Here is a 72,089-nt window from a genome sequence, read left to right as displayed (position 1 = left end):
CTTTTTCATCTTCTTCTTTTTAGAAAGGCAAGCCCGATATCATTCCCTAAAATGTCTAAAAACACAGAATCGAGCATAACAGATAGAGGGTTGAATTCCAAAACCACACCCAAAAAGCAGCTGGGCGCATTACTACTTTTTGGATTTTAAATGGGAAAGATGAAACTGGATGTTAGCGTGAGTCATTACATAACATTAGGAATAACATTAGGAATGGAATATATTGTAATTATATCGTAGTTAGTACTTACCAATTCTATGTGTGGTAGAGAATAGATACGCAAGTCAATTGTTTTCCTGTAATCCTCTTTATATACCTCCACTGTGAGATGAATAATATATCAGAAAATTCATTCTCTCCACCTTGTTCTATTTGGCTTGGTATCAGAGCAAAGATTCGAAAAGGACTTTGTCTCTTTGTTCTTTCTTCATTTTTCTCTTAATTAGAGGAAAATAGTTTTAAAACCCCATTTGTTTTGGGTGTTATCTCCAACCTGACGTTAGCCTTCATCTTTCCAAATCAGCGTCGTCATCAGTCCAGTTCTCTCCAAGCGGCGGCGTCGTCATCCTTCATCCATCCCAGGTCGGATTCGTCAACTTTTTCCAAACCTTCATAACTCCAGGTCGTGACTGGTCCAAGGCTCCCGATCGATTCTTCAAATCGACCACTCTCTATTGCTACTCAGTTTCCGACGTTGCTGCCGGTTCATACCGGTCGCTCGCCTCACTCAGGTCTCTTCTCCTGTCGGGTCGCCTCTATCTCCGGTTAGGTCGTCCTACTCGTTCATCTTCTCCAGTCGGATCGCCTTACTCACTGTGTCAACCCGCCTCACTCGGCTCACCGTTTCAACCCGCGTCAACTCGCCTCACTCGGTCGACCCGTACAACAGGTTCTCTAAAAAAATAAAATAATAATAAATCGCTGCACGTTCTGTTATTGGAGTTTCTTGTCATTTTCCACTGTATACTCTGTGATTTTGTGTTTTTTACTACTGTATTATTGTGATGGGTGGTGAGGAAAGTGAAGGTCAGAGTTCCAGGATCAATGAGGTCCAAAAAGTGGAGGTTTTTGTTCGAAGTTCAGACGGTGGTTCTTTTGGGGGTACGAAACTCAATGGGACCAATTTTCAAATGTGGAAGAAGATTATGTCTGTCCACCTTCGTGGCATACACAAGATGGGGCATGTGACAGGAACAACCAAAGCACCTAGTGAGGAAGATGTGGATGCCTATACTAAATGGAAGGATGATGATGGATCTGTGATGGCAATTTTATTCAAAGCTATGACTGAAGATGTGCTACAACTGGTGGAAGAGTGTGAGACTGCTGAAGCAATATGGAAGACATTGGGGGATCTATATACAAATGAGTCTGATTTTATACAGGTTCATGAATTGATGTGCAAAGCTACCAGTATGCAACAGAATGGCCAACCAATAGCTGTGTATTTCACCAAGTTGAAGAATGTATGGGCTGAGATTGATCAGAAGCGTCCTTGCAAGATCAAGAATCAGGAAGATCTTGTGTGGTGCCAGAAGGAGAAGGAACTTGAAAGGGTTCATATATTCTTGAGAGGGCTTGATGAGAAGCATAGTAGTGCCAAGGGAGAATTTCTCTGAATGACAGACCCTCCTAGTCTAAACACAGCTTTTACATACATCCGCAAGGATGAGTCTCGGCAGGAAAGTGTCAAGCTGGCATAGGTAGATCCCTTCTCTCCCCCTGGCACAGGTTGAAGTATCTAGCCTAGCCATTCAGGTTAAGTCACCAACACTTTTCCTTCAGCAGCAGAATTCAGTTCCACTTCATCAGCAAGGTCTTCCACCAGGCCTCACCAACCGCCCTCGTCCTCAATGCTCTTATTGCAACGACCTTGGACATGTTCGAGAGACTTGTTGGAAACTGAATGGGTACCCCAAAAAAGAAAGGTTATCATCCGAAGGCGAAGCCAGCGGCGGTTCAGTTGGTCCAAGAACCAGATTTCTATGGCGTGGCCGAACAGGATCATCATACAGTAGGTGGGGCTGCTCCTACAGCCTCTATAGCTGGTCGTGGTAAGATTGGTATGGCTTTAAAGGTTTCTAACTTTGTTGGTTCTGATACATGGATTATTGATTCTTGTGCCTCCAATCATATGACTTATGATAAATTATATTTTACTGAATTGTCTTCCCCACCAATGTCCTATGTCACCAATGCCAATGGTGAGGCTTTTCCTGTGTTAGGGTCAGGGTCAGTGATTATTACTCCCACTTTAGAGCTTCATAATGTGTTATATGTGCCTGACTTGTCTCATCACTTGATATCTGTTCCATAGTTGAATACTGAGTCTAAATGTTTTGTAACCTTTTCTCCCATGTATGTGATTTTTCAAGATCTTTTCACCAGGGAGATAATCGGTTGGGGGTATCTGAGGGGCAAGTTGTTTCATCTGGATCAGACATACGCAGGGGAGAAACCAGGAGCACAGTCCCGCGCCGCTTTGACTTTGAATTCTGATAAGCTAAGTGAAATTTGGTTGTGGCATCGCTGTTTAAGGTATACATCTTTTAGTCTTGTGAGAAAAACCATATGCCTACTTTGTTTGTTGGTGTGGATGAGTCTGTTTTACATTGTGAAACATGTGTTTTGGCCAAGAGTCATCGTGCTACTTATTCTCCTAGTGTTAATTTCTAATAAAAGTATTATTCCTTTTGAGTTGATTCATTCTGATGTTTAGGGACCTTCTAGAGAGCCTACTGTATCAGGTATGAGATACTTTGTGTTGTTTATTGATGATTGTATGAGACTGTCATGGGTTGCTCTTCTTAAAACCAAAGATGAAGTCTTTCCAGCTTTTCAAACTTTTCGTACTCTTGTTCAAACACAATACTATAGCACCATTAAAGTCCTTCGTTCTGACAATGGGGGAGAATATGTTAATCATATTTTCCAAGACTTTTGTCAAACCCATGTGATTGTTCACCAAACCACATGTCCACAAACACCAGAACAAAATGGAGTGTCCGAAAGGAAAAACCGTCATTTACTTGATATGGCTCGTGCCCTTCTTTTTAGTGCTCATATGCCTAAGTATCTTTGGGGTGATGCTGTTCACACTTCCTCTCTTCTTATCAATCGTCTTCCATCTAGTGTCCTTCAAGGAAAAATTCTATTTAAGGTTCTTGCATCTCATGTCTCCTTACCTTCATTTCATTATCTTCTAGCTCGTGTCTTTGGTTGTGTTGCTTTTGTCCATATTCCTAAAAACCAGAGGTCTAAGTTGGATGCCCGAGCGCTTAAGTGTGTGTTTGTTGGCTATAGAGGCTATCAGAAAGGGTACAAGTGCTATCATCCACCTACCAGAAAGTATTATGTCACTATGGATGTTACTTTCTTTGAGGACATGAGCTATTTTTCCTCTTCAGATACAGCTCTTTAGGGGGAGAATTCATATTTTGAAGAGATGTATCAAGGAGAGGGGGAGAAATCAGAAGGAGGAGAAGAAGTCACGTAGGTAGGAGGTTTTTTGACGTATCCAGTTGAGACCATCAACCTGTCACCTCTAGAATCAGAAGCTCCAGACATCCAGACACCAGTTTATATCACTGAATATGCAATTGAAGATACAACTACCCCTCCTGTTAGGCTTCTACCCCTAACCCACAGCTCCCCGGTACTGAAGATCACGCATATGAGGTATGTCCACCTACTGGTACTAGTAGTAGTGAGTCTAATGTTGGACAATATGTGTTACCAAATAGGACTACTCGAGGTCAACCAGCCAAAAGATTTGAACCTACTCTTACTGCCAAATCAAAATACCCAGTAGCCAATTATATGTCCACTAGGAGGTTGTCTAAGTCATATGAATCATTTGTGAATCAAATATCTACTGTATCAGTACCTAACAAAGTGCAGGATGCGTTGGGGGATCCAAAGTGGAGGAAGGTAATGGAGGAAGAGATTGAGGCATTGCAGAAGAGCCATACTTGGAAACTTGTGCCTCCACCACAGGGCAAGAAGGCTGTAGGTTGTCGTTGGGTGTTTACCGTGAAGCGTAATGCAGATAGATCAGTGAGTCGGTACAAAGCACGCCTTGTTGCGAAGGGGTTTACTCAGACGTATGGTATAGACTACGATGAAACATTTGTTCCTGTTGCCAATATGAACACTATTCGAGTTCTGCTCTCGTTTGCTACTAGTTTAAACTAGCCACTCTGACAGTTTGATGTCAAGAATGCATTCCTTCATGGAGATTTAGCTGAGGAGGTGTACATGAGCCTTCCACTTGGGTATGTAGTTACTTCTCCTGGTGACTTTGTAAGCAAATTGAGAAAATATTTGTATGGTCTCAAACAGTCACCTTGTGCTTGGTTTGGAAGATTTTCACAGTTCATGCGGAAGGTTGGTTACAGACAGAGCAACTCAGACCATATCTTGTTCCTCAAACATCAATAAGGGAAGGTAACATCTCTAATTATGTGGATGATATGGTAATCACTGGCAATGATACTGTTGAGATGGATAGACTGTAGAGACAGCTAGCCTCTGAGTTTGAGGTGAAGGACTTGGGTGAACTTAAGTGCTTCTTAGGAATTGAGGTAGCCAGGGGGAGAGAAAGGATCTACCTATGCCAGAGGAAGTACGTTCTTGACTTGCTGACAGAGACAGGTTAGTTGGATTGCAGACCTATTGATACTCCTATTGAGCAGAACCATTGTTTAGCTGAGTATCCAGATCAGATACCTACTGATTGAGCTCGCTATCAGTGGTTGGTTGGGCGCTTGATTTATTTGGTTCATACTAAACCAGATATTGCATATGCAGTGAGTGTGGTGAGTCAGTTCATGCATAACCCGAGTGAGAGTCATATGGATGCTGTTATGCAAATTTTGAAGTACTTGAAGTCTGCTCCAGGAAGTTGGAGTGTTGTTTTCTAAACGCAACAACATTCTTGAGGTTTGTGGCTTCACAGATGCAGATTGGGCTGGAAATATTACAGACAGGAGGTTAACATCGGGTTACTTTACCTTTGTGGGAGGTAATTTGGTTACATGGAAGAGTAAGAAACAGAAAGTTGTGGCACGACCTAGTGCTGAGGCTGAGTATAGAGGTATGGCTCATGGTGTGTGTGAATTGTTGTGGCTGAGAAATCTGTTACATGATCTTGGTTTCAAACCCAAAAGTACCATGCAGTTGTATTGTCACTACACCAATTTCGGAATCAGACAACACATATCAGACGACAGCAAACATTTTAATTGTCGTCTGAAATAATCAGACGACAGCAAGAAATATTCTATCGTCTAAATTTTCGAATCCAACAACAGTTTTTTCTTGGCTCTTGTGCAATGGCATTTCCGACAATGGTTGATTTTTTTGATGTTGTCTGAATGAGTTAATTCAGACAACAGTTATTATGTGATGTTGTCCAATGTTCATTTATACAATGGTTGATTTTTGCTGTTGTCTGATTATTTTCAATCACACAACTGTTATTAGGTGTCTGTTGTGCAATAACTTTTAAATCAATACTAGCCAAAAGATGTTGTCTGATTGTTTTGATTCACACAATAGTTTTTAGTTTTCTATTGTGTCACTCTCTTTCAAACAATGTACTTAAGGTGATGTTGTCTAAGTTTTAGGGTTCAATATGTTGGCGCCCTTGAATTGGCTTTCAACACTTGGGTTAAATTTTCAAATTTCACTTCCCTCCGTTCGACCAAATTTTGGTGAAATGTTAGAGCAGTATATAAAGGAAAGGCCTTTCCTCCTTTTCTCCTTCTTCCCCTCTCGCGCCGCACATGCCTCTTTCCCTTTTCCTCTCACCTTCTCTCTGTCACGCCGGAAAGCTCGACTTCCGGATGTCTACTTTTGACACTGCCACCACCAAAAGATAGCCTAGGCGACGGAGAACAAAACCCAGCCACCTCACCCTCGATCGAGATGACCAGACCATCGCACCCAACCCCTAAAACTACGACGTCGCTGTTCCTTAACCTCTTCGATCTTCTCTCCAGGTTCGCAGCTCTTCCATCCTGTCACCGTGCCCTTGGACCTCAGCCTGCGCGGCAACGCCGTCGACTTGCCTGATTTTTGCTTTCGAGTTTATAGGTGTTGTGAAAATTGGGAATTTTGAATGTTTGGGCGGGGTGGATTGGTGTAGTGGGTTCTTTGATGGATTGGTGTTGCAGGGGAATCACAAATTGGATAAAAGATAAAGCCATTGGCTCACAAAAGTGTACAAGATTCAGTTAACCAACTGCTAATAATTCATCGAAGCTGGGGATAGAACAGTGACCAAGAACAGGAAGAGAAGCTACGCTCAGCTTCATTTAGATTTGGGTTAGTCTTGGTATGAAGAAAGTGATGATTAAGTTTCTTTTAGTTGTCTCAGATGAAAAACTGGAAAGCACATGGGTGTTTATGCAGATATATGTAATGACACAATTGAAGAAGCTGAAAAGTTTTTGGGTCAACCTTTACATTTGTTGTTCTCATTTACACTGATTGTACTGATGGAACATCCCTTGGAAGCTCATTGTCACCTCCTTTCCCTGGTCCTTGCACACTCAGAACAGCATTGGCACCTAAAAAGTGTGATTTGTAAAACCCACCTAAAACGTGGTCTAAGTCCAATCGGCAAAATTCACAAAGGTGTGTTCCTTCTGGATGAAGGTAATATTGAGCTATGAATATTCAGAAACTTTATCTTCTCTGTCACTAGCAATTGATTTGGCTTTTCAATGTCAAAACCAATCATTCTCTGTTATGATCGATAAGATGTGGATTAAAATTGTATCTAATGCCAATCTGTGTTGAATAAAATCAGAATGCAGTTCCTCTATAGAAAAACCACATTGGGCTCCTATTTTTATTAGGCAATCTAATTTCAAGTTACCTGCTCACCATTCAGTCCAAATTGTCATTGTGTTTCATAGTTACCATAAAATCTGTTATGAGTACAGGTCCCAGATGTGGATTAGCTGTGTTAAACTCACAAAAATTTGCATCTTTATTGACTTTTTCTTCCATATGTAAAACTGAATATAGCATTATGTAACTAAAGATTAAAATCAAGATGTGCATTGACATGGACATCATCAATCCTGGTACTTGTTAGGACATATCATTCCGATTGTTTACTGACCATTTCCTATAATGCTTAACAGTGTATATATGTTTGGTGTAGGTAAAATGTGTAAATCAATATGCAAGGTGGTCTTTTGGCATGTCAATACTGTTTTCATAAAGCTCTTGATAAGTTCCGTCTTCTATGACATGTATACTGCAACTTGCTATGAAAATAGTTGACTGGAATTTTTTCTTGTGATTGATTAAATACTGCAACTTGCTAAATTCGTTTTGGCCTGTAATTAAAAAGACCGAGGATTTCCATTTCTTGGTACTTATTATGAACTTAAGCTTTAAGGTTATTTATTCTTTCTGGTATGTCATTGGGGGTCAAATAAACTTAAGCTTTAAAGACCGAGGATTGAATAAATATGCAAGGTGGTCTTTTGGCATGTCAGCCTTAAGAAGCTGAAGATAATTATAACCAAGAACATATGAATGCTCAATACTAAGAGAAAACCTAGAAATTCCAGAAAATAAAACAAAAGCCTACAGTTGTTATTTCTTGTTTGATTCTTTAGTTCTCATATTTTGACACAGCAGCCAGTTGGTGTTTTATGGAACTGCTTTTTAATCTCAAAATTTGAAAATCAAGTTTTCTATATATATCAAGCAGCTTTGTTTTTCGATAAAAATCATGCAGCTTTGTTTAATGTCAAGACTCTTATAGTCTTATACTCTTGCTTATAGTCTTATACTCTTGTGTACTCAATAATAAATAATTCTCCTTTAGTAGACTAGCAGTACGCCTTCCATAATTGTCATGAATTCATGATATTTCATAGCTGTTTCCATAGCAGTATGAATCATGAATGATTATTGTTAGAACCTTGGTTATATGTGATTATTGCTACCTAGCTATCTTTTTCTCATCATTTTTATGACTGATTCTGTTTTTGAATATCTTGCTTGAATGTTAGGAACCTCTGCAATGTTACTCGTCATGGTCTGGAGACCTCACATCAGTTTCCTAACTCTACCAACAATATTGAGGTATACAAATCACCATATCTATTATGACGATGGCCGTATTACTCTTATAACAATCTGTTGCTCTCATCCCTTTCATAGTTTCTTGTTCATGATTTTGAAAACGTTTATAATGTGGCCAGAATATGAGCTAGTTTCCAAATCTAAAACATATCTATTTATTCAGATTTGAAAACCCCTTATTTGGTGAGTTTATTTGTGCCATTTGATTATGAAACTTGGAGTGTCATATGTTAGTTGAGCGACTTTCTTGGTTGTCACCTGAGGATTAGAGACCAGAAGTGACATCTGGTCTTATTTAGAGACTTGAAAACCCTTATCCCCTAGTTTGATGTTCAATGGCATTTTTAGTTACAATTATTAATGCCAAGGATGGGAAAAGAATGTCCTTATACTCAATAATACTCAATAATGCATTTGATACAAAGCAATTCTCCACCAAGCATGCTAGCCTGCATACAGAGCATGAGCTCTTAATCTGATGGAAATTAAGTCTCATATTATTGCTTTTTGTTTCCAGGTATGTTCATCAGTACAACTCATGCGTTGATTCAATCAAAGAAAGGCACAACTGCATCAACAATGTAAAATTGGAAAATGAATTGAGCTAGATGAGGGAAATGAAAGGCAATGTGCAGTCATTGGGAGATCAAGCTTGGAATACCGAGCAAATTGTATTATTTTTTACCATCATGTAAAGCTTATGAAACTTGAAAGCTTGTTAAGCTAAAGATATGGATTAATATATGCTTTATGAAATTGTCTTTGTTGGATCTATTGGAGTCCATAGTATGTATCAATTGTATAACAAGATATAACACAACAAAAAAATAATATGTTCTGTTGTCTGATGAAAAGGAAAACCACAAAGAATTGAAAGTTACAATTGTATGACTTGATCAACTAGTACAGCATCTTGGGAGGCCATATGGTTGAAAAGAGACTTTAAGGACCCATAAAGCAAGAAAGATGTAGTTCAAGAAAATCTCAGACAACAGTTTAGTTTAGGATGCCATAGTATGAAGCAATGATAGACAATGCCTTTAATAGTTTTTTTGTTGTCTTGTTCAAAGTCAGTCAATTGTATTCAATTATTTTGCTGATGTTCAAGCTGAAGGAATGGATGGATTTCAAAACTTTTTAATTAGTGCGGAATAAGTTTAACAATTAAACTACTAACTAAACATAAAATCCATTCCTTTAACCCATGATCTTGGCTTATTGTGATATGTATATAAACATAGCATGCATGGTAAGGAAGAACAAAGAGGGAGTTTATGTTCTACTCACCCTTGGAGCGTGATTTTAATCCGATCCAAGTGAACCACCAAAGTTCCTCTCCTTGATCTCTCCTTGTGTGTGTTTCCTCCACCTTGAAGCACCTTGAATTAAGAACTCCTTCTTATACTCCTTCTTGTGCTTGTAATCTCCTCCTTGATGTAACAAGTAAAGCCACAAAAATATATGGCCTCTAAGGATCTTCACCAAGTGAATCAAGAGATGAAGAAAGATGAAAGAAAAAAAGAAATTATGCAAGTGTTCTTCTTTCCTTTAATTTCTGAAAAATGGACCAAGAGAGAACTCTCTTTCTCTCTCTCTAATCTGAAAATAATAGTGTGGAGACACTCACTTTTCTTTGTCCATGCTTTCCCTTTTATATAATAGGAAATAACTCCAATTACTAAAAGAAAAATATTGACTTTCATAAAGCCAATATTTTGGCTGGTCCATACATGTTATTGGGCACTAAAAATGTGTCTTGGGCTTTCATTTAAATCTCATTTAGTGAAGCCCAAGTCCACACCAAAAAAAAACCCGACAATCGTTTAGGCCCAATAGGTTCGGTTTTACCCGAAAATCCTAATTATGTTCAAATAATAAATCTAATTAATTATTTGCTCATAACCAACTCTTGTTTAATCTTCTTCATATACAATCTCAATGATCCACTTATATGGTGTGCGATCTCTTAGGTTCTAATTAACAAGGCAGTGAAGTTTATAGAAACCATTCTATTTTGTTTACGAATCAAAAACTCCATTTTTGATTCTCCCTTGTTATTAGGATAATAAATGTTTATTAATCCTCGGGGACTTCACAAGTCATGAGTGACGTCTTGCAACATATCATGACTACCCTAGTTAATGTAGAATGACAAAGAACCTATTCAATTGGAATTACAATACAATACGGTCCTTCTCTTACACTATGTTCTAAATCACATCATCGGGGTATGGAATTGATATGTCAATCCCCTAATGTGATTTTCATTCTTATGTGATTCTTAGAATGTGATTAAAAACTCCTTTTTAAATCTCATTCAATGCTTTGGCCAAAGACTCATTGAATCACATCTTTGAACATACACCTTATTTACTTAAGGATAGAGATTCCTTGTTGTACACTCACATGTCTCCATGACCGAATTGATTATACCAATGAATGCATCTATTATATCCATTAAGGGACACAATGTTATTGCATCATCAAGAGATAATCCATTCACTCATAAGACAACTATGGTGTCTCAGGTCAAAGGACTAATTTGTATTATTGCAATTTAGAGTTCAAGTTTGACATGTAAGTAAGACTCCATACAAGAACTCTAATGATCGCGTTCAGTATACTCTTTAAGTTAAGAGCACCCACATACTTGTATTAGTGTCTCTACACAAATGACAAGAGACATATCATCCTCCATATTGAGAATACATAGTATGTGCTAGTCTTTCCGGATTATCAATGTCCAAGTGATAATCCTATGACTAGGAACCTTTTAGGATAAGAGTGTGAAAGAGTAAATGTCTCACACATCTAACTCTTTAGATTACTTTCTCTTTAACTCATATTCCTTGGACCTTGTTCAATCAAATATTAAGTATAAGCAATGAACAATAAACTTGCCCTTTTGAATAATAATAATTACAATAATAATTACATCAAAATGATTGTTTTAGGACACAATTCCTTCACAAGCTTCCTTCAGACAACAGTTTTTTTACAAATCAATGTTCTCTAAATCTTCATTACACGTCCACATTCTTCCAAGGTCTACCAACTAAAATTACTTTGCACAAGAGTTCTGGTACCGATTGCTGTTGTTCTTCATGGTATTCAGACAACAGACAGTATAGTAGCTGCTGTTGTAGAAAACTTTTTCAGACGACAGTTTTCTGGTATTGTTTGATTCATGAATCAGACGGCATTGAGATAGACAACAGCAACGCCTATAATAAGACGACAGTGAAAAACTGTCGTCTGATTGAAAAATTGGTGTAGTGTGACAACAAGGCAACTATTGACATATCACAGAATCTAGTACAGCATGATCGTATGAAACATGTGGAGGTTGGTCATCACTTTATAAAGGAGAAGCTAGATGCCTAAATTATTAGCTTTTCTTTCGTTCCAACTGAAGAGCAACTTGTAGATATACTTACCAAAGGAGTTTCCAGGAAGGCGTTTTATGACTCACTAAGCAAGTTGGGCATGGTTGATGTGTATGCACCAACTTGAGGGGGAGTGTTAGCGTGAGTCATTACATAACATTAGGAATGGAATATATTGTAATTATATCGTAGTTAGCACATACCAATTCTATGTGTAGTAGAGAATAGAGACGTAAGTCAATTGCTTTCCTGTAATCCTCTTTATATACCTCCACTGTGAGATGAATAATATATCAGAAAATTCATTCTCTCAACCTTGTTCTATTTGTCTCTGGATTCATTTAGTATAACTGGCATGGGGAAAAAATTGTCGTTGGGAAATTTCTTTCAAATATTGGAATGAAAGGAAGAAGGAAGAAGAGAGATACCTGGTTCAGCTTATCGACGTCTGAGCCTTCCATCTAGAGGAGATGACAACAAGAAGATAAGGGAAATCTTGCGAGATGCGACCTCAGCCTTTAGGTGTGTCTGTTTTGGTGAGACGAGAGAACTGGAAAATTCTAAGTTATGGTTGAAATTTCGGGCGGCCTTTTCTTGAATTTTGGCGGTCTTCTTTTAGTGATGGGCGTGGCTTCTCTCTTGTTAAATTTTCAGCATCATTATCACTGACACAATACCTCCTATAATTGTTGTTATCTTATATACCTTTCAAAACCATGAGGATGGAGGAAATAGAATTTAGCCGGTATTATGTGAAAAAAAAAATTAGAAATTGAGTTTAAAAAAAAATTAATCTGATCCGTCATCATTTTGACATCAAACAAAGTGGTCTATCTTTTATACACTTATACTTTTCTAAGGGGAACTAAATCACCAGGAGATAAACTTTTTTGAAATTTTTACACTAACTGATATAGCTCATACCCACAAGAGGGTTGAGAGTTGACCTATTGAAAAAAAGAAGTTGTGAATGAGCAGTTTTGAGCATATTAGTTTTATCACTTTATGTCGTATTTAGGGGTTTAGGGTTGACCTAATAGATCAAGACAACGGTGACAAAAATAATTGAAATTTTGACCATAACCATTTCTTCTCATTATGATAACATCCAACGGTCGATTTTGATAAAGTTTATTTCCTAGACATTGTTGCTCATGGAAGATATACTTTTCTATACAACCAATAAACTGAGTTAAACTAGATTAGTAAACATATAAAGATTTTATGCGATCCAAAAAATCGAAATTGAAAATCAATAAATTTACATTACCCATCTGTTTATAGCGTATTAGTAGGTACTGTGTAAGAAAATTAACCTGATTCACTGTTGTTTCAACATCAAAGAAAGTGGTCAACCATTTATAGGTTTATACTTCCTAAGAGCAAGTCCACCCGTTGAGCTTGACCGGTCAAGACTATTCACTGCTTTTTTGCCTTGTATTTCCACTATTGAGGTTGGCTGGTCAGATATTGTTCACAAAATGTCACGACTAGTCAAGTTTTTAGTCCACCCGTCGTGACATTTTGTGAACAGTATCTGACCAGCCAACCTCAATAGTGGAAATACAAGGCAAAAAAGAAGTGAATAGTCTTGACCGGTCAAGCTCAACGGGTGAACTTGCTCTAAGGGAAGCTAAATCACGAAGAGACCAACTTCCCAAAATTTTTACATTAGTTGATATAGATAATACCCACGAGAGAGTAAGAGCTCACACATCGAAAAAAGAAGTTGTGAATGAGCAGTAATGAGCATATTAGTTTTATGTGATATTTAGGGTTTAGGGTTGACTTAGCAGATCGAGACCCAAAAGGTGACGAAAATAGCTGAAATTTTTACTATAACCGTTTCTTCTTATCATGATAACATCTGACAGTCAATTTTGATAAATTCTATTTCCACCACCTTGTTGCTTAAGGAAGGTATACCTTTTTCATATAACTAATTAACAAGTTAAACCACATTAGTAGACATATAAGAATTTTGTACGATACAAAAAATAAAAATTGGAAATCAATAAATTTGATATTACCGATATATGTATAGTGTATTATTAGGTACTATATAAAAAAATTAACCTGATTCGCCATCGTTTCAACATCAAAGTGGTCAACTATTTGTACGTTTATACTCCCCTAAGGGAAGTTGGATCACGAGGAGACCAACTTCCTAAAATTTTTACGTTGGTTGATATAGCTCATACCCCTGAGAGTGTGAGAGCTGACAAAACAAAAAAAGAAGTTGCAAATGAGTGGTTTTGTGCATATTATGGTTGACCTAGTTGATCGAGACCTAAATGATGACGAAAATAGCTAAAATTTTGACCGTAGCCATTTTTCTTGTCTTGATAACATCCAACGGTCGATTTTGATAAATTCTATTTCCTCCACCTTGTTGGTTATGGAAGGTATATTATTTCCTATAACTAATAAACAAGTTAGACCACATTAAACCACTGCAAGTGGCCTAGTGGTTCTTGCCTAGTTGGGTGTGCTCCCCAACCTAGGTTCGAACCCCGAAGCTGTCAAAGTGGCGAGGCACTGTGCTGCAATGCACAGTTGGAGCATTTCACATGCGCCGAAGGGGTTTATCTTGGGCCTAGGAAGCCTTTGGGTTCCCCTTGACAAAGTCAAAAAAAAGTTAGACCACATTAATAGGCATACAAGGATTTTGTGCGATACAAAAAAATAAAAATTGGAAATCAATAATCTTGACATTACCATCTATCTATAATGTATTATTCGGTATTGTGTAAAAAAATTAACCCGATCCTTCGTCATTTCGACATCAAACAAAGAGGTCAACCATTTATACGCTTATACTTCCCTAAGGGAAGCCAAACCACGATGAGATAAACTTTCTAAAAACTTTACATTATTTGATATAGCTCATACCCACGAGAATGTGAGAGCTGACAGATCAAAAAAAGAAGTTGGAATGAGCGGTTATGAGCATATTAGTTTTATGTGGTATCTAGAGCTCCTTCTTTGTTACCGGGCACCACATTCCTATGTAAGAAGCTGCAGGAGAAATTCTCAACTCCTCCCCACCCCGCCAAAGTCAAATTTGTTAACCCACACTGAGCAATCACCCTCCGCCACGCCATCCACACAACTCATTTGCCGTACGACAGCTAAAATGATCCTTACCACACATGATTTCACACCTTCGACACCGAACAAAACGGATCCAGCTTTTCTTCACCTTTCTCACTCCGACCCCACAAGATCCTCACCTGCACACTACGCACGTTAGCACAAGGTCTTCCCTTGCTCGCACTACGCCACACTGTTATATTCACCCAAAAAAAACCCCACCCTCTTCTTCTTCTTCTTCTTCATCCATTTTCAAATTTCAATTCCACCATTCGAATCTCGTTGGGAATTCGGTTTTGATTTTCATGCACACATAGAGAAAAATGTATTCCGACGGATATATATATATATATATATATATATATCAGTCTTTCTAAGCTAAGGACTTAAAATATAAGGATTTCGTTGAATATACTTACTTTTCGGTCGTATATCCACATCTCGACCGTTCAATTTTTAGGTCCTAATGTATAGATTACTTATGCAAATTTTCAGCCAAATTGATGATCATTAAGGTATCGAACTAGATTAAATCAATGAACAAACCGAATCTGTCAAACCTGAACCGTTCGCATTCATAATTGTAAATTGTAGTTTTTAATGCCTTAACGATCATCAATTTGGCTGAAAATTTGCATAAGTGATCTATATATTAGGATAAAAAAACTGAACGGTCGAGATGTAGATATACGATCGAAAAGTGAGTCTATTCAAAAAATCGTTAAAATTTTTAAATCTAGGAAGATCCTATATATATAGATCCTATCCAGAGTGAGGCCTCACTCTGAAATTAACGTGTGAGGTTAGAGTTTTTGGTCACTTTTCGGTTTCATATCCACATCTAGACCGTTCAGTTTTTAGGTACTAATATATAGATCATCTATGCAAAATTTCAGCCAAATTGATGGCCGTTAAGACAATGATAACTGCCTTCAAGCTAATACGGTTCAGGGTGGACAGATTCAATTCGTCCATTGGTTTAAGTGAGTTAGATATCTTAAAGATCATCAATTTGGCTGAAACTTTGCAGAGATGATCTATATATTAGTACCTAAAAACTGAACGGTTGAGATGTGGATATGAGACCGAAAAGTGACCCTAAACTCCAACCTCACACGTTAATTTCAGAGTGAGGCCTTACTATGGATATGATCTGTATATATATATATATATATATATATATATATATTGTACATACCGCCTATATTACATACCGCCAAGCATAAGCAACGACCTTGTAGGTGGTCTCCTTGACATGACTAGCCCTGCCTATGGCATGCATCCAGTAGACCGACTCGAGCTACCTCGCCATGGTGGAGGTCGGCCAATATCTCACTGGGAGGCCACCCTCCCATGCTCTCCAAAAGGCTTCAAGAGAAGCAAATATGTGTATTATGTCCCACATCGAAAATATGAAATGGGAGAAAGCCTCATTTAGCTATAAACCACCCCTTCTTAGAATAGGATGGGATCCATGATCCCCACACTTGTATACTACAAAGGCTACTTAGCCTCACTCATAGTAAAATCTCTAAGTGGACGTAGCCTTGCCTCTTAGGCAAGGTGAACCATTATACATGCTGTATCATTTCTCTCTTAGTTCCCGTATTCTCACTCAGAAACATTGGCGCCGTCTGTGGGAAGGATACTAAAAGCTATGTCGCTCGCTCACGCATGTAGCTTTCCTGGCCTACTCCCTCATGCATGCAGCCCCTCTCCTACGGGGTACTTGTTTTTCTCCTCCATGCATCACGTTGCCATTCAACATGCCATGACCCGCTAATAAGTCAAGGTCCACTTGCACATAGACCTACCCGAGGTAGGAAGTCTTGCACATCAACTCATCTCGGAGGCTTCATTCTTTATCGGGATTCGCCGGGCTAATTCTTCAATGAGAATCATGTGCAAGTACCATTGCACAACCCACCCGGCACTTTGAAAATTGATCTCGGCACCTAATATTGCTCTCTGCACCCAACTCTTCTTTCTCTCTACGCGCGACAACCTTCTCGCTGCAACCTTTATACCCAACACCGAAGGCTCATCTCCTCCACACCTCGCTCAGCCCATCATCAAAATTCAGTCATTCAGAAAACTAAGCTCTTAGTTCATCAAGTTCAGCACGAAGAGAGACGCAGATGAGCTAGAAAAGACAGCCTGTTTTCAGCTCATACCAGTGACCCTTTCCCGGCGGTAATTCCATCTCTCGGTGACCCGGCCGGGAAGTAGCTTCCAGTACCCGCTGGCCCCATTCACCACCTTATGCTATCTCTAGGCACAAAAAATTAGTCAATACACCCAGGACTAACTTTCCAGCTCTCGCTGCCTTGCTCACCTCCCAGCGATCCACTTTCGCAGCACCAAACACCCATCCTGGCCTCCCCTCAGTTTCATCCGCATCGGTCTCTGCCACACATGCCTTCCGGTCTCAGTGACAAGGCAAAGCATAAGCCAGAAGCCTCAATCCATTTGTTCAAGTCCAACTCCCGGCGACTTTCGCTAAGACCTTCTTCACGTCCCAACATGCAAAATTTCATCTCGTTACTTGCACTACCCCGGTAGCCATCACTCATCACTCTCCGGGTCAACCCATCTCGGTCTCGAAATTGGAGTCAACTGGTACGACATTGAAGGTCTCGGTCTGGTATGACGTTGGAGGTCTCGGTCTCAGTTCAAAACCGTCTCGGCGACACCTCAAAAATTCTCCCAATGCCTCTCGATCTCGAAATCCCGATGCCTTGATCCATTTTGATATCGCTAACCCATCTCGGTGCCTCAATCCTTCTCGATCTTGCTGAAGTTTCTGTGGCTCTCACTGACCCAGTTCTTTCTCCTTAGTTGATTGAAGCCAAAGTCCAAATCACAACAGAGTTTTCATGTAAAAATAATAATAATAATAATAATAATAATAATAATAATAATAATAATAATAATAATAATAATAATAATAATAATAATAATAATAATAATAATAATAAATCCCCCGGCACCCGCTGGTCCTGTTCAGGTCAAACTTAGCTCAAACTCTCTCTAAGCACCGAAGAAAAACCTTTTCAAGCTCCCGGCACCAGCAGTTCAGGATCCCGGGTTCACCTGCAAACCTGCACCAGTAGTTCCCGACTCTTGCTATCGGGTTCGACCCCGGTTAGCCTCCAACCGGGCGAAGTTCATTAATCACACTATGGGTTCAAACTTAGTATGGATTACTGGCACTGCTGGCTTGATCGACCTATTCGTTCCCTCTTCATGCACATAAGTACATGACAAACTCGACCGAGCACTTTGGCTTTGTTTTCTTCTCAACCATGAGCTATCTCCACCGTGGTAGTCTAATAGACACTACAGCAAAATTGGTCTTTTACGGCGCACATTTTACAGCACACATTTGACGTGCGCCGTAAAAGACTGTCATTTACAGCGCACATCTCATGTGTGCCGTTGGAATGTCTTTATTCGGGTCATTCACGACTTGCATCTTATGTGTGCCGTAAATTTAGTTATCTATTAATGGCGTGCACAATATGTGTGCCGTAAATGAGTTATTTAAATAGTCTTTTACGACTTACTTTTCAAGCATGTCGTAAATGAGTCATAAAGTGTGTGTGTGTGTGTGTGTGTGTATATATTTTAGATCAAAGTATATTAATTTTTTTCCTTTTATTTTGATTGAAAAAAGAAAAACAAAAAAGAGGGATCTGATTGAGTGATTTCAATCTTCCTTATTTCATCTGAGTCCATAGTCTCCGACTCGTTGACCCAACAGTGGTTCACTGTTCACTCCCTTGCCGCCTCTCTCCTTTTCCGGCGACCTCTGGTTCAGACAATTTGAATTTCAAAAGAGTTGCCGTTAGGGGGCAAGGCCAACGATCAAAATAAATATCCCCCTCTAAATACCCAGTCAGTTCACCCTAGCCCGACCCTCTCCTCACTCACTTCCACAAATCAAATCAAATTCTAGACAGAGAAACAGAGAAAAGAGAGAGAATGTGCGCGCGCACACACACACACACATACACAGATGAAATTAATAAAAAATTAAGGATTAATTACAGTTTACCCCCCTTAGGTTTGGGGGTGTCATCATTTCACCCCCCAAACTCTCAATTTCACTTTTTTACCCCCTGAACTTTCCAATTTCAATCAGTCGTGTCTAATTTCTCCTATTCCGTCCAAATTGGACTTTAACTCTGACTTTTGAGAGGTAAAATGGTCATTTCAAGACAAAAAAAAAAAAAAATAAATAAATAAAAATCGTTTTTTTTTTTTTCTGTTTTTTCATTTTTTTTTTTGTTTTTTTTTTTTTTTTGTCTTCAACCTATACACCACAAGTTATAATAGGTTTATAAAAATAAAAAAAATACTCTAGGTAATTTTACACTTTATCTGTAATAAATATCTGTATATCCCCAATAAAGTGAAGAAATATCTGTGTAAAATTGTTTTTGGTCTACGATATTTGTGATATATCTCCAATAAAGTGAAGAATTTTAGGATATATCCCCAATAAAGTGAAGAAATATCTGTAAAAAATAATTTTACACTTTATCTGTAAATAAATATCTGTAAAAAATGATTTTACACACTCGCTGGTCTACGATATTTGTGATATATCTCTGATAAAGTGAAGAATTTTAGGATATATCCCCAATAAAGTGAATAAATATCTATAAAAAATAATTTTACACTTTATCTGTAAATAAATATCTGTAAAAAATGATTTTAAACATATATTTCTTCACTTTATTGGGGATATACAGATATTTACAGATAAAGTGTAAAATCATTTTTTACAGATATTTCTTCATTTTATTGGGGATATATGCTAAAATTCTTCACTTTATTGGAGATATATCACAAATATCGTAGACCAAAAATGATTTTACACAGATATTTCTTCACTTTATTGGGGATATACAGATATTTATTACAGATAAAGTGTAAAATTACCTAGAGTATTTTTTTTTTTTATAAACCTATTATAACTTGTGGTGTATAGGTTGAAGACAAAATAAAATTTAAAAAAAAAAAACGAAAAAACAGAAAAAAAAAAGAAAAAGAATTTTTTTTATTTTTTTGTCTTGAAATGACCATTTTACCCCTCAAAAGTCAGAGTTAAAATCTAATTTGAACGGAATAGGAGAAATTGGACACGACTGATTGAAATTGAAAAGTTCAGGGGGTAAAAAAGTGAAATTGAGAGTTTGGGGGGTGAAATGATGACACCCCCAAACCTCAGGGGGGTAAACTGAAATTAATCCAAAAATTAATGATAATAGTCACCACAGATGAAATTCAAAGCATATATTACCCAAAGCAACCGCACAAACAGATAATCCGAAATGAAAAACGAATTGCAGAGATTGAAATCGAAACCCTAATAAAGGATACTCACTTCGAAGCAAAAAAAAAAAAAAAAACCAGAAACCACAATTCAAATCAGAAACCTAGCACAGTTAAACTAGGCGGGGCAGGAAGAACGGTAATGACCACTTGAAATCGACGCCTCTGATGGCCATGGATGTCGAGCTATGCACAAATAGCTGTGACCTGCACAAAATTAGTGCTCAATTTAAAACTCTATCTATGTAGTAAGAATAAGTAGGGATCATTCTCAACCGAGGATTAGAGCCTAATTAATTCATGAAAAATTAAACGTTAGCAAAACAAATTGAAGAATAAATATACATATTATTTACGAAAAATACCTGTAAGGGGATTTAGGATTTATTTTATTTAACAACTAAGTAAATATATACATATGTGACACATCAAAACCATTAACACGTTGGCAAGGTTTCAAACATCAAATCACGAATCAAAATATGTCAAGGCATAGAATCAATCAAGAACAAAGATGAACGCATACAAAGTTCTTTCTACTTCCCTTAATTAAATTAACTAGATGAACTCACTATAGTTAATCCTATTAATCATGCAATCACTAGTGGTAGCTAATCACTAACAAAAACACTATTAACGCATTAAGATTCGTGGAAGTTGGATCAATTCAAGTCAAGAACACAAGTTAGAACGCTAATCAAGCATGCAAGACTCAATGTTAATTTACCTAAGTATTTTTAGGTTTTCCACCGAAATTATTAAAGCCTAGAACGCTAGCACCTTAATATGGATTCAGTTACATGTTCATCAACCTAAGTATGCATCCAAAGATCAATTAGCACATAAAGATGGGATTGAAGCTCGAAATTAACAATCATGCAAGACATATATGAAATTGCAACTTTTCAACTTGAAAACCTAAAACCTAAAACATGCTTCATAGTATTCGAAAATCACATATCTAAAATCAATCTTTCATCCACCATAGAAATCGCAAATTAAAGAACCAAAGCAGAAAATTAAAATCGAAATTCATAGAAACCCGAAATAACTTTCTTATACAAAATCGAAAACAAATTATGGAGTTCATGGTTACGCTTTTTAATCTTCAAGGACGCAAGAAGCTTCAAAAGGTGGTGGAATGGATGAGGATCACGGCAAGGATGCTTGAATGGAGAGGAAGATGCTTCACGGCCTTGAACTTGGATTTTCTTGAAATTGCTGAAACTTGGAAGAGAAAGGGAAGTGTTTGTGGCTTTTGATTCTGAATTTTGTGGTGTGTAGAAGAGCTTCACAAACCTCCTTTATATAGTGAATGGCAAGGGCTAGGGTTCCCTTGAATTTCTCTTTAATTGCATCACTTCGGCCAATAAGAAAATTCCTTGAAAAGTGGAGAGCAAGTAACCTTCTTTTGCCAAAATCTTTCACGTATGTAGACTTAAATTCGGCCTCCTTGTATGTAGAATCATAAATCAATACTTATTCCTCTATTTTCTTCTCAAAAATTCCCAAGAAAATTCAAGAATATATTTGCCGAAATCTTTGAATATTCTCCTTGTAATTCTCACGGCCAAAAGCAATTAGAATGGGCCAATGACTCCTCTAAAACGTCAAGAAGGATAGAGACTCATGTGCGAGTCACATGCTTCAAACTTCGGGCCAGACTCTCCTAAAATGGGCCTATTCGAAATCCATATACATTGTTGCCGAAATTCCTCATTAATCTAGAACATTCTTGAACCATCTTGAGTCATCTTCAAGACACAACATCTCCTAGTCTCACCAGGTCTCCTAGCAGCATCAAGACTCCTAGTGTCATCAGGTTTCCTAGTCTAACTGGGACTCTGTCATTTCTTCATTTCCGAATCATCATTTTTCCGAGCTCTTTCCTAGTTGCATTAGGATTCATAGTTCAATTTCACTTTTTTTACCCCCTGAACTTTCCAATTTTTGTCTTCCGTGCCCAATGTCTCATTTTCCATCCAAATTGGACGTTAAGTCCGATAATGGGGCCCACTTTGAGGCTAAAATGGTCATTTCAAGACAAAAAAAAAACCCTCTCTCTTTCAGGTTTAGGGGTTTCTCTCTCTTCACCAATCCCTCTCTCTCTCTCTCTCCCCCCTCCTTCTTCCTCCTCCGCAGCCAAGAACCTCATCCGCCCACAATTCAACCCTAAACACAAATTTCAAAACCCCCCAAACTCCAAAACACAAACCTCTATTACCCTCCAAAAGTCCAAAACAACCCACCTCGATTTCACTCTCGCCCTGGGATCTGAAACCGGATCCGACGTTGACGAGCTGGACGAGTTGGAGTGCCAAGTCACCGAAATGGCAGTGAAGATTCAAGAGTACCGAGCCACTGTACCGGAGCAGCTCAAGAACACGCTGCCTTCCGTTATCAAAGCTCAGAGACTCGTTTTGGCTGATGGGTCGAAGCCTGGGATGTCGGGGGATCTGAATTCGGGTAAAGGTCTTTGCTTTTTGGGTTGTTGAGTTATGAGCACTATAGGTTCTTAGATCTTTGTTGTTTCGTACATTTCTATGAGTGAGTTTGGATTTGGAATTGGAAATTTGGGTTTTGTTCTTGATATGTGTATTTGGTGGTTTAGAAATTTCAGAATTGGAATTGGGTGTCTTTGTTTGTGTGTATTGTGTTATGAAAGTGAAGGACATTATTTCTGGTTAGTTATTAAGTGAGGCAAATTGAGGTCTAACTTTCGATTTTGTTTCCTAATAGAAATTGGTTTTACCCAAAAATGAGAACTGGTTGGTGATATGTTTCTTGAAATCGGTGACCCGTACTAGCTCATTCAACCGCTGTGGGTACTTCTTCCGCTGCAAGACCTCCGCCAGCTGCTGCTGCTGCCTGCCACTCTTCTCCACGGGAACAATCGCTCCGAACTCCGGGTTCGAAATGATGTCGTTCTTGTCACTTCCTCCGTTCATTTTGGGGACCTTGAGGGCTATTGTGGCAGTGGCTAGGGTTGAATTGTGGGCGGATGAGGTTCTTGGCCGCGGAGGAGGAAGAAGGAGGGGGGGGAGAGAGAGAGAGAGAGAGAGAGAGAGAGAGAGAGAGAGAGAGAGAGAGAGAGAGAGAGAGAGAGAGAGAGAGAGAGAGAGAGAGAGAGAGAGAGAGAGAGAGAGAGAGAGAGAGAGAGACAGAGACAGAGACAGAGAGAGACAGAGACAGAGACAGAGAGAGACAGAGAGAGAGAGACAAAGAGAGAGAGAGAGACAGAGAAACCCCCGAACGTGAAAGAGATAGGGTTTTTTGTTTTGGTTTTCTTTTTTGTCTTGAAATGACCATTTTAGCCCTCAAAGTGGGCCCCATTATCGGACTTAACGTCCAATTTGGACGGAAAATGAGACATTGGGCACGGAAGACAAAAAATTGGAAAGTTGAGAGGGTAAAAAAGTGAAATTGAGAGTTGGGTGGGTGAAATGATAACACCCCCAAACCTCAGGGGGGTAAACTGAAATTAATCCTACTTTATAACTCATTTACGATATGCTTGAAAAGTAAGTCGTAAAAGACTATTTTAAATAACTCATTTATGGCACACATATTGTGCACGCCGTTAATAGATAATTAAATTTACGGCACACATAAGATGCATGCCGTGAATGACCCGAATAAAGACATTCTAACGGCACACATGAGATGTGCGCCGTAAATGACAGTCTTTTACGGCACACGTCAAATGTGCACCATAAAAGACCAATTTTGCTATAGTGAGACATCCTTACTTTAAGAATTTGAGAATTTTTATCATTTTACAGTAGTATATTACTTCATTTAATGATTTCAACCATTGATCATTTAGATTCTTATGCAAGAATTGGATATATATGTATGTATATACAATTCTAGAGGATCCTCTCTTAGTCATTCCTTTATATATATGTATGTACACACACACACACTATTATATATATATATATATACAGATCCTATCCAGAGCGATGCCTCGCTTTGAAATTTCAGAGCGAGGTTAGGGTTTAGGGTCACTTTTCGGTCACATATCCACATCTCGACCGTTCAGTTTTTAGGTACTAATGTATAGATCATCTCTGCAAATTTTCAGCCAAATTGATGATCTTTGAGGTATCTAACTCGCTTAAACCAATGGACGAACTGAATATGTCCAACCTGAACCGTACTAGCTTTAAGGCAGTTATCAATGCCTTAACGACTATCAATTTGGCTGAAATTTTGCAGAGATGATCTATACATTAGTACATAAAAACTGAACGGTCGAGATGTGGATATGCGACCGCAAAGTGACCCTAAACCCTAACCTCGCTCTAAAATTTCAAAGCGAGGCATCGCTCTGGATAGGATCTGTATATATATATATATATATATATATAGAAAGAGAGAGAGAGAGAGAGACACACACACACACACACAAAACACACATATATATAGGGGAAGTCTAAGGTGTGTTGATGTTTGTCATACATCAACTTTTTAATAAATATAGATTAAATTAAATTTGTTGGTGAAACCTGTTTACAGGTCAACAGGTTATCCACTTATAATTTGACATGTGTATTTTAAAAAAAAAAAATTACCATACTAAGTACTCATTAATTGTTTTATACGTAAATCGTGCAAAATTTTGTAAGAAAGATCGTAAATATAGTAATTACTTCAACTACAACTATAAGTATCACTAAATACGTAAAATGTGGTGGTTTGTTCTAAACTATCTGATCGATGATATAATTTACAAAAAAAAAGGACTCTAGTTACACAAAGAACAACTAAATTACAAGAATAAGGACTTGAGAAGTTTTAGGTCTAATATAATTATTTACCATATTGCCAAAACATTTGTTGTAACATTGATAAAGTGATCGTTTTTTTTGTAAATGGAATCATATTTCAAGTAATTATCATAAAAACGACCATAATTACCACTTTACACCTCAATTGTTGTCATTTATAGTAAAATGAGTTGTTAGACAAGTAATTATCTCATGGATGATGAGATTTACACAAGAAAAGTATTAATTAGTTACAAAATAGATAACTTTATTATACAATTAAGGACTCGCACCTCATTTACTGTATATACAGGTGCGGAACCATGTGGGGACCCACTGTGTCCGGTGCCCCACTGGCTTTTATATTTTTTAAAAAATTTCTGTATATGAAAACAGTAATAAGTTAGTAAGAGTTTGCATAGTTCACAGTCAGCCAAATTGGTGCAGTGGGAAGGCGTGCATAAATTGTTCAATTGGTCCCAAGTTCGAATCACCTATGGTAGGAAGGTTCCTTTTTCAATTTTTTTTTCTCTCTTTTTGAAAACATTAACACAATTTTTCTTATAATTTTAAAGTTAAAATATAAATTATGTCTTCATAATGTTATCTAATATCTAAAGCGATAAATTTTAGGACGCGTCGTTCTTCGCCATTGACACTCGAGAGAGGAGGTCTGTGACTCTGTGGAGGAGGAGGAGAATATAGAGAGTGAATTGGCTTGAGGGCAGAATCGGAATCAAAAAAATTAAAAATTGACCTTTTTTAACATCATCTCATTATTAATAAGGACTAAATTAATATTACTAACAATTTATAATGGACCTTTTTATCAAGTGGGAAACTAGGTGATCTTTTTATCATTTCACACTCTAATGTAACCTTTTCCATCATTTCCCTTAAATTTTATTAATAAAATATGTAATTTTAAAAAATATTAATCTTACAGTAATTTTATCTAATTTTTTATTTTTTATTAGATTTTTAGTATATATTTTAAATAAATTTTTATTTTTATTTCTAAAATTTCTGAGTGCCCCAGAAGATATGAAGTTCTGGCTCCGCCACTGTGTATATACATAAAGTTTTACCACTTTGATAGCAATTGGTTGTCACATTAGTAAAATGATTCTCATAATATAAAAAATTACCACAAATAAGAGCTTTTTTTTTTTTGATCAAATAAGAACTTCATTAATAAAAACGAAGATTACAATATATGAGAATGGGAGATAAAAGCTTCAACCGAAACTTTTCCCACTTTAGACGTCAAAATGGACATCTATACTGACGCACTGTTGAAGCCAAACTAGGCCCCGACTCCAAACATACTAAAAAAACTTAACTAAAAATACTAAACTGGCACCAGACAAAGTGGCAGAAACAACAAAACGTATTGGAGCAGACTTAGCCAAGAACACCAACTCCCACCCAGAATCCACTTAGCCAGCAATTGATCGACCAAACCAACACTCGTCTTTGCTTCGAACCCGATCAAAGGGATTTCTGGACAGTCAGACCTAGGACTAAAGAAAACCCAACACCGTCATCCCATCACTACTCCAAAGCGCCATCAATTCTAACCCAAAACCTGACAGGAAGGACCTCCTAGAAAGCCATAAATGCTCGTCTATGCCACAGGCAGACTTTGTGCTGACTCTAAACTAGGCAGGAACGACCCTCAGGAAGGCCAAAGTGATGATTGTCGCTGCCACCCCCAACAGTGCACCCGACCTAACACAAACCAGCTAAAAACCACAAACCAAAACCAGAATGAAAGAAAAAACACCAAAACACTGCTTCCCAGATAGGGTCCAGATTGGGCCCAATACCACAGACCCGGCCTAACTGCAGCTTCATCATCCCGATTCCCATTGACCGCCGTGACCACAGTTCCCTTGCTCCTTGGCCGTCCAAACCTTGGTTGCAGAGCGAGACACCTCACTTGTCATCACATCACCGCCGTTGCGATCACATCTACCAGGATCGCAGCCTCACCACTCCACCCATTAGCACCACCCCTGTAACACCCCTCTTGAACCCGGCCGGAGAACGATCTGACTTCAAACCACCAAGACGTTCCGATCCAAGCAGTAGAGCACCCAACCAAGCCCGATAAAACGAACCCCACCCATCCCCCCTAAACCAGATCGGGAACGAACCATCACCCTCGATCTGGGGTTTCCCGTCCCTAGCCATCCACCCGACCATCCAAGCCTGGATACGTTCTCCATCCAGTCCCGATGAGTCGCTCCCATTCCAATTCATCTGTCCATCCTCCGCCGGCAGAAAAACCCCGCGAACTCCCGATGGTCGAAGCCCAAAGCCTACTGACCAAAGATCGACGCCACTACTTGCCGATAAACGGCGACACTACAAATAAGAGCTTGATTACTACTTCCAAAACAATTTATTGTCTCATTGGTAAAATGATTCTCAAACTTGTAATTTTGAAAAATTACCACAAATACAACCTTGACTACTACTTTATATCTCAATTGTCGTAAAATCAGGAAAAAACGTCGTCAAATAAGTAAATAACTCTTAAAGGACAATAGTTACAAAATAAATAACCTCATTATAGCATAAAAGACTCACCGCAAATTTATTTAAATATATGAAGTTTTACCAGTATAGCAACACATTCGTTGTTTTATTAGTAAAGTGGTTATGAAAACTTGTAATAGTGAAGTATTAACACTTAATACTGTGAGACCCCGTAAAATTTAAAGAGTTAAGATGGAATTATTTGAGATTAAAATTAGCAATCTGGACATTTATTACGAATGTTCGGAAGTATTTTCTAAATTTTCAAGGAACTGAAATCTGCCATTTGAGAACTCGATATTAAAAGACGCGTCATGACAATATCATGGTAATTTTAGTGGAATTTTTCGGATGTCAGAGCTACTCATTATGAATTTCGGAAGTTTGGAAAGTTTGGAAATTCATTTTTTAAATAGAAAAGAAAAGAAATTGGTGAGGAGATCTGAGCCCTAGATTTTAATCCATCATTAAATCGTTACCGTTGGGACTGGAGCGTTCTCAACCCGTCAACCCGCGCAGGGGACCCGACCTTATCACCACCCTCTGCTCGATTCACGGCGTCACACCGGCAGTGTTCTCTTCCTTTCGACGGCGCCATTCTAACAGTAGACTCGGATTGCTCAACCAAATCTTCCGGATAGCAAAACGAAGTCCGAAAGCTATGATGTTTCCTGCGATTTCGATGCATTTTCCAGCGACTCTGGTCACCGACGATGGCAACTGAGGTATGAAACTTTATCTTCTCGTCAAAATCTACAGGAATATGTAATTGCATGTCGATTTTGGTTAAGATTTGGAAAATTGGTGTTTTAGGTGTACACGGCCACCATCGGAGTTACTGTGCATGGCAGTGGTTTGGATATCCGCTGAAGTAGTTGGATCATGGTTTTTGGTTTTGCTTAAATCACAGGAATCACGAAGTGGGATGAGAACTTTGGAATTTGACCAAATCTGTTGTTCAGTGAGAGTTCAGTTCAATTATGAAGGTCAACATGTTGCGGAATTTAGATTGTGCTCTAATGAGGATATGAACCCATTATCGATAGAGATTCTTGAGGAAGGTATGATTATGAAGTTTGGAATATACAGTTGGTATGAAATTGTTTAATTGAGGAAGTTGGATTCATACTTACTTGCCCTCAAATGGTTGGTCTGTGATCATACTTGGTTGTGGTTATTGGCAGAACTTGTGAAGTAGGATGCAAACAATGGCATTGGGTCTTCTCTGTTCGAGTCAAAGTCACATGAAACGCGGAACGTTGCGGTACGGGAACGCAGTACGGGTACGCGGTACGCTAGTCTTTAGGGTACGCGGTACGCTAAGATATATTAACTAATTTTAATTAAAATAAATTACATATATTAAATAAAATTATAGAAAATAATAAATAGATAACCATACCATAAATAAAGGACTTTTATTTTACCTAAATAACCCTTATTAATATACTATGAGAAACACTTTACTTAAGGAGGATAAATAAGTAAATTAACAAATAACAGAAAATAAATAATAATAATAAAGAAAGCTGATTTATTTTTTTATTTTTTATTGGATTATCTTGGATCATCTCAATCTGATTCTGTCGTGAATCCACCCACCAAAAAAGCCAGAGGCGAGCAGTCCATCCTTCTCTCCGTCAGCCCCAGCGGTTACGGCTCCAAGAGCACCGCTGAGCAAGTCACCGACAACTGCTCCGATCTCCACTCCATCACGGCCATCATCACAGGTACATGTTCCTCCAATCGGCGCCACCCAAAAAATACAACCAGTTTTTGTTTACTCTTTTGAACTTTTGATCATCCATCAAATATATGGTTGTTTTTTCACTAGGTGCTGTTTGAACCCAAAATAACATTTTTTCCTGACAAGGGGGACTCGAAGAAAACCGGGCCAATATTTGTGGCCCAAGCTATATATTTTCGATAAGCTCGGAATATAAAGCCTACTTGGAGGCCAAGTAATCGTGAAGCAAATCTGGATATTCATTGATTTATTATTAATTATCAAGTATTTGATAGTTAATGGTAATTTGTTTGCTTGATTGTCAAGACTCTGCAAGGACGCGAACAAGCTTAGGAAGGAATCAACCACCTTAATCAAGCGATTATCAAGGGAGATATATATATATATATATATATATATATATATATATATATATATATATATAATATAATTGCCCATGCAATCAAGGAGGACGTGGAACAAGGGGAAGCATGCAATCATGCTTGATGGTGGTCAAAGAGATATATATATATGTATCAGATATATGTATGGTTTAATTAAGGAAGGAGTACCAAGGTGGGTCATCATCCTTCACTACCAGCGGAATGCAAGCAATTAAGTTTGCCTATATATATGGCAATTAAGAGGCATGGGGGACGTACAATCTTTTGGTCAGAGACATGCAAGACCCTTGCTTGCAATCATCAAGGATTATTATATAATATATGTAATCTTGTGGTACATATATAATCCTTCATTGCATGGAAAAAAGCCAATACGTGGCTAACATATGAGACATATATATATGCATGCAATTAAAGTCTATTGCATGGAGATACGAATCCCCGCGACGAGTGCTCGCGAAGATATATATGAACATATATACGTACATATCCAACAGCTCGCGATCAAGAGGAAGATTACGTCCAGGACTCTAAAAGGTAATTAATCTTGCCTAGAAGATTGCTATGACAGAGTCAATCTCTTATTACCTACGATAGCTATCAAAACTATTAAGAGTTTTGATTTGATTCAAGGCCAATAACTGTGGCCTAAAATATAGTATTTCATTCCTATTTGGAAGGAGAAGCTGCAGAGCCTATATATAGAGGCTAAGACGACACAACAAAGGACCTCTCTCATATCAATCAATCCTAGCGATTACAAAGCCTCCCCGGAGCAAACCTTCAACCTTGTTGAAACCCGGTGACCGTGCGCCAGTCCTAGTCTCTCCAAGAGCCGACTGTCAGCATCACCAGACCAACCCGGCGACCGTACTTCCAGTCTCAGTCTCCCAGCGAGCCGACTGCGAGCGCAACCGCCACCGTTACTACCAGCGAAGCAAGGGTAACGCCCTCGCAACCCAGCGAAGCTAAAGTCACGCTTTAGCGCAACCCGTGCTTTCTCCAAACTTCCCAGTGATTGCTCTGCTTAGTCTACAATACTAAGTATCGATTCAGTGAACGCAAGAGACCACAACCAAAGTCCTTATCCGTAAGGCAAAAGTCCTTTTCCGAAAGGCTAGAGAAGAACCCTGTGACGAGGTTGGTGCTCTCCTCGTCCACAGCGCTTGAAGAAGAAGTCAGGTCAAGGGACTACCCCAACGACTGCACCCCGCGGTGCTGGCACGCCTGCGCAATCACTCGCTCAAAAGAGACAGTTTGCAAGCCAACTGGTTTTGGAGCCAAACAGGTGCTACGTCGAGGATCGGAGCCGAGACGGCGCAAGTGTTAGCCAAGCGCGGCGCCAAACTGATCCTCCCTGCTCGGAGCCTCAAAGCCGCCGAAGACGCCAAGGCGCGAGTTCGCTCTGTTTGGTGATCCAGATCGCGAACGCCCCGCGATTGGGTTCGTCCGATCCCGAACGCGGGTCGCCGGCAGGTGCAGCGTTTCCGGTGACTTCGAGTAATAAAGAAGAGTAATTCATTGTCTGCATGCTTTGCAATGCTGAATGTGTATTAAGAACCTTGGGAAGCTCAAATCAGAGATTGGATGAGGATTTGTCTAGATGGTTCTCAACAAAGGTAGTGTCCTGGAACATAATTTAGATTTGATATGCCAAGTATTAAGTTGTTGAGAATTTTGGGTTGGTACATTGAATATAGTTTTGGCATACATAGTTAGTTGATTGTTTGGAATCAATACCAATCCAACTATCGTAGAAGTTTGTGTTAGATGACTGAAGCAATACTCTTGCAATTAAGGTTGTTTATTTTATTTGATAATGAAACTGCCAGAGTCTACTCTTGACCTTGAATCAGAGAACGGTTGAAAAACCAACCAAAGAGTAGTTGCAATTTAGCAAGTGGTCATAAATTAGTTTGGATACATTCTCGTTAAGCATGAACTAGTAAAGTTTTGTTACTGGAGTGTAACTTAAATTAAAGAATGATTAACAGATTGTGGTTCTGGGTGCCCAGAGTAATAAGAAGGGTTTGCACCCAAGAAGAAAAGGAATTCATTTTTGGAATAAATTAACCGAAAAGAACTTGGTAATATTTATCAAGAGTCCTTGAATTGAATTCTATACTACCACTCTAACAATATTATTGTCGGATTAATTAGGACCTCTGTAATCCGAAACGTGCAATTTGGTGGTGTTGGCCTAAGGAATCGATGGAATCAAACCTACAATATTCCAGGTAGGGTGACTCGGGACTCTCTCCGTTAGAATTTTTCTTCTATATAAAAAATATCGCATGGCTATGATTATTTCTCTATGAATTTAAAGGATTTGATATTTTATCGCCATGCTTGTTTTCAATGCTTTTCTATATCTCGTCGATAACCTGAGAGTGAGCGGAGCATAGCGACTACCTTGAGTTTCGATCCCCTAAACCTCCGGAGGGGCTGTATGGACAGTATAGTGTCCTACATCCTGTGAGGTGTGACACCATTTCTAGGTGATACGGCGTAAATGGACACTCTCGCTACTCCTTACCGTATATGTTGGTAATCTTGGTAACGGTGTAGTTGGCATTGTGACCGGTCATCAAGTTTGTGTTTTATGGGCCCGCAAATGTCTTTGAAACAAACTCTATGGTTTATATTTAATCTTTCTTTTTACCTATATACGTAGTTTTCAAATACTGGCCAGATATGTATATATCTTTTTACGTGTTTTTAAACCTAGCCGGGTGAATCCCCTATTGAGCAGCGAAGACGAAAACTCACCCCTACAACAGTTTTGGATGCAGGTACTGTGCACGTGAACGGGACAATATTGGAATGAGCTGGGTGGGCCAAACAAGTTATTTTATGTATAACTTATTTGTAATAATTTTTCAGGTTCCGATTTCTTGCACTTTTAAATGTAATTCAATCATACTTTACTTTGGAAGTTTAGTACTTTGTCTTTATTACAACTCGTTATCGTTGAAAAGTTTTTCGACTTAAAATCGCCTCAAAAATTTTATTTAACGCTTCCATTTCAATTCTAATGTCATACTTTTAGAAAAAGTACTACTAGTTTATTTTAGCTGTTTATTTTAAATGTCTTGCGTATCTCTAGGATCATAACTAGCGTGTGATTCTAAGGTTCGCGGCACTGTAATGTGCTCGATTTGGTGAGGTGCAAATCGGGGCGTTACAAATACAACTAGATTACCACATTTGACCTAGGCCTCATCATATGGTCCTTGGACCCAAAGCCCGCCCTAAGCCCGCCCGGCCCTTCCATTAGGGCGGGCCGGCCCGATCCTTTCTAAAATAGGATAGGGTATGGGTCATACAAATAAAGCCCGACCCTACCCTACGGCCCGGCCCGATTGAGCCCGTAAGGGCTAGGCCCGGCCCGACCCTAAAAGCCCGGCCCTAAAAATTAATATTATATTTTTATTATTTTCTATTACAAGATAACATGTGTATAAAAACTATAGAAATTTTGATGAAGTAATTGAATCTGTCTCTGTCATATTACAACTCTTAAATTGATTCTGGCTGTTTAAGGCCCAAAGCCCAAATGTCGAAGTCCAACTAGCCACTTAAGCAAAACCCAAACCTGGATGTCAAAAGCAAAACCTATCCCACTATCGACCATTCATAGGTCCTCTCTCAGACTCAAACATAGGCCGCCTCTCTCTCACACAGTTTCTCTCAAACCCTTTCTTCCTTCGAAGTCCAGACAGTAGACCTATACTTCTCTATCGCCAGCCACCACATCCGGCAGTTTTGGACCAGCAGAGACTTGCGACTACCTCTTCAGAGCCGACACCAGCAAACCTATCTTCTCCACCGCAGATCGAGACTTGTTCCGGTAGGCTTGCGATGACTCAGACCGCAGATCGAGGAGTAGACGGAGTCGGCGACGCGAGCTGAGGCTGTGATGTTGACAATGGGGAGTTCCGACGCGATCTGAGGCAGTGGAGTAGGCGACGTCGACGCACAAGGTGTGGACTTTGTTCCCAGTCTTCGTTATGCATCCACCGCCGACGCAGAAAGTGAGAACCTCATTCTCGATTTTTGTCTGTTTTGGCCTTCTGGGTTAGAATCTCTGTTTGAATCTCTCTCTCTCTCTCTCTTTCTCTCTCACACAATCTCACAGTTCTTCCTTGATCTAGCACTCTCAGAGCGAAAACAGAGACCGATGATCTCCTCAGAGGCTCAGAGGTCGCAAATTGTGAAGAAGCGCCTCAAGCAGTTCAAGAGGCCCCAGACTGACAGGAAGATATGTGTCAAGGTGTGCAGCTCTGTGTCATTTGTTCGTTCATTTATGTGTTTCAGTTTTTGAATGAATATGAATTAGATAAGACTATAATGGAAGTGTGTGTATGTCTGCCTCGAATGTATTTGTAGTTATTTTGCTTGGATATATTGGTGAGGATTGTGTGACCTCCGGACCGTTGTTGTGGTTTTTGTCCTGAGGAATTATGTTTTAGCAAAATAGATTGAAATGCTTATTTTTGTGGTATAGATGATCATGCCTAGTCGACTGGAGATTGAGGAAAGATATGTGACTGTGTCTTTTGGATTTGATTTGTTTTGTTTGTGTTAAAATTGTGGTTTCAGTATACATGTTTGCATTTGTTGCTGAACTGATATATATGTCAAGAAGCAAGCTTCTCCTAGAAATACTTCTAGTTGCATTTATATGTTGTTGAATTGAAATATATGCTGAATTGAAATATGTCCCATTTGTTCATGATTGGATTGGAGTGCTTAGGGTTGTTTAATCTGTGATTTATCTCAATTAATTATATGGTTTTCCTTTGCAGGTTATGTGTTAATTATATGGAGTGCTTCAGTTTTCGTAGCCTTAGTGCCTCTGTGCGAACCATGTTTCAGTAGAGTTTTTGTAACTAAGTTTACTGCTTCTTGTAAATTGATGAAGTCATGATGTCATGTACACATGAGCAGTTTTTGTATCAAAGTGTCGAGCATTGCCCATTTTTTGTAGCTTCAGTGGCTTAGTACGTGCCTCTGCGCAATTTCATTTCAATCTCAAATCCACCACTTGATCAGTAAGAATGTGAGTTAGTTTATGTGGGATTTGTAGATATTTGTAATTAACTCAGGTTCTCATATCTCTAGTATTCAGTTTCATATGTATATATATGTACCTTTTTTTTTCTTTCAGTTTTAGAAGTTACTAGAATTGTGTTTTATGTGAGTTAAACAAAGGCCCGGCCCGGCCCTATTTAGAAGGGCTGGCCCGGCCCGACCCTTTCGGCCCTTGCAAAACGGGCCTTAAGGGCGGGTAAGGGCTTACATATTGAAGCCTTGGCCCGGCCCGGCCTGGCCCTAAATTTTGTTGACTTAGTCAAAGCCCGGCCCGGTTCATGACGAGGCCTAATTTGACCACAATTCGTTGTTTTATTGGTAAAATTGTTCTGAAACTTGTAATAGTGAAATATTAACACTAATTACAACTTAATTACCACTTTTTACCATAATTCGTTATGTCATCAATTTTATGACCTAGGTTTCCATGCCCTTTCTTTCTTCTTCCTTCTTCTTCCATAGTTGAAATTCTATAAACCCTAACCCCTCAACCTAAACCTAAACTCTAAATTTTCCAAAATTTTCCAAAACCGTAAACCTTAACCCCTAAAATTTTATATATTCAATTATTCATTATTAAGATCCTCCTCGGCGAGAAATTCCCACCTAGATAAGATATCTGCTCCTTGATAAGATATTTCTTCATCGATAAGATATCTGCTCCTCGATAAGATATTTCTTCCTCAACAAGATATCCCTTTCCCAACGACATATCTCCTTCTTGATACGATATTTCTTCCTCAACAAGATATATCTTCCTAACGAGATATCCCCTCCTCGACAAGATATTTATTCCTCGAAAGATATCTGCTTCTTGATAAGATATTTATTCCTCGACGAGATATCTCCTTCCCGACGACATATCTCCTCCTCGCCAAAATATCTGCTCTTGGACAACATATCTCCTCCTCAACAAGATATCTTGTCCTGTTTTTCACAATTGAGTTCTTTCATTGCACAGAAAGCTGACCAAGTGGCTACTAGTTTTGTCTACATATTTCACTTGTACATTGCATTACGATATATAGTTTAGACTTCTACTACAAAATTCATCTAATTTCGTCTATATTTCATCTAATTTGGTGTCAAAAATTTAACCAAATTTTCGAAAATCCACTTATATAACACTAATTCATCGAAGTATATTACCAAATTTTTCAATTGAGCATCAAACTAACTTCAAGTAAGTCAACTGAGTTTGGTCGACCCAAAATCTCTTCTAGACGTAGCCGCACTGTCAAAATCCGTATGCCTACTGCCAAACTTTGCACGTTGCCAATTGTCTAGAGCCTTCCATAGTTCTATGTCTTCTCAATCTTCTTCTTGACACAAAATATAGGCTGTCCCATGGCTTCATATATTATCCCATTGTTCACGCACCAAAGGATCACATTCAGAGTCTTGCAACAAGAAAGTTTCAAAAAGGAAAATGATGGACGGTCGGTTTTGAGCCATCAGATGCTTCAGCGCTCTCCTGGTAGCCTCGTTGCAGATACCTCTGCAATTCCAACTTAGGATATCCATAACAATGGACACAATTGCCAGATCGAAAAAACCCTAGAGTTCAATCTTATCACCCTAGCAGAATACCTCGGAGCAACAGACGTCATCGAGAATTAGAGACGACTGCTGGAAACGATATCTCAAATTCTAGGTGGATATGTAATTGAGAAATTTGCAAAAAAGAAAAAAATTATCTAGGCTAACGGGTAAGTAGGTTACAATTATTGAATATTCTAGACCATTAGATATATTGTGTATTTTAATTATATCCAACGGTCTAAAATATTCAAAAAAGTTAATGTATGACATACATTAACATACACTAGAATTTTCCATATATGTGTATGTGTGTGTGTGTGTGTGTGTTATATGTGTGTATATAAAGGCTTGTTCACCTAAGGGACAGTTTTTAATGGACTGTGAGGGATAAGTGAATCTGACGGCTGAAAATAAATGCACAGTTTTAAGCAGTGTTCTAAAACGCGGCCGCCCAGCCCGCCTAGGCGCTGGGCGGCGGGTCTCCGCTGCGAGGAATGGCAAATCGGAGCTTCTGGGCGTTTCTGATTTAGGCGGGCTGCTTGGGCGGCTGGGCGGCCGTTTTTTTTTTTTTTTTTTTTTTTTTTGAAGTCGCGATTAAGACCTAAAAACCCAAATCCATTGGGTCAGTTCGTCCCAACGCCGCTAATATCTCCTCCCTCTCCTCCGTGCTTCATCGCTCCTCCTTGCTTCATCCCTTCGCCGTCGCTCTCTCTTTCTCTCTGCCGCCTCTGCGGGTGAACTCTCGAACCAGATCGGAACTCTGGAACCAGATCGGAACTCTGAAGTCTGCGCTCCTCCGTGCTTCATCTCTTCTCCGTCGCTCTCTCTCTTCGTGGCTCTCTCTGTCTCTCTGCGCGCGTGGCTGAGTTCTGGAACGGTGAAACCAAATCGGCAGCTTCTCCCCTCAGCTCCACAGCTCCTCCCCACGGTAAGTTCTGAACTTCTGAGAATCATAATCTGGAAATTGATCTTGTTGAGTTAAGTTGCTGGAAATTGATCTTGTTGATCTTATTGTTCTTGTTGCTGGAATTGATAATCTTGTTGTTGAGTTAAGTTGTTTTGCTGGGAAGTGTCAGAGTGATAATCATCTTGTTGGGTTGTTGGCTTGTTGCTGCCTTGCAGGAAACTGAGGAAAGTGGAAATTTCAAAATTGATAATCTTCTTGTAATTTTGTTCTTGTTGGTGGAAATCCAAAATTGATAATCTTCTTCTTGTTGCTGGCAAAGTGGAAATTGATAATGCATTTGTTTTGGAGATTGATAATCTGGAATTCTTGATGTTTCTGTTGTAGGCAGTAGGCTTGTTGATATATATTTTTTTTTTGCGGTAAGGGTAGGCTTGTTGATTTGGTGCTATGATCATATAATGCTAAATTGCTAAATGCTAATATACTATCACTCTATCAGTTTATCAATCTTTGAGTTAAATTAAACAATTAGTTAATGGCTCAATGCATATAAATAATTAAATATATAATGAATTAATTAGTTAATGCATATACAATTACATAAATAAAAGCTATAAAAATTAAATAAAAATTAAAAAATACAAAACCGCCTAGGCGCCGCCTAGGCACCCGCCTAGCCGCCTGGGCGCTCCTCCCCAGCCCACCGCCCGACTAGCGCCTAGCGTTTTTTAGAACCTTGGTTTTAAGTTGTTATAATTTCTATTTTTATACTTAATACATGTGGTTGAGATGCATTTGTCTCTCATAGTCCCTCAAAACTGCCCCTTAGGTGAGCAAATCTGTGTGTACACACACACACACACATATATATGTATGTATGTACATGTTTATGTTTATGTATATGTACGGTTAACTCTATCTATATATACCTGCTCAATCAGTGCTCTTTCAAACCATGTCTACAGGGGCAGGATCAAGGACTTGTAATTTGGGTGGGTGAGATGAATAAATCCAATGGTGAACCATCAAATCTATTCAATAAAGAAGTCGATGCATGAGAATAAAATAGACGACTTACCAAAAAGATAAAGTTGTGTAATTTTTTTTTTCTTTAGACTTCGACCATCAAGCAACTTTTTTTTTTCTAATATATTTTGTAAGTTACTTTACAACCCTTATAAGTTACTTTACAACCCTTATAAAAAAATATTAAAAAAATAAAGAAAGAAAGATTCGCCAAACAGGTCTGGATTTCCTCTAAGCTTCCAAGTCCTACTTTGTGGAATAATTCTTTCATTTCTTGGCTCCACCAGATTGCTACTTCTGAACAGAACTAAGTATTACTAGCTAATATTCTGTTACTTACATGGTCAATGTGGCATACCAGGATTAGGGTTGTCTTTCAGTAGTTAGATCCTTCCCCAATTAAAATTGTGTTTGGGGCTGCTGTCTTGGGATCTAATTACTGCCAAGCCAACCCGCACTTTAGACCTCATAAAATTTCTAAGTCCCTTCACATTAAATGGCAACCTCCGAATTTGAACCAGGTCAAATTGAACTTTGATGGTTCTGTTCAGAATGGTACAGCCACCATTGGATTTGTTATTAGAAATTTTGACTGGAATCCGCTATTTGCGGCTAATAAGAAACTAGGTCATACGGGAGTACTTGTAGCTGAAGCAACCGCCCTCAGAGAAGGTCTGCTTACGGCTCTTCTACATCAGCATCAGCATATCTTAGTTGAAGGTGATTCAAAGTCATTAATTGAGTGCATTCGTGGAAAATCTGAAGTGCCATGGCGAATCAAAACCCTAGTGGAGGATATTAAGCTATTAGCTCAACAATTCCGGTCCATCTTCTTAAGCACATATATCGCGAAGCCAATTTCGTTGCTGATCGTCTAGCTACGTTAGCTCATCAATCCTCCAATCCTCCTGTTTGGTTTTATTACTTGCCCTCTCGGTGTCCCAGTGTTCCATTTGGATTAGCTGAGAAGGGGCGCAGATCGTGGATTTGTGTTGTAGTTGTTTGCTTTTGCTTTTTTCCTATCATAAAAGAAAAATTATTAAAAAAATATATGTTAGTGTCAACACTAAACGATATACAAAATTATTTTTTTATTAAAAAAAAAGACCATAATTAATATCTCTTTATTTTTTCTCTCATGTATGATTGCATCTCATTAAATGAATTCTATTTAGTTTTATTGAATACTTAGGGTGTGCCGGATGGATCGTGATGGCGTGCGATGTTGGTCGTGACAGCGTCAAGGCGGTGGTGCATCAGGGCTTCTGGTACCGCGGTGGTTGTCGGGTCAAGTCAAGGCTGCCTTGATGGGCCTTGGTTGGGTCACTCCTCTCTGAGCTTCGTTTTTGGGCTTCTATGGTGGGCTGGGGTTTTGCCCTAGGCCCATCCCTATGTTTTTAGTTTGTCTAATTACAATAAATTCCTTGTTTTTAGGAAGCAAAGCACCGGTCTGCACTTTATGTATCTCTAGCGCCTCTAGAGTAGTACCAAAGGAGGGTATTCGCTACCTCTACTTATTTGATTGTATAATGAGTAGGACTATATGTACGTACCACTTGTGGGTACTACCACTAGCTTCTTATCTGTCTATGCCCTTAAATGACAGCGGAAGGGTATGTAACGACCTATTTTGCCTTGTGATGAATATACATTTTTCCTGATTCAAAAAAATTGAATACTTAATATATAAGAGGTTTTTCTGGTGAATACATAATTACGAGATTTAATTACTATTTCTATATGATAATTTTGTATATTACTATTGAATTTTTTTTTAGAATACTTTTGAATTTTCTTCTTTATCATACTTTTTAGTTTATATACTAACTATATAATTATGATCGACTACATAAGAGTGTGCAGGCTGGGGCCGGGGTTCAATTGGCTGAGAGTATGTCAATTACACAAATTATTCAGTAATTAGCTACTATGTTGAATTCCTTGAGGTGGTCTGGACACCCTCAGACCATGAGGAATTATTTTATGGTCCCGGAGTACCACGTGGCACTGTCATGTGGTGGTCCAAGCCAATTGTATCATTTCAATTTGATGTGGACCACACAGGGGGTAAAAAAAATAAATAAATTAAGAGACCAATAAGAAATAACTGCAAGACATATGGGCCAATCACATTAACTCGGACCACCACGTATACTATCGTCCGGAACCATGTAATAATTTCCCACAAACCTTTGAATAGTTTCACCACTGCATGTCTATATATATCTCTCTCTATGTATAAACATTGATCAGTAGTACTAATTAATTAGTGCATGTGTTTTGAAGATGAAGGTTTCCAGAATTACTCTGCATCTGCAACTTCTGGGGTTGTTATTGGCTGTTAATGGCTTCCTCCATTGCCAAGCTTGGCCAGCTCGTTACACCTTTGTGGTATGCAGTATGCTATATGTTGTATTGCCTCTATATGCATATGTATACGCTCCTGCATGCGTTGTGTGTGTTTCATATAATGATCGTTTTAACGAGTTAAATGCGTATGTAGGTGGAAAACACTCCATACAAAAGACTCTGCAGCACAAAGAACATCTTGACTGTAAATGGCCAGTTTCCGGGACCGACTTTGTATGTTCACAAAGGACACACTATCATCGTCGATGTCTTTAACAAAGGCAATCGTAACATTACTATCCACTGGTGCGTTCTCACTTGATTGTTTCAGGTTTTTAGCTTTTCAATCCATATATAACAAGCTACTTGATCATGAGCAGGCATGGTGTTTTGCAACCAAGATATCCATGGTCGGACGGACCAGACTATATCACACAGTGCCCAATTCAACCGGGAGCCAAGTTCACCCAAAAGATAATTTTCTCAAAGGAGGAAGGCACCCTTTGGTGGCATGCTCACAGTGAGTGGGATCGAGCCACTGTCCACGGTCCCATCATCATATACCCCAACAAGAAGAAGAATTACCCTTTTGGCAAGCCTCATGCAGAAATTCCAATCATATTGGGTACTTAATTAGCTATGGATCATTTTAATTATCCATTCTAATCGCTTGACTAATTTAAAGAACTGAGTTGTACATATATTGAAAATTGCAGGAGAGTGGTGGAAGGTAGATATCGGGAAGCTTTATACACAAACTCTTCAAGCCGGAGGGGAACCTAATACTTCCGACGCTTATCTCATCAATGGTCAACCTGGCGATCTGTATCCATGCTCTAAATCAGGTCAGCACTCCAATTAATCATTTATCTAATGTAAAGTCTTTGTTCAATTGAGACTTGAGGCTTAATGCAATGCTAGACCGATTGAATATTGTGGTATAGAGACGGTTTAATAAGCTCTAAACCGAACCCAAGGATATCAACATCAGTATGTTATTTTGCCATGTATGATGTTGGAGCACTGAGATTTTTTCACCTACTTAGTACTAAAATTCTCATTATGTGCCTGATTTGCAGAAATGTTCAAGGTGATGGTTGATTATGGCAAAACCTACCTACTGAGACTAATCAACACCGGTCTGCAAGAGATTCTGTTTTTCGCCATCGCCAATCACAAAGTTACAGTTGTAGGGACAGATGCTAGCTACACCAAGCCTTTCACAACGGATTATGTCACCATCTCACCTGGTCAAACCATTGACCTTTTGCTCCATGCTAATCAGAGGCCTAACCACTACTTCATGGCCGCCACAGTCTACGCAGGTGGCGCTGTTCCTTATGATAACACCACCACAGCCCTACTACAATACACAAATCGGGGTTACACCCCTTCTTCAACCCCTTTGTTTCCTGATCTTCCTGCTCACAATGACACTAGTGCATCAGTTCATTTTAGTGGTAGTCTCAGGAGCTTGGCTGATAAAAACCATCCCATTGACGTTCCACTAAAAATTACAACTCCCTTGTTTTATACCGTCTCCGTCAACACGTTCCAGTGCCCCAATAATTCATGTGCTGGGCCTAATGGAACGCGTCTGGCCGCTAGTGTGAACAACATTAGCTTTGTGAACCCTAGCATTGACATACTACAAGCTTACTATTACCATGTCAACGGGGTATTTGGAACTCGGTTTCCAGATTTCCCACCTTTGCTGTTTAACTTTACAGCGCAGTACTTGCCGCTGTACCTTCAGACCCCTAAACGAGGGACAGAGGTGCAGGTACTGGAGTACAACGCGACAGTGGAGCTCGTGTTTCAGGGGACTAATTTGGTGGCAGGGGATGACCATCCAATGCATCTTCATGGTTACAGTTTCTATGTGGTTGGATTGGGGCTTGGGAACTTTGACAAGGTTAAGGACCCTTTGAAATACAATCTTGTTGATCCTCCTCTTCAAAACACCATTGCTGTCCCTGTAAATGGGTGGACTACCATCAGATTCAAGGCTGACAATCCTGGAGTTTGGTTTATGCATTGCCATCTGGATAAGCATATGTCATGGGGCATGGATACGACATTCATAGTAAAAAATGGAAAGGGACCTAAAGCTCAAATCTTGCCTCCACCACCAGATATGCCACCTTGCTGAAGGCTGGCTCTCCACAAATATGTGATTCATTTGAATAAATTTGGGCATGCAACATACATGTTTGTTTGTATAAGCAGATAGTTATTGATAGCTACACTTGTACTGCTGTTTGGAAAGTGATTTATATGAAGAAGATTGCTTGCCTTATTATTGATTGTTTTGTCCCAACGGGTTTCCCAGCACACTGTGTCCAGGAAATGAAAGGACGTTTGCAACTTCGCATGACCTTTGCATTATTAGAAGCAAAAGTATAGGAAGGAGAAAAACAAGAAAGGAAAATGACAATTAAAGTAGCTAGCAACCTATCGTTCACCCAATCAATTGGACAGCAGCCCTATTTAATTTATAATTTACCATCAACTACTACTCCCAATGTCAAGATAGTTGTCAAGTAGCATGAACTGTAAGATTCCGACAGCCTCTTCCATCTTTTACCCTCCGGCCGCTTCTTCCATTGTGAGCCTTTCATGACTATTCAACTTGAGGCATCTTTGTACAAGCTCTGTTTTCTTCCATAACTTGTAGTGCAAGAATCTGCAACAGGCCAATTTGTAATTCGATGGAAGAAGGAAATCGGAAGTTATGATTACTCTTTTATTGACCGATTTATATACGTTGGAACACTTTGACATTCCCATGACTGCTTGATTGAGAATGTATATAGGCAAGACCTGCTGCTATCTCTCTGTAAGGATATCCCAATATGCCAGTGCAATCTTCCCATTTTTTCTGAAAAGGCTCTGATTAGAGACCCGAAATGGGAACTTTAGTCTCTAAACAGTAAACAGTAGCCCAACAACTTGATCACATTTTTTTTTTGTTGATTTGGGCAAGAGTGTTAACCTCATTTATAATGATTGATTTGCCCTCCTCCACTTGTCTTTAAATTTGCGTACTTGAGAGCATCAGCAATGGGGACTCAAATTTGGGTCCAAAACCTAAATTTGAGTGCAAAAGTAATGGATTTTAGTTGCAATGGGTCAGAATAAAAGGGACCTATATCAGCCAGAGACCCAAAAATAGATCAAATTTGAGTCAAGAGAGGACCCAAATCTGGTGGGACCCACCACGTTGCATTGCTGATGCATGCAAGTGGGCTATGGGATCAGAAAAGGCTGGGCCCCACAATTGTTCTCAACCAAACGGCTCTTTCTGTTTGAAATTGAGGGCCATGATTGAATGTTTAATTCAATCTAACGGCCAAAAATTGATACAATCAATTATATAAAAATTTGTTTTACAGTTTTTTTTTTTTTTTTTAGAAACTTAAAATTTTGATTTTTACTGATAAAAATTGTAATGAATAAATTTAATGAATGTTATGTTTAATGTTTGATGATTAACTTTTATTTATACTAATTTGTTTATCTTAATTTAAGATATATGTGTGTGTGTGTGTGTGTGTGTTAAAACAAACATAAAGTAGAAGACTCAAATATGAATCTGTTCCACAGTGGCAAGATTTGTGTTTTGGACCCAAATTTGATCTAAAAAAATGAGTCCAAAATATGGGTCCTAAAATAAGTCCTGCACCACTGCAGCACCCAATAAAAGTAAGTCCTTCTGTACCTATTCAGATGGACTCAAATTACTATTCCAGCTTATTTGGACTCAAATTTGAGTCAAAAAAAAATGAGTCTCCACTGCTGATGCTCTGACAACCTCACGTTCTGTAAACTTTCCTTCAAAGGCAAACCAAACTTAAAAACACAACATAAAACATAGATGTTTGAGTGATATACAAGTAACCTAACACAATACTGTAACATAAAAAGCATCTCCTAATTATATTTAAAAGAAAATCGGAAATGGGAAAATTGGTAACTGAGATACAGGGTGAGTCAAATTTAAATACATTTTCATTGTAATGTAGGGGTTGTTTATTTGAACTATGCTGCTCTATGTGTCATACAACATTCCATTCCAGGCCTATCTGCGCTACTCAACTTCTCTCACTTGGTTCTCTGTTTCCCTCAATTACAACTACTTGTGGCACAAGAATCTGAAGTAGGCAAACTTCAGTCCACGGACAAATTAAACAAAATGTGAAGTTTTGATTCATTGACTTTCAGGTCTTTTTAAGCACACGACCATCTCCCCTGTCCAACAAAACCACTTGATCCAAAGCTGATGCTGGAAGCGTGAACACGATAGTAAGAGGCTCCGTCAAGCGTCGAAAGTCATATGAGATGAGCTAGAATCCACTAGCAATTACAGGCACAGCTGTAAGAAACATAGAGAAATTAACTTCTCTAATATTTGGTGTTTTATTGATAACTTGAATGAAAATTACAATCTAAGAGGTGCCTTATATATGGCACATAGCATAAACCTAATACAACTAGAAAATATAAAGAACAATTTATTGTACACTAAAACTAGGAAACCTAATTAAACCTGATTAAATAAAAATCGAAAATAGAAACCTAGATACTAAAGAATATTACTCTTGGAATCCCAATCACGATTTTGCTCAAAAATCCCGATATATCCAAAATAGTAATTTATAATTAATTCCATCATTAAGAAGCCTATTTGAATACTAATTTCCAATGTTCAAATTATTCTTCTTAATGTGAAGACGCTTCTTTCTTTTCGAGATTTTTTGTTGAAATTTGCTAAAATCTCGTCCTACATTAGTCTCCTCCACTTGAAAAGAACTCGACCTCGAGTTCCTCTTATATGTAGCTCGATCATTATTAGGAATAAAACATGATAAGCCATCAACTTCAATATTCTTGAAATTAAAAAGTATCACCATGAATCCAATACCATAGACAAGTTTAGAATAAGCATCTTGAAACTTGAACTCCTCCACTTGAAAAGGAACGGGCATTGACTTCTCCTTGGGTTGATCTTGAACAGAATTAGGTATGCATGACATGGATATCGATGTGATAAATTAATCAACTTCCCTGTCCTTAATGAGTTTCTCTTCAATCTTCAAAGTGGCTTCTTCATGTTCCTTTTCACACATCTCAGGATGGTCATTCTTGATGTTCTTCCTTCCAGGCTTGATTTTAATTTTGTGCGACTCCCACCTAAATAAATATGTGTTGTGTTTGCAATAACCACCTTTGACGCTTTCATGCCATGATCTTCCAAAAATCACATTAGTGTCGTCCATGTCAATCACATGACAAGTAATCTCTTCTTTATAAAATTTTCCCATAGACACAGGAACTTTACAAACCTCTGTTACTTGTGCATATTCAACCTTCTCAAATGGAATCCAGTACGGATCACTCAGCGTCACTGTCGGTAATTGAAAATAATCCACAACTTTGTTTGCTACAAAGTTCTCTCGTAGACCACTGTCAATTATTAACGAGCATACCTTGTCTTTGATGATACATGTAGTTCAAAAGTCGTCATAATCCAGCATTGTGAATATCCAACATTTGCATGTTCCTCTTCAACAAAACTTTCTTTGATAGATACTCTACGACCAATGTCGTTGAGGTTGGTGGTAGTGAACTTCTCCCTTGGATCGCCGTCTACTAAGGAGCGGGCGAAACCCGCTCTGATACCAAATGATGCAGTTGGAAGTAACCTGGGTTTACAAGCAATAAACCCTAAAAAGATAAATCTGGAGTCCACCATAGAATTTGAGAAAAATCTCTCATTTTATTAAAGGGGTTTTGTCCATTTACCCCATTTCTAGGGATTTTTTTCTCCCTTACCCCATTAAGTTTTTTTAATTCCCTCTTACCCAATACACTCTAAGGGAGTCTTCCCTAATACCCCATTAAGATTTTTTTTTGTTTTAAATTTTTTTTAATACCATTTTACCCCTCACCCTTTTGTTACTTAGAGAGAGAGAGAGAGAAAGAAACTATAGGAGACTTCGCCGGAGCCCGTCACCGGCCGCCGGAATCTGGTCACCGGGTTTGTTTGCCCCCCAATAGACGTCTATTGCCCCCTAATAGACGTCTATTGGCCCCCAATAGACGACTATCAGCCATGTATTGCCCCCCAATAGACGTTTAGATTACCAAAATGGTAATTAATCTTCCTAAAACTACACAAATAAAACTTTGATTAAAGAAAAAAAACGATGAGATTACATCAATTCAAAACGTCTATTGCCCCCTAATAGACGTCTATTGCCCCCCAATAGACGACTATTGGCCATGTATTGCCCCCCAATAGACGTCTATTGCCCTCCAATAGAACTTTCGGTAGCTGAAATGGGAATTAATATTCCTAAAATTAGACAAATAAAACTTTGATTAAAGAAAAAAATGAAGAGATTATATTAATTTAAAAGCGCCTATTGCCCCCTAATAGACGTCTACTGCCCCCAATAGACATAAAAAAAAAAAATTCACTTTCTCTCTGCCCCATTACTGAAAAAAAAAAAAAACGGAAGAGAGAAATTGATTTGGCCACCCAGAGAAATACTTTGGGCACCAAATCGAAGCAAACCCAGAAATCCGGCTAGACGTCACCGGTGGCCATGCTTTCTGCTCTCTCCAATCCTCGAAATGCTAGCAAAATCCTCCTCAGTGAAAACGGCGTCGTTATAGGCCAAGAGTGAAGGTCGATCAATCCGGTTTTCTCCTCATCCACATGCAATCGAGGCTGCAAATGGAGGTCGAGTTGTTGAGGTCGACGACGACGGCAACTGAGCGGTCGAGATCGGAATCGGAATCGTTTGACGGCGACTGCAGTCGAGGTCGACAGCGGTGAGAGAGAGAGTTGGTGACAACGCCGTGGTGGGCGGCCCAACTCTAGTAGTAGGCGGAGTTGGCGTCGGGGCTTTGTAGGGCAGGGAGAGAGAGAGAGAGATAGAGAGAGAGAGAGAGAGAGAACGCAGATCGGAGAATGAGAGAGAGAATTGGCGTCCGGGGGGAGAGAGAGAGAGAGAGAGGACAGAGTGGCGCAGTTGTAATTCTTTAATTGGGTTGAGGGCAAAATGATCATTTGGTGTTAAATTGTGTATGTGGGAACAAAAATCTGTTCCTAGGGTAAGTGGGATAATTTTTGTTTATTTTGGTGCTTTGGGTCAAGGACCCTTTATTAAATTTGATATGACAAACTGATTCTAGTACAAAGCATAATGGTGCTTATATAGGCATCCAAAACCCTAAATCATAATCTATTAAGAAATCCTAAAGAATCCAAATTAAAAAGGAAACTAAAAACCTAAAATAAAAAGAATCCTAAAACAAATGTAAAACTAGCCTAAAAATATTAAATCCCGAATCGGATAATTAAAACGATATATTTTGGCCTAAATCTATTAGGGCTCACTAAAGTGAGTCTTGAAGATCTCGTCGTTCCCATTCCAGAAAGGTATCATGTGTCTCAAACAGAAATTCGGGCCAAAATTTACTCCAATCTGATTCACAATCCAGAACCTGACTTTTCGCACGAGAAACCTGAAAAGTCCAAAACTGTTCCAGTAAATCCAGAATATGTGTCTGACCCAAACTCTAGGTTACTTGACCTAGTTGTAATAGGATTTTGAATTAGAGATATTCTCGGAGATATTCATTATTTCAGCTGTCTCGAGAGAGGTCAGATCCAGCTAAACAACGAGGTGTCTTGGTCTGCTACTATCACTATCTGTCTCGCTTATCTATAGAACAAACGAAGGTCAGAGGGAAGACCGGGTGAGCCGGCTTTCAACGCTCCGATGCCTAAGTCAGTATTGTTATAAGATAATGTTTATGGAAAGCGATAGTAAACAGTTACCTTTTTGGGTAGTTGAAGATGTCCTTAATGTAGTATGTTTGTGGGACCTTGGTCCTGTTTTTTTATGTGTGGGACGTTCGAGGTTCCCGATATCGCCCCGAGGGGTATCGGGACCCTCAACTGGGAGCTTTCTTTACTTCTGCATTGGCGATACGAGTCTTGTGCTTCCGATACTTATGTCTGGGAGGTATATGCATAACAACATTCATAGATATCCGATTAATTGTACGATTATCTTTCCTTGTACAACTCTGATTATATGCCTTGTAATCCTGTATATAAAGAGGCCCCTATTATCAATGAAAGCACGACTCAATTCTCTCCTAATTTTAGTTTTCCTTAAACACGTTATCAGCACAACGCCCTAACCCTAAAACCTAATAGCCAAAACCCTAAATCCAAATACAAAACCTTGAAACCTTTTCTGCCTCCGAGACACAACTTCAAGCCCAAACCCCAGGAATCCAAAACTGGTGGCAGAACCACCAGAACCTGCCGGAAACCTACCGAACCAGCCACCGAAAGCTCCAAACAACCCGCAACAAATATTCCACCTGTTCACCACCTTCCGGACCTCCAATTGCTACCAAATTTTGCCAACAGTAGCATCTCATTCCCAAAATCCAGGAACCGGAATCCTCTTTCCCGAAACTGACCGTTTATTCCCTGAACCGGCCAGAAGTACAGGCTGCATCTTGAACCGACAGAGAGAAGAAAAAGAAAAGAAAAAAAAAAAGGGAGAAGGAAGAAGCAGGAGGCCCAGCCCAGAGGAAGAAAGAAAGAAGCACAGAAATAGGCCCACTGACGTAGCCCAGAAGCAAGCCCATCATCAGATTCTGCCACGTCAGCAGCCACATAATCAGATTTTACCACGTCATCAGCCACGTCACCAGATTCTACCATGTCAGCTCCGCCCGGTGACATTTCCGACCAGATTTCCGGCGACTTTTTCCGGCCAAATTTCCGGAGACTTATTTCGAGGTAATTTTTACTAAAAGTTCCAGTTTTTGAAGTTTTAATTCTTTTGCTTTGGGGACTTTCAAACTCCCTTCTTCTTCCCCCTTTTCTTTATCATAGGGGAGACCTAATTAAGCCGAACTGTGGGGGTTCGTGCTTACTCCAAGCTTGGAGCTTGTAGAGTCCTCCAAACTTAGAGTTTGTTGAGAAGTTATGATCGACCACAAACACATCATTGTTTCAGTCTAATCCAACCCCTCTTGGAATCGAATTTCTTAGAAGCGACCACGCTCGAAAATTCCTAATTTCTTGGAAGCAACTATGCTCAGAAATTTTTATTGTTTTCTTGGTAGCCTTTTCACTCCGAAACTAACCCTAATCTTTTGTTGTTTTTCAGGATCAGTAACCTAAACAAGTTGAGCTTCGCTCCACTAGAGACAACAGGCGCAGGATACCAAAAGTGGGTTCGTGATGTGCGCCAGCATCTTAAGGCTGATGGGATCCTAGATACTATCCAAGAGCCAAGTCAGAATGTGCTTACTCCTCAACAAGCTACTGCTTTTGAAGCGAATAGAGCTACGAGAGAGGCCAATGAAGCTAAAACCATAATTCTCAAGACAAGGCACATGAATGAGTACCTCAATGAGGAAGACCTAAGAAAATTATGGGTAGAACTCGAGCAGCGTTTTGGCAACGTTCGTGACTCCCTGCTTCCTTATTTAGAAGTGAGATGGCATAGCCTCCGATTCTGTGATTTCAAGTCTGTACTTGACTACAATTCGGAAGCACTTTGTATCAAGTCTTTGATGGAATTCTGTGGGCAGAAAATCACAGATACGATGTTGATCGAGAAGATTCTCTCTACCTTCCCCGTCTCTGCATTGATGATAGCCAAGAACTATCGGATTGATGTAAATGCCGAATGCATCACAAGATTTCATGAGCTTATTGGAGCCAAGAACGTAGCTGAAAAGCACGACAACATACTTGTGAAGAACTATAACTCTAGACCGTGGGAGAAAAGCCAATTCCAGAGTCTAATTATAGTCGCACCCCTAAGGGAGGGCACCAGGAGCAAAACCCTAAGGAAATGGATTATTCTGGACGTTCTGGTCCATATTCTCGCCCCAAAAAGGAAGGAAACCGCCAAGATAGGCGTGCACGGAACCGTAGAGGTCAACGTGTGAAGAGAGAGAGAGGCAGAGCCTCCGGTTATGGTAGTGGCGCCACCATGGATCATAGCCGTCCCCAACGCGCTCTAGGCGTGTCTCGATCAAGGGAGCCTGACCATGATGATGCTTGTCTTCGGTGAAGAGCGTCCGGACATTGGGCTAAAGCATGTAATGCACCCCAGAATGTTGCTAACGCGTACAAGACGTATCGTGAAGCAAGGGAAGCAAATTACATAGAGCAAGAAGATCAAGATGATGATCTCGCTCTAAGGGTTGAAGACTTCAAAGGCCAAGATCTAGAGACTGGTGATTTTGATTAAGACTTTTTATTTTCCAAGAGATATAATAGGCAATTTCCATATATTTATGTAGAAGATGTCAATGGTTTAGTCTTTCTTCAAAGTAGGCTCACCCAAAGTAAGTGTGATGTCTAGGAAGGTTCTGAGATTAGTGGTACTTAAGCGAGCCTTGCTTCATCGACATCTCTCTACTCACCTGGTCACATTGATTTTGGAGTTACCGAAAGAAGTTAGACGACTACCATTGTTTTGCATTAGCTAGCATTTTGGATTAGATTTTCTTTGGTCAAAGAGAGAATGATGTAACTCCGTTGGCTTATGAATAAAATTTCGAGCTCTTTTCATTATGACTCCATTTTGATTCTGAGCATATTACTTTGTGACTACAATGGCTGGGTCATCAGTATTAATTCAAGGACATGGTTCCCCCTACCAAATGGCACCTTGATTACTGTCACAAAAACTCTCTACGCTCATAGGGCAAATCGCACCTATGAATAGCCAACGGATTCCATGAGAAAACGCATGTAGTGAATAGAAATGAGTTCCTTTGTAATACCTCTAACGATTGCGAACAAAGGCGCATCTTAGAAAAGTTTATGTGTCTCTCTAGTGGACTCTATGTCACTATTCGAGCTATTAAATCCAATGAAGTCATGAGAGAAGATCTCTTGGATTTAGACACATATTGGCTTTATCACGACAGGATAGGGTATCCTGGTCATGATATGATGATCCATTTACTAAAGACTTCACATGGACATCCTTTCTTTCGAGCATGGACATCCTTTCTTTCGAGCGAAACGAAGCATGAATCAAAAGTTGATTCCTGGACTAAGTGTGACCGCCGCCGCTACCTCCGGAGCCGCCGCCGTCCACCACCAGCCTAGGGCTAGCATAGTCCTTATCCATGACGCCATGGATAGCGTACATCATGGTGATGGCGCCCCAGGTGATGTTTCAATCACCAACTTTGCTTCAAATAGCGTTTCAGACGCTTAGGCCCAACCAAAATCCTCATTGGTTGATTCTAAGGCCTCTCACTCGTTTTACAAAGCCCGTTCCATAGGGAAATTAGGACTGAGACCGTCCTATGCAAAGGATATGAAAATACTCATTCTGTTCTTACATAGAATCCATGGGGATTCTATGGACTGATTCAACCAACTTGCGGACGTTTAAATATCTCATGATGTTGGTTGACATGCAAACACGCTAGTCACGTGTTGTGCCATTGTCCACTTGTAATGCTGCTTATGCTACACTCCTAGAAAATATCATATGTCAACGGGCCCACTCCCCGAATCATCCTATTCAGTCAATTGGATTTGACTATGCTAGAGAGTTTACATCGAAGACTTTTGACGGTTATTGCAATGGGACTGATGTTGGACATCATATTTCCATGTACACACCAAATAGTCTCGCGGAAAAGACTACGATGGTAGTCAGGACATTGGTAATATGCACCAGTCTCCTTATATTCGCTTGGGGTGATGCAATATCACATGCAGCTATGCTAATTCGTCTACGACCCACCGCCACTGAATCTACCTCTACGTTACAGCTAGTGACTGGGTACCAGTATCGTACTTACGCATATTTGAGTGTGTCATTTATGTGCCAATTATGTTGCCACAGCGCACTATGATAGGTCCTTACAGGCGAATGGGCAACTACGTTGGATTTGAGATTCCAACAATCGTCCGCCACTTAATGCCCTTGCTAGGCGATCTCTTTACCGCATGTCTTGCAGATTGTCACTTTGATGAGACAGTCTTCCGGTCGTTAGGGGGAGATAAGAACACGAATGTTCAGCAGAAACGACAGAAATTGTCTAGATCTGTCCCCACTATATCTTATCTCGATCCCCATTAAAGTGACGAGATCACACAAGTATGCTACAAACATGTCTGCAAGGATGGACGTCCCTACGAGAGGACGTAGCACCACCCCACACGGAGGTAAGCATGGCACCAACGCCAAAGAAAGTGGCACTCTGGCGTTACAGGCCATAGCCCCAGCTAGGATGCGTGGGAGGCCTGCGGGTTCGAAGGATACTTTGGCACAACTCAATCCTTGGATCATCGACACTCAAAATCCGTCTCATGAGTATCTTCCGGATTATCGTTATTGTTGGGGGACGCCTCAACGTCAGAACCTATTCCTGAGAATGTAGAGCTCTTTGAAAATTACATTAGTGTACATGAGACGTGGGATAGAAACTCCATCATAATTGATGATGTAGTTGCGCATTTCATTGCGCATGAGTTTGTTGAGTACGATGATATCGAATCACGCTCCGTTGATAAATGAATGTCAACGTAGAGAAATTTGGCCTAAATGGAAAGATGCGATCCAGGTTAAGTTGGATTCTCTAATGAATAGGAAGGTTTTTGAGCCAGTGATGCCAACACCTCCTGATATAAAACCTATTGACTAATAGGTCTTCGTTAGAAAGCGTGTTGAGAAAAAGATATGGTAATCTCACCTTATGGCGCAAGGCAATCGAGTACGATGAAACATATTCTCTCGTAATGGATGTCATTGCACTCCACTACCCTGTCAGTTTGGTAGTTTCCGAATATCTGATCATGCAGCTGATGAATGTGGTCACTACGTATCTCTATGGGGATCTAGATACGAAATATACATGAAGGTTCATGGTGGACTTCATTTACCCAAGTAAAGTGGCTCTAGACCACGGAGCGCGTTTACAATAAGGTTGAAATGCTCACTAAAGTGACTACTTGATTGGGAAAGGATATGCCCACGCGTTTCCATAACAAGTTTCGGATTCTATCGCGGTTCATGTTGGACATGATTTTCATTGGAAGCCCTTAAAGAATTAAGGGAAACCGCTGAACACTTGAAATCTGATTTTGAAATGAACGATTTTGGGAGAACACAATTATGTCTCAGTTTGGAACTTGAGCATCGTGTTGATAGATATTTAGGCATTTTGACAGGGTCAAACCTGAAGCACCCCCATGATCGTCCGTAGTCTTGATCCTAAAAATGATCATCTTCATCTGAAGGATGATGACAAAGATGTGCTAGAGGCAGAAGTGCCTTACTTGAGTATAATAGGCGCATTATTGTACTTAGCTCAATGCACAAGACCGGACATTTCACAAGATCGGACATCTCATATGCTGTGAACTTGTTAGCTCAATGCCATTGGATTGGATTGGTGTAAAAGATATTTTTCGGTACTTGAGATGTACGATTAATATGGGCTCGTTCTATCCCTACAGAGAGACGATGGATTCAGACCCATCACATACCAGGAACGCCACCAACACTGGCCTGCGTCCTCTATCCCCATTCCAAAACAACATGTGTTTTAGAAGGTTTTGCTGATATTGGGTATCTCTCTGACCCACACAAAGGTCATTCCCAAACTGGTTAAGTGTTCACCATGAGTAAAGACCGTGATATCTTGGAGGTCTACAGAATAGACCCTAGTCGCTATATGTTCGAACAATGCAGAGATTATTGCTCTTCACGATGTGGTTCGTGAATGTATATGGATTGGATCCATAATTATGCATGTTCGAACAATTGTGGTTTGAAATTTACCACAGACGAGCCTACGAGCGTTTAGGATAATGCTGCTTGTTTTGAACAAATGAAGCAAGGCTACATCAAAAGCGACAACACCAAGGATAATTGACAACAACAAACTCTCCTCAAGATCAAAGTGAACTAGGTTCGATCTGAGGACAGTGTGGCAGACTTGCTCACTAAGTCATTGCCTAAATTCCACTTTCGAGAAACATGTTGGTAGCATCGTTTGCGGAAGTCATCCGAACTCTCATGACCGTAGTCATCAGGGGGAGATGCAAACATCAAGGGGAGATGTCTACATGAATGGTCTCGAAACGTAAAGGGTGTGTTGTGCTCTTTTGCCCTTCGACCGAGGTTATTTTTGTCTCACTGGGTTTTTGTTACTCGGCAAGGTTTTTAATGAGGCAACGAGAGGAGCACTATGTTTGGGTGACATAAGGGGGAGTGATCAAGTAAATCCAGAATATGTGTCTGGCCCAAACTCTAGGTTACTTGACCTAGTTGTAATAGGGTTTTGAATTAGAGATATTCTCGGATATATTCATAGATATCCGATTAATTGTGCGATTATCTTTCCTTGTACAACTCTGATTCTATGCCTTGTAATCCTCTTTATAAAGAAGCCCCTATTATCAATGAAAGCACGACTCAATTCTCTCCCAATTTTGGTTTTCCTTAAACAAAAACCAAATTTTCTTGGATATTGCAGCGGCTAGTAACCTTATTATACGTGAATTACCTATTTTCCAATCACTCTTCTTGATTCCATGCCGCTTCTTTATTTTTCTAGTTTTCCGGCTAAACCATGTCCATTCCACCAGAAAATTTGAGAAAAATCTCTCATTTTATTGAATTTGATATGATAAACTGATCTTAATACATAGCATGTTGGTGCTTATATAGGCATCCAAGTCATAACCTAAACACAATCATAACCTAACAAGAAATCCTAAAGAATCCAAATTAAAAAGTAAAATAAAAACCTAAATAAAAAGAATCCTAAAACAAATTTAAAACTAGCCTAAAAATATTAAATCCCGAATCGGATAATTAAAACAATATATTTTGGCCTAAATCTGTTAGGGCTCAGGATCGATCTTCTGCATATTCTGATGGCACAATCATGAACCCAACACCATAGATGAGTCTGTCATATGCATTTTGGCTTTCATAAGCAACCTTAGTAGATTATTCTCGGCTCTCAAGGTTGTATTCTTGAATGACATCTAGTTCTGAATGATTAATTTCAGGATCCAAGACTTCATCATTACAAATAACCATGTCTTCATGAGCAATTTCATCTTTAACATCTTCTTGATCATCATGGATGATTTCTTGTGGAGCTTCTTCCATTAGAAAATTTTCTGGCTTTTCTTCAGATAAACTATTAATCTCAACGGGCAAAGAAAACTCTTTGGACTTTAACTTCTTCTCAAAAACCTTAAGAGGGTAATTCTTGATCAAAAAATCTCTAGGCAAAATTTTTTCGCTAAGGAGACCTTTCATCTTCTGCCATGTCCGAACACGCTCTTTTCTTTGCCTCTGACGAGAGCTCTGCAACTGATCCCACCAATAACCAGCATCTTTCTTCAGCTTCCGAGAAACCATCTTAATTAGCTTGCTTGTGTTTTGGAACCTCCATGATCTCAAAGAATCTATACACTTTAACCTGCCAATCCAGAAAATCCTCCGCGCTCATGTGACCAGAAAAGTAAGGAATATCAGCCTTGGTTATGAGAACCTCGGAATCATAATTAATATCACCTCTACCCCCACGTGGAGCTCTAGCACGTTGTCCTTCCCCACCTCTGTTACAGTTGTTGTTGTTTCTTCCTTCCAACAACCCACAAAATTCTGCCATTTGAGCGTTCATGGCTGCCATTTGAGCGTTCACGGCAGCAGTCATCTGTGCAATCATCTGAGAGGTAAGGGCATCCAAATCCGCTCTTGTAACTGGGGTAGTACGTTCGTCACCCATGGATAATCGAGGTAAATAAGAGAGACAGAAAAGACTTACTCTGATACCACCTGACGCAGTCGGAAGTAACCTGGGTTTACAAGCAATAAACCCTAAAAAGATAAATATGGAGTCCACCAGAAAATTTGAGAAAAATCTCACATTTTATTGAATTTGATATGATATACTGATCTTAATACATAGCATGATGGTGCTTATATAGGCATTCAAGTCATAACTTAATTACAATCATAACCTAACAAGAAATCCTAAAGAATCCAAATTAAAAAGGAAAATAAAAACCTAAATAAAAATAATCTTAAAACAAATGTAAAACTAGCCTAAAAATATTAAATCCCGAATTGGATAATTAAAACGATATATTTTGGCCTAAATCTGTTAGGGCACTAAAGTGAGTCTTGAAGATCTTGTCGTTTCCATTCCAGAAAGGTATCATGTGTCTAAAACGGACATTCTGGCCAAAATTTACTCCAATCTAATTCACAATCCAGAACCTGACTTTTCGCACGAGAAACCTGAAAAGTCCAAAACCAAATTTTTTTGGATATTGCAGCGGCTAGTAACCTCGTGAATTACCTATTTTCGAATCACTCTTCTTGATTCCACGCCACTTCTTTAATTTTCTAGTTTTCCGGCTAAACCAGGCTCATTCTCGTCCTACATCAAAAGCTTTACAGACATCACTTTTATGTGCATGTCCTCTGAACTAATGTGCTTATCCAGGATTCAGTAGTAGCTAGGGACTAGCCTAGAAGCTCAAAACCAGTGACTTTGGCCACGAAGCGATCTGTGGATAATATGTCAGAAGACACAACATTTCCATGAATGATCGGCTGCAAGTGATTTTCTGCAGAAGAAAAATGCAGATAAGATAGAGTAGCTGCAGATTCTGATAATAAACTTGTGCCGCCTTTAACACTGTCAATAATTCCAGTGAACCGAACATAAGAAATGAGCAACAGATGCAAGCACCTGCAAGGTTGCATACAAGCATCTCTTTCAAGGACAGAAGTTACATTTTATGGTAAAAAATAAAACTAGACTAGAGCAGGGGAAAGCACTATATACCAAGAGTTAAAAAAAAGCCAAACGAGCTAAAAACAACTTGATCTCTAACTGTATCGAGGCAATTTATTAGTCGTGTTCCTTTAATTTCAAAAATAGACCCATCACCCATTCAATATCGCAAGCACATAACATATATGGAATTTGTAGGAATTTTAGTAGCTTGTAATATGAGGAAATTAGGACCTTGAAAGTCAAGATAAAAAGTACCAGTCTGTGACAAACTTGTCGGTAGATAATGAGAGCTGAACAATCAAACCATTATTGTCAATAAGCAAGGTGGTTCTGGCTCCACAATTGAAAGCCATTCAATCAATGAATGAGCTAGCGGCTATGAGCTTTTTGCAAATGAAGGAACGAAAATGGTCAATTCAAGAGTTACCCTTGGGTTAATTGTTTCTATAGCACAAGTTCTTTTTTTCGTCAAAAAAAGAGGGAAAAAAAAAATTGTGACATTACTGCCGGACTTATCATTTTGTAGGTTCTCTTATACAAATGTATAGAGCCAAGAAATAATGCGACTCATTTTCTTTCTCATCATGCTCTTATATATAAATCATTGTAATGGCTGTTGGGAGCCATATCTTCCCGTTGTTTTTCTTTGTCTAACCAAATTATTGATCATCGGGTAAAGCATAAAATCTCAAAATTAAAAACCATTGAAACAATGATTACTAAGTTAAAATAGCTTGTGATAGAACAAAAAGAAGTCAAAATAGCTTTAGTTTTTTGTTAAGATTTTGCTAATCTACTGTTTTGAATTGCCCATATAATAAAATAGTATTCCTAACAAAGAAAAGGAGAAATCACTATGCCCTTTAAATTAGATTTAAGTTAGATTAGACATTCGATTTTTTCTATCGAGTCGTGCAGGCAAACGGAAACGGGAAGCAACAAAGGTCTAGAAAAGGTGTTGGGCACGATTGGATTCAGATTTTGGTTGGAGCGGGTTTGGGCATTTGTTTGGGCTGGGTTTGGAGCTGACCATTGATCTGGTCTCGTGCTAGGGTTTTGGCTTGGATCTCAGCCAATTTAGGTTTGGGCTTGGTAACAACACTTTGTTTTTTCTTTGTTTTTTTTTTTTTTTTTTCCGCTTTGTTTGGTTCCTGTTTGTAGAACATGTACGATCTTGCATGATCGTTTTTGTTATGTTTCAGTCACAAAACACCGATGATGAGTGATGTTGTATTCTACCCGAAACTATCATGTGTATTCACTCAACAAGAGGTGGAGTTGACTTGAGCACATGTACATCCTTCACGAGTTTAGAGCCATGACCCAGTTGGTATGCTTTGGCACTTTTTCAGATTTAGAGTCTCCATGGTCGATTTGACTGTTTTTCCAGCCTCATTGTGTACCGGAGACTTCATAGATCTTATATCATCTTTTTAGGACTTAGGAAGATAGGTTCAACCTCATTGGTCTGACATTATGTCACAAGTAAGCTAATTAACAACTCATGTATGTAGCATTCATTCTGCTATAACATTTTCTTCCGCGTAAATGAAATACGAAAACCCTTGTTGATGCGTGGCGTGTGCTAAGAGAGAGTACATGTTGGTGTATGAAGCCGTACACACTAAAAAGTAATATATTTTCAGAAAAGTCAGAAAATTCTGCCATGCTCCGAGGATGGGTTGCTCGGGCACGTCAGCACTATTTCTAACCGTGCAGTACTTGTGGCATGATCCTAGCCACCTACTCAGGCAAACCGGGAACCTGCAAAGAATTTTTGAAACTATAGGAAGAAACCAGGTTGGCAGGTTCCCAATAGAGTTTTGCAAGTGGGTTACACGACTTGCATCTGTGTGAAAAAGTAACACTATGTAACTTGGTTATTTTCTTTACCTGGTATATCACAAAAGTGAGAAAAAATCCCTTGTGAAGTTTTACCGTGAGTTTCCTCAGTTAGAACAGTTGCTGCAAATCCGAATGCTGATCAATTAATCTGCGAAGTGGTTAAGCCTCATAAATTCTTCTCCAGCAACCCATATTCAAAGAGATTTTCAGAAAGGACCTCCTGGCTGGATGATATGCAGATTTGTTGTTGTTCTATATGCACACTCCTAGCTAAAACATGAGATGCATGTGCTTGTTTAAATATCTAATGATCAGGAGCAGGTGAAGTGTGCAATTTTGGCTTCTATATATGGAGGACGTTAAGAAGTGTGAAAGGAGTTGGAAGAGTCTTGCTGCCAATATGTTGTAATCCATCATTAATTGTTGTGTTGTGGTCTGGTCTTGATCTCAAAACTTTGATGTACAGTATTATCAGAATTTTGGTCCATGGAAATCCCAGATTTGTAAAAGTTGAGATAGTTTATATATAGCCACCTAACTCTTGCACATTATAGTCTCTTTGTTCTCACTGTCCAAATTTACCTGCAAGAGGTAAAGCAAGAGAAGTTTGGTGGTACAAAGTATGGGAAGGCAACCACTTATTCATAATATGAATCTGTAATTGTCATATTGCTGCTAAAAATTTGACTCAAAGAAGCATAACCACAAAACAGAAGAAACCAAACAAAACCATAAAATACATCAATTATAACATATTCTCAATCCTCAAGTCCAGCTCTTAGACCAGGTTCGCCCAATTTCATGCCCAAAAGTGACTATTCCTTCTGGTACTCCTTTCTAATTAATCTTTAGGCCAACCTCATTCCTTGTTGCCACGACTCTGGTGACAGATCCTTGATTCATTACTTGCTGTTGATTACTAGACAAAAAGCCATCTCGAAATACTTCTCATGACCAATCAAACACTTAATTGTGACCTTAGTATTGTATAATCATACTTGGGGCCACCCTTCCATTTTGGCAAGATAGAAACAATCATCGATCAAGTCCAGTCTGATACAAATTTATAGGCAGTATGCAATGCACTAAATAACCGTGCCAAGAAATGATGTAGACATCATATTTTGGTCAACTATTCAATATTCTATTAATACCGAGTCACAAGACTTGAGGATTCTTTTCTTCTTCCTATTCCTTATCTTCAAAAATGAAAATGCAAGAGTACCTATATTCTAGAAATGAAAAGTCCAGCCATCCAAACTATGGAAGCATATTGGCTCGCTGATAACACAATCACGTAAACACTAAACAGGACAAGAAATCTGATGATGACTGGCCAAGATTAGTTACAAAAGCCAATTTGCAAGTATTGTCCTTGTATCCTTGCCATTTTTTAGACTTTGTAGTATAAATCGTCTTACGGCATTCTGACTTAATGCAATATTTATGGAATTATATATATGAAATTCAGGCCTCTCAGAAATTAATAACCATGTGGGGAAAAGAAAAAAAAAAAAAGATTTATACCCGAATCACTATTCAGGCCAACACCATCTTGCTGGGTATGAAGGGGTTCTTGGCACCTGCTTCTCTGCATCAAACAAACAGATATAAAAGGAACCAAGTCAAACAATTTGGTGCAGTTTAAGAAAAGAAACATGGCTCAGAAACATATAAAAGCAGATCAAAGGAAACAGAAATCCATGGAATGCCAACTTGAACAGGAGACAGGAGTCTTGACAAAGACCATAATGTTTTCATCTTTCCTTTTTTTTTTTTTTCTTTTTTTTTTCCTTTTTCGTCTTCTTCTTTTTAGAAAGGCAAGCCCGATAGCATTCCCTAAAATGTCCAAAAACACAGAATCGAGCATAACAGAGGATTGAATTCCAAAACCACACCCAAAAAGCAGCTGGACTCATTAGTCATTACTACTTTTTGGATTTTAAATGGGAAAGATGGAACTGGATTCATTTAGTATAACTGGGGAAAAAATTGCTCCATCAGTGCACATTTAAACCATGTCATGCATGACTACTACTACAGTTGGTTAATAGTCATAGAGCTAGCTATCTATATTTCTGACGAGTCTATTGTCCATACTCTTTGAGAAGTCAATAGCCTCATATGTTTGGTTTTATTGTTTGGCTATTTGGCTTCTTTGCTGATATGAGGTACTGGGAAACTCTTCTCAATGGAATGTAGACATATCTGATTAGTGCTTAGTCACGTTCTCTTATTGGTTTTTGACAGGCCTCCGTCCTCTCCTTTTCTCTATCTTATTTTGGTTGTGTGTGCGCACGCGCGTGCGTATGCAGTTTTGACTACTCGAATGATTAGCTGACATTTTGTGTTATTTTTGTACCTACTACTATTGAAAAGCTTTTGTATTGTTTAATGTGTGCTTATCTCTTTGTATCACAGTGAGATTACTGCTGAAGGAAGAAGGATAACCAAGCTTGGTCAGATTTTACTCAACGGAAACAACATTGCCATTGTAAGTATTGGGATGGAAATTATAATTCAGTTCAGTTCTTCGGCATGTGGTTGTAAAATTTCTGTGACCTCGTTTCAAAACTCTTGCAAAAGATTTGCATAAGAAATTCCAATATCCCAGATAATTCTCCACCCATTAAAATTTGCATCTGATCATCTATGTTTAAACTATTATCTGCAAGCTTAACTCATCAATCTTCTAATATTATGTGCACAATGCCAGCTGGTCCTAGGTGGCTCCCCTGAATCAGAGTAATAGAGCAACGGAAGTCTACAATCTATCAGTTGAAGTTTTGCTATGTGGTTCAAGATTCAAGAATGGAGACCCAGATTTTTGTTGTTGCTAGTTGACATGGTTGTAGGACGTGGTAGGGAACTCGTATGATGGATGGTTATGTTTCTTCTGAATTCTAGTTGCTCTAAGTGGTTTTAAATGCACTGATAATGTGATTTGGATATAAACTTTAATTTTCTGATATGTAATGGAAGTTTAGCAGTTCAGTTGCTGACAAATATATTAATATGCTAATTGAAGACGCTTGATTTAAACCAGCAAAATTGAAAATGGTGATCTTGTTCTGTTAGCAATTTCTACGATGATTAGGAGTAAACTGAAAGTAATGAGTAAAGACCATAATATTAACTCCGAGGAAGAAATTTCCTGTTAATATGCACAAGAGCCTCTCTGGGGCTTTTACCCCTAGCCGCCCCAGCGGCTTCCTTCCCTAGCTACCTTCTCTCTCTTCTCTATCTTCTTCAAGACGAGCTCCAAATAGAACCCATTTCCAAGTATTGTAGCTAGCTAGAAGGATTATTCTTAGCCTTTAAGATGGAATCTCCTTTAGCAAATAGATCCCGAGAGTCTGGTTTGATCCTTGAGTGAATGTGGGGAAAAACGCCCCAAGTGAGAGGTGATCAGACAGCCATTCACTTCCAACATCTTTAAAGCTGAAGAGTAGAAGATTCTGAAATGAGTAGAGCAGAATTTTGTGCTGTAACAGGAAATTTCTTTTTGTCAGCTTGTTTCATCCTTGTCTGTTGTGTTTCATTATAGGGAGGTTTTGGTTTGTCTCTTTGTATCTCTTCTTTATTCTCTAATATTACATTGCGTGTAAGGATGTTTGTTACATTGCGTAGGATGTTTGTTACATTGCGTGTAAGGTTTGAACGAATAGAAAAAAAAAACAAAAAAAAAAAGAAGAAGAGTAAGAGTAGAAGCAATGTTCCAGTTCCAAAAGCTCAAGTCCATCCTTTGTACAGTAAAAAAAAAAAAAAAAAGAAGAGTAAGAGTAGAAGCAATGTTCCAGTTCCAAAAGCTCAAGTCCATCCTTTGTACAGTGCTTTGTCACACTTCACACAGTTCGCCTCTGCTGGGCACTTATAAAAACAATAATATTAAAATATTAAAAATCTTTAAATGTAATTTCTATATATTACAATTATTATTGTCCTTGACGATATTTCATATTTTGAAATCATTTCATGATATTCATGATAGTCTCATCATCTATACTAGTAACTATGTCTTTCTCAATATATGAAATCAAGCAATCATTCATAAACTCGTCATCCATTCGACTGCGTCAATACTCTTCCCAAAAGAATTGGCCAAGAATCGTTACTTGACTAATATGTACTAATATATATATATATATACAGGGCCATTCTAGGAGGGATCCATTTTTTTAGCCATTTTAAGGGTCACTTATTACTTATTAGACCAACTTTTTGATCATATGATACATCTTGACCATTTAGTTTTTAGGTCTATATAAGTAGATCACTTCTGTAAACTTTCAGCCAAATTGATAATCGTTAAGACATTCATAACTGTGATTTACACTTACAAACATGAACAGTTCAGGTTGGACAAATTTGGTTCGTCTATTGATTTAATTTAGTTCGATATCCAAGCTATCATCAATTTGGCTAAAAATTTACATCAGTGATTTACTTATGGAGTTCTCAGAACTGAACGGTCGAGATGTATATATGTACAAAAATGGGTTCCGCAAGAGATTCTTTAAAATGGCCAAAAAAAGGGATCTCTTACTAGAAGGGCTCTATATCAGTATTAATTAAGAGAATAGGTCTTATGGTTAAATTTACATAATTCCTCCAAATGCCCTTCTTTGATTAAATTGTTTTAATAGAAAATCAAACATGTGGCATGGACTATATGGTAAAAAGAAAAAAAAATATGGACAAATATGGTAAAATTAAAAAAATTTAAAAAAAGAAATCGGCAGGAGTAAGATAAATGTTCTAGATAAAACTAAATAACTTCCATAATTATTGTATGATTTTATTTCTCCTAATAAAAGTCTTTTGAAATGTTTTTTTGTTGTTGTTGGAAGTCTTTTAATCTATTTCAACAATGTTAATTAAAAATAATACAATTACATAATTCATGAGTTGCTAACTTAAGATTCTCATCTCTCCATCCAACTCCATCTCTCTTAGAGAGATGTCCTCTTTTTCTCTCCTCTGGGTTATTCTAGGGTTTCTGGCCGTGGTGATTCATGGCGGCTCTGAAGTTCCGACCAATATGGATAGGCATCCGGTCCATTCTGGTTCTATTGACGATGGCGGCATAGGAGTGATCCCTCACCTTCTCGTCCCGACTCTCGCAAGGGAGATCTCTCGACGACGATCGACTTTAGTTGATGGTGGTCTTGTACCTTGGAATCAGAAGGGGGACAACGCTCTCCCTTCTACTCCTCTTCTCGGCAGCGGCTGGTATGGCAGCACCGATGGTGATGATGGTCGTTCTTGTGCCTTCGAGTCAAGATTAGATATGTGGAGCTGTGTTGTGGAGGGAGGCTCTTCTACTGGAGGCGGTGGTGAATCCAGACTGGGCTTCCTTCTCCATGATGTCGCTGTGGTGGGTGACCCTACTACTGAGGAAGACGATGGAGCTATATCCATGGGTGAATGGGCGCTGGCACCGAGTTTTGGCTTTTCAATCGGTGGTCAAGGTCTTGTCCCTCTTGCAGGCTATGATCTAATACGGTTTTGCACTTCTCAGTACAAGGATGATGGTGGCTATGGTGTTCTCGTTGGCGGCAACCTTGTTGGCTACGGCGGCGGTAGTGGGTTAGAGGCCACCAGGGTTGCAATTGTTCTTGGTGGCTTTGGGCTTTTGCTAGGGTTTCTCATAATTCGGCCTATTGGGTTAGCGTGGGCTGGTTTAACTTGGGCTCATAGCATGATTAGGGTTATTGTTTTTATTTTCGCTTTGGGTTATTATCATTTTTCAAGAAATGATGATGGCTCTATTATTTTCTTTTTTTGAGTGGGGAAGTTCGACAAGTAACAAGTAGCCTCGTAGGTAGTTTATTGATTTCGGGGTTACTTTGTTTCTTGTTTTTGCGCTTAATCTAAAAAGGTGGGTGTGCTAGCTAGGGGTATGCTAAGTAGTATGCTCGTGTGAGGGGTGTGCTAGGATTGTGTACTCTATGTAATGGCTTCTACTGACGGCCCTCTGGGCAAGTCATTATTGTACTGCTTGCTGAAATGCTTAATGAGATTGACATTTTCACCTAAAAAAAAAAAAAACAATGTTAATTAAAGTTCTTGGATATCCTTAAAACCGTATTTTGATAATTTCAAAAAAGGGGAGCAATCTTACTACATATATATATTATGAGAAGTTTTATATAGACATCCCCAATTACTTAATGCACACCACCTATATTTTTTTGTCATCAAACTTCCATCTATACCCCTCTTCATTAATTGATAAATAAAAATAAAAACAAAGAAGAGTCCACAAAAATAAAATAAGAATAAATGCTATATATATCAAAATATTAATTAAATATTTTCTTATAGGTTAAATTTTCTCCTATCGTCTTCATAATACAATCTACGTCTCTTTAAGATCATACGTGAACGTCAATGATAGATAAAATTATTGTAGTCAATATGAAGAATTATCAAGCAACCAAATTGGTTGAAACATATTGAAAGAAGTTATAAAACCAACAAATATATCTTGGATGCATGAATACTTCATGATCAATCACTTTATTTGCAAAACAACCAGCATGGCTCATTCTTTACCGATTTTAATATTAACCATGACTATATCGATCACGAAGATATTGACATACATTGAATAATTTAAAATCTTTGAGGCATCTGTTCAAGTAAATCTAGAATATGTGTCTGGCTCAAACTCTAAGTTACTTGACCTAGTTGTAATAGGGTTTTGAATTAGAGATATTCTCGGAGATATTCATAGATATCCGATTAATTGTACGATTATCTTTCATTGTACAACTCTGATTCTATGTCTTGTAATCCTCTATATAAAGAGGCCCCTATTATCAATGAAATCACGTATCAATTCTCTCCCAATTCAGTTTTCCTTAAACACGTTATCAGCACGACGTCCTAACCCTGAAACAAATAGCCAAACCCTAAATCCGAATACAAAACCTTGAAACCTTTTCTGCCTCCGCCACATAGCTTGAAGCCCTCGACCCCAGAAATCCAGAACCACCAGAACCGGCCGGAAACCTACCGAACCGGTCACCGGAATGTCCAAACCACCCGCAGCAAATACTTTACCGGTTCACCACTTTTCGGACCTCCTATTTCTACCAAAATTTTCCAGCAGTAGCTCTTCGATCCCAGGATCCAGGAATCGGAAGAAAAATTTCAAAAACCGTCCTAAAACTTGCTGAACCGGCCGACTAATTGTCCAGCAGAAAAGAAAAGAAAAAAAAAAAGGAGGAAGGAGAAACCCACTGCAACAGGCCCAAGCCGCAACTCAGGAGCCCAAGCCGCAGCTCAGGAGCCCAAGCCACTGCCACGTCAGTCTGTCGCGTCATCACTGCCACTTTACCAACCGGACCCCAGTGCCACGTCAGCACCGGTCAACGCCGGTTGACCGTTTCCAATCAACTTTCCGACGACTTTTCCGGCAATTTTCGGTCAAATTTTCCGGCGACCTATTTCGAGGTATTCTTTTCGAAAAGTTCCCGTTATTTTAGAGTTTTTTTAATTCAATTTCTCTTCATTTTCTCGGGGACTTGCAACATCCCTTCTTCTACCCCATTTTCTTCATCATAAGGGAGACGTAATTAAGCCGAACTGTGGGGGTTCGTGCTCACTCCAAGCTTGGAGCTTGTTGTTGAGATCTCCAAACTTAGAGTTTGTAGAGAATTTATGATCGACCACTTACGTCATTGTTTCGATCTAATCCAATACCTCTTGGAATTGAATTTCTTGGAAGCGATTACGCTCAGAAATTTTATATGTTTTCGTGGTAGCTTTTTCCGCTCCGAAACTAACCATTTTCTTGTTCTCTTTCAGGACGAATAACTTGAACAAATTAGACTTTGCTCCATTGGGAACAACTGGCTCTGGATATCACAGGTGGGTTCGTGATGTCCGCCAGCATCTCAAGGCCAATGGAATCCTGGATATGATTCTCGAGCCTAGCCAAGACGTGCTAACTGTTGAGCAAGCTTAAACTTTGGAAGCAAATAGAGCAGCCTTATATCACAGGTGGGTTCGTGATGTCCGCCAGCATCTCAAGGCCGATGGAATCCTGGATACGATTCTCGAGCCTAGCCAAGACATGCTAATTGTTGAGCAAGCTCAAGCTTTGGAAGCAAATAGAGCAGCCTTACAGGCAAATTATAAGGCAAAAGCCATCATCATAATGACTCGTCATATGGATGATTCGCTCCAGTACGAGTGTATGAATGAAGAAGCCCCCAAAAGGTTGTGGGTCTCACTCGAAGAAATATTTGGCAACGTCCGTGACTCCCTGCTTCCTGACCTAGAAGTGAGATGGCATAGCCTCCGCTTCTGTGATTTCAAGTCATTTCTTGACTACAACTCAGAAGCACTTCGTATTAAATCCTTAATGAAATTATGTGGTAAAGAGATCACAAATGCGATGTTGATTGAGAAGACTCTCTTTACCTTCCTCGTCTCTGCATTGATGGTTGCTAAGAACTATCGAATCGATGTTATTGCAGGACGGATCACAAGGTTTCATGAGCTTATTGGAGCTATGAATGTCGCTGAAAAGCATGACAACATCCTTGTGAAGAACTATAATTCAAGATCCGTAGAAATAGAGCTTATTCCGGAATCCAATTATAGTCGCGCCCCTAAGAGAGGGCGCCAAGAGTGAAACCCTAATCTTAGGGATACTTCTAGACGTTCTGGTCCATATAATCGCTCTACTTGGGAAGGTAACTGCCAAAATAGGCGAACACGGAACCGAAGAGGTCAACGTGGAAAGAGAGAGGGAGGCAACGCCTCTGGCCATGTTGGTGGCTCCACCAACACTAGGAGTCATCTAAATGACGCTTTCAAAGCGCCTCAATGAATGGAGTCTGAGCGAAGAGATGTATGTTCTCGATGTGGAGTATCCGGTCATTGGGCACACATTTGTAGAGCTCGTGAAGAAATTGTCACCGCCTACAAAGCATATTGTGAAGCAAGAGAAGCTCACTATGTGGAACAAGAAGATCAAGAAGATGATCTAGAGTGAAGGGTTGAAGACTACAAATCTGGTTGGGATCAATAGATCGCCAATTCTGTTTAAGTCTTTATTTTTCCAAGAGATGTAATAGGCAATTGCCATATAGTTTGTAGTAAATGCCATTGGTTTAGTTTTTCTTCACATAGCCTCATCCAACATAAGTATGATGTCTAGGAAGGTTTTGAGATAAGTGGTACTTAAGCGAGCTTTGCTCCACCGACATCTCATTACTCACTTGGTCATATTTATATTGGAGTTACCGAAAGAAGTTAAACGACTACCTTTGTTTTTCATTAGCTAGCATTTGGATTAGATTCTCATAATGGTTAAGAGACAATGATGTACTCTGTTGGCTTATGAATAAAATTCCGAGTTCTTTTCATTATGACTCCATTTTGATTCTGAGCATATTACTTTTGTGACTACGATGGCTGGGCCATCAGTATTAATTCAAGGACATGGAATAGCCCAAGTTCCCCCTACCAAATGGCACCTTGATTACTGTCACAGAAACTCTCTACGCTCCTAGGGCAAATCACACCTATGAATAGCCAACGGATTCCATACGAAAACGCATGTAGAGAACGGAAATGAGTTCCTTTACAATACCTCTAGTGATTGTGAACAAAAGCGCATCTTAGAGAAGTTTATGTGTCTCTCTAGTGGACTTTATGTAACTATTCGAGCTATTAAATTCAATCAAGTTATGAGAGAAGATCTCTTGGATTTAGACACATACTGGCTTTGTCATGACATGATAGGTCATCCTAGTCATGATATAATGATCCGTCTACTAAAGACTTCACATGGACATCCTTTCTTTCGAGCGAAACGAAGCATGAATCAAAAGTTGATTCCTGGACTAAGTGTGATCGCCGCCGCTGCCTCTGGCGCAGCCGCCGTCCACCACCAACCTAGGGCTGGCACAGTACTTATCCATGACGCCATGGATATATAGCGTCCATCATGGCGATGGCGCCCTAGGTGATGCTGCAATCACCAACTTTGCTTAAAATAGCATTTCAGACGCTCAGACCCAACCAAAATCCTCATTGGTTGCTTTTAAAGCCTCTCGCTCATTTTACAAAGCCTGTTCCTTAGGGAAATTAGGACTGAGACCGTCCTATGCAAAGGATATGAAAATACTCATTCTCTTCTTACATAGAATCCATGGGGATTCTATGGATTGATGCAACCAACTTGCGGACGTTTAAATATCTCATGATGTTGGTTGACACGCAAACACACTGGTCACGTGTTGTGCCATTGTCCACTTGTAATGCTGCTAATGCTACACTCCTAGCACATATCATATGACAACGGGCTCACTCCCCGGATCATCCTATTCAGTCAATTAGATTTGACAATGCTAGAGAGTTTACATCGAAGACTTTCGATGGATATTGCAATAGGACTGATGTTGGACATCATATTCTCATGAACACACCCAAATGGTCTCGCGGAAACTACTACGATGGTAGTCAGGACATTAGTAATGCGCACCAATCTCCTTATATCCGCTTGGGGTGATGCAATATCACATGCAGCGATGCTAATTCGTCTACGACCCACCGCCACTCAATCTACCTCTGCGTTACAACTAGTGACTGGGTACAAGTATCGTACTTACGCAAATTTGAGTGTCCCATTTATGTGCCAATTGCATCGCCACAGCGCTCTATGATAGGTCCTTACAGACGAATGGGCAACTACGTTGGATTTGAGATTCCAACAATCGTCCGGGACTTAATGCCCTTGCTTGGCGATCTCTTTACCGCTAGATTTGCAGATGTCACTTTGATGAGACAGTCTTCCCGTCGTTAGGGGAAGATAAGAACACTAATGTTCAGCAGGAACGACAGGAATTTTCGTGGCCTGTCCCCACTATGTCTCATCTCAATCACTATTAAAGTGACGAGATCACACACATCTGCTGCAAATATGCCTACAAGGAAGGTCGTCCCTACGAGAGGACGTAGCGCCACCCTACACGGAGGTAGGCATGGCTCCAATGCCAAAGAGAGTGGCACTCTGGCGTTATAGGCCATGGCCCCAGCTAGGATGCGTGGGAGGCCCGTGGGTTCGAATGATACTTTGGCACATTCCAATCCTTTGATCATCAAGAGTCAAAATCCGTCTCATGAGAATCTTCTGGATTAAGGTTACCGTTGGGGGACGCCTCAACTTCAGAACCTATTCCTGAGAATATAGAGCTCTTTGAAAATTACACTAGTGTACATGAGACGTTGGATAGAAACTCCATCATAATTGATGATGTAGTTGAGCATGAGTTTGTTAAGTCCAATGGTATCGAACCACACTCCGTTGATGAATGAATGCCAACGTAGAGAAATTTGGCCTAAATGGAAAGATACGATCCATGTTAAGTTGGATTCTCTAACGAAGAGGAAGGTTTTTTTAGCCAGTGATGCAAACACCTCCTGACGTAAAACCTATTGACTAATGGGTCTTCGTTTGAAAGCGTGATGAGAAAAAGAGATGGTAATCTCGCCTTATGGCTCAAGGCTTTTCACAAAACGCCCTGGAATCGACTACGATGAGACATATTCTCTAGTAATGGATGTCGCTTCACTCCACTACCCTGTTAGTTTGGTAGTTTCCGAATAACTGAACATGCAGCTTACAAATGTGGTCACTACGTATCTCTATGGGGATCTAGATACAGAATATACAAGAAGGTTCATGGTGAACTTCATTTTCCCAAGTCAAGTGGCTCTAGACCACGGAGCGCGTTTACAATAAGGTTGAAACACTCACTAAAGTGACTACTTGATTGGGAAGGGATATGCCCGCGAGTTTCCATAACAAGTTTCGGATTCTTTCGCGGTTCATGTTGGACATAATCTTCATTGAAAGCCCTTAAAGAGTTAAGGGAAACCGCTGAACACTTGAAATCTGAGTTTGAGATGAATGATTTTGGGAGAACACGATTATGCCTCACTTTAGAACTTGAGCACCGTGTTGATAGATGCTTAGGCATTTTGACAAGGTCAAACCTTCTTCAAGCACCCCCATGATCGTCCGTAGTCTTGATCCTGAAAAGGATCCTCTTCGTCTGAAGGATGATGACGAAGATGTGCTAGAGGCAGAAGTGCCTTATTTAAGTACAATAGGCTCATTATTGTACTTACCCCAATGCACAAGACCGGACATCTCATATGTTGTGAACTTGTTAGCTAGGTATAGCTCTGCGCCAACGCGACGTCATTGGATTGGTGTAAAATATATCTTTCGGTACTTGAGATGTACGATTGATATGAGCTTGTTCTATCCCTACAGAGAAACGATGGATTCAGACCCATCACACACCAGGAACGCCGCCAACACTGGCCAGCGTCCACTAGCCCCATCCCAAAACGACATGTGTTTTGCAAGGTTTTGCTGATGTTGGGTATCTCTCTGACCCACACAAAGGTCATTCCCAAACTGGTTAAGTGTTCACCATGGGTAAAGACCGCGATATCTTGGAAGTCTACAGAATAGACCCTAGTCGCTATATCTTCGAACAATACAGAGATTATTGCTCTTCACGAAGTGGTTCGTGAATATATATGGATTGGATCCATAGTTACGCATGTTCAAACAATTGTGGTTTGAAGTCTACCACAGATGAGCCTACGAGCATTTAGGATAATGCTGCTTATTTTGAATAAGTGAAGCAAGGCTACATCAAAAGCGACAACACCAAGTATAATCAGCAACAACAACAAACTCTCCTCAAGATCAAAGTGAACTAGGTTCAATTTGAGGACAGTGCGGCAGGCTTGCTCACTAAGTCATTGCCTAAATTCCACTTTCAAGAAACATGTTGGTAGCATCATTTGTGGAAGTTATCCGAACTCCCATGACCGTAGTCATCATGGAGAGATGCAGACATCAGGGGGAAATGTCTACATGTATGGGCTCGAAACACGAAGGGTGTGTTATGCTCTTTTTCCCCTTCAACCGAAGTTATTTTTGTCCCACAGGGTTTTTGTTACTCGGCAAGGTTTTTAAAGAGGCAACTAGAGGAGCACCACGTTTGGGCGACACAAGGGGGAGTATTCAAGTAAATTCAGAATATGTGTCTGGCCCAAACTCT

At 39.3% G+C, this 72,089-nt stretch overlaps 1 protein-coding gene and 3 long non-coding RNA genes across 7 annotated transcripts; all 4 read left to right on the top strand.

Moving 5' to 3' along the window:
• The first annotated feature begins 5,762 nt into the window (after positions 1–5,762).
• LOC133734855 (uncharacterized) lies at positions 5,763–7,594 on the top strand. Of its 2 annotated transcripts, none has more exons than XR_009858621.1 (3): positions 5,763–6,338; positions 6,372–6,640; positions 7,176–7,594. It is a non-coding gene; the product is annotated as an uncharacterized LOC133734855 (long non-coding RNA). The 2 variants fall into 2 exon arrangements; XR_009858620.1 differs by having other exon boundaries at positions 6,372–6,661.
• A 25,407-nt stretch (positions 7,595–33,001) lies between these two features.
• Positions 33,002–34,544, top strand: LOC133734851 (uncharacterized). Its single transcript, XR_009858619.1, has 3 exons — positions 33,002–33,409; positions 33,530–33,648; positions 34,184–34,544. It is a non-coding gene; the product is annotated as an uncharacterized LOC133734851 (long non-coding RNA).
• A 969-nt stretch (positions 34,545–35,513) lies between these two features.
• LOC133724562 (laccase-15-like) lies at positions 35,514–42,593 on the top strand. Of its 3 annotated transcripts, XM_062151324.1 has the most exons (6): positions 35,578–36,939; positions 40,231–40,335; positions 40,448–40,599; positions 40,674–40,918; positions 41,010–41,138; positions 41,373–42,593. In XM_062151324.1, exons 2-6 carry the CDS (start codon positions 40,231–40,233, stop codon positions 42,443–42,445), a joined length of 1,704 nt encoding a protein of 567 aa, XP_062007308.1. In that variant the 5' UTR covers positions 35,578–36,939; the 3' UTR covers positions 42,446–42,593. The 3 variants fall into 3 exon arrangements, 1 of the variants encoding a protein (XP_062007308.1); XR_009853758.1 differs by lacking the exons at positions 40,231–40,335; positions 40,448–40,599; positions 40,674–40,918; positions 41,010–41,138; positions 41,373–42,593 and adding an exon at positions 37,884–38,172 and having other exon boundaries at positions 35,514–36,939; XR_009853759.1 differs by lacking the exons at positions 40,231–40,335; positions 40,448–40,599; positions 40,674–40,918; positions 41,010–41,138; positions 41,373–42,593 and adding an exon at positions 37,134–37,281 and having other exon boundaries at positions 35,514–36,939.
• Positions 42,594–60,792: 18,199 nt separating this feature from the next.
• LOC133734843 (uncharacterized) lies at positions 60,793–62,015 on the top strand. Its single transcript, XR_009858618.1, has 2 exons — positions 60,793–61,480; positions 61,703–62,015. It is a non-coding gene; the product is annotated as an uncharacterized LOC133734843 (long non-coding RNA).
• Positions 62,016–72,089: the final 10,074 nt, after the last annotated feature.

This window comes from Rosa rugosa, chromosome 1 (genome assembly GCF_958449725.1).
Source record: "Rosa rugosa chromosome 1, drRosRugo1.1, whole genome shotgun sequence".
In the NCBI taxonomy this organism is placed as follows: Eukaryota; Viridiplantae; Streptophyta; class Magnoliopsida; order Rosales; family Rosaceae; genus Rosa; species Rosa rugosa.
This window is presented reverse-complemented; position numbering and strand designations above follow the sequence as displayed.

Bases quoted from the DNA above. Each gene is read 5' to 3' on its own strand.
- LOC133724562 (XM_062151324.1), top strand. From the start codon at position 40,231: ATGAAGGTTTCCAGAATTACTCTGCATCTGCAACTTCTGGGGTTGTTA. The intron at 40,600-40,673 runs GTGCGTTCTCAC...GATCATGAGCAG, and splicing joins CGTAACATTACTATCCACTG to GCATGGTGTTTTGCAACCAA. The intron at 40,919-41,009 runs GTACTTAATTAG...TGAAAATTGCAG, and splicing joins AGAAATTCCAATCATATTGG to GAGAGTGGTGGAAGGTAGAT.